General features: G+C 48.9%; 2 protein-coding genes across 2 annotated transcripts in view; both read left to right on the top strand.

The window, feature by feature from the left end:
* Positions 1-5,466: 5,466 nt before the first annotated feature.
* On the top strand, positions 5,467-49,249 carry LOC129047245 (ultra-long-chain fatty acid omega-hydroxylase). The gene is made up of 14 exons (XM_024237210.2): positions 5,467-5,525; positions 20,653-20,759; positions 22,302-22,524; positions 26,665-26,809; positions 34,310-34,363; positions 34,484-34,611; positions 34,821-34,942; positions 37,386-37,653; positions 40,931-40,997; positions 41,110-41,239; positions 45,036-45,169; positions 46,066-46,130; positions 47,586-47,668; positions 48,206-49,249. Exons 3-14 carry the CDS (start codon positions 22,303-22,305, stop codon positions 48,381-48,383), a joined length of 1,596 nt encoding a protein of 531 aa, XP_024092978.1. The 5' UTR covers positions 5,467-5,525; positions 20,653-20,759; position 22,302; the 3' UTR covers positions 48,384-49,249.
* A 13,265-nt stretch (positions 49,250-62,514) lies between these two features.
* The window catches only part of LOC100459978 (cytochrome P450 4F2-like), a 20,898-nt gene continuing 15,373 nt past the window's right edge, over positions 62,515-68,039 (top strand). The window contains exon 1 of the mRNA XM_024237193.2: positions 62,515-62,712. Within this exon, the coding sequence (XP_024092961.2) occupies positions 62,515-62,712 (198 nt within the window). The remainder of the gene's footprint in view (positions 62,713-68,039) is intronic.

A 68,039-nucleotide genomic window follows, 5' to 3' on the forward strand; every position in this document is an offset into this window, starting at 1 on the left:
CACCTCAGCCTCCTGAGTAGCTGGGACTACAGGCATGTACCACTATGCCTGACTAATTTATTTTTTATAATTTTACAAAAAATTATTTTTTGTAGAGATGGGGTCTGGCTATGTTGCTCAGGCTGGTCTTGAACTCCTGGACTGAAGCAATCCTCCTGCCTTGACCTCCCAATAATAATAATTATATATATAATTATTATATATATATCTTATATATTATATATATATAAAGTACATATTTTAATTGAGGTGAGGCCAGGCGCGGTGGCTCATACCTGTAATCCCAGCACTTTGGGAGGCTGAAGAGGGCGGATCACTTGAGGCCAGGAGTTTGAGACCAGCCTGGCAAACATGGCAAAACCCCATCTCTACTAAAAATACAAAAAAATTAGCTGGGTGTGTGTCACAGGCCTGTAATCCCAGCTACTTGAGAGGCTGAGGCACGAGAATTGTTTGAACCTAGGAGCCGGAGTTTGCAGTGAGCTGAGATCGCACCACTGCACTCCAGCCTGGGCAACAGAGTGAGACTCTGTCTCAAAAAAAAAAAAAAAAAAAAAAAATTGAGGTGAAATTCACATAACATAAAATTAACCCTTTAAAGTGTAGAATTCAGTGACATTTAGTGCATTCACAATGTTGTGCAACTATCACCTTTATCTAGTTCCAGTGTTTTTGTCACCCCAAAAGGAGGTCCTATAACCACTCCCCCTGGATATGGGCTTTTCTCTCCATCCCCCCTCCCCCAGCCCGTGGCAACCACTACTCCACTTTCTGTCTCTGTGAATTCACTTAGTCTGAATATTTCATATCAATGGAATAATGCACTGTGTGACCTTTTGTGTCTGGTTTCTTTCACTCAGCACAACGTTCATGAGGCTCATCCACATTGCAGCATGGATCAGGGCTTTATTTATTTTTATTTGTATTATTTTTTTTCAGACGGAGTCTCACTCTGCCCCCTAGGCTGGAGTGCAGTTGTGTGATCTCGGCTCACTGCAATCTTTGCCTCCCGGGTTCAAGCGATTCTCCTGCCTCAGCCTCCCGAGTAGCTGGGATTACAGGTGCTCACCACCGTGCCCAGCTAATTATTGTATTTTTAGTAGAGACAGGGTCTCACCATGTTGGCCAGGCTGGCTCAACCTCCTGACCTCAGGTGATCCACCTGCCTCGGCCTCCCAAAGTGCTGGGATTACAGGCAAGAGCCACCTCGGCCAGCCTTTATTCCTTTTTATGACTGAGTAATATTCCATTGTATGGATGGGCCACAATTTGTTTATCCATTCATCTGTTGGTGGAATTTGGGTTGTTTCCACCTTTGGCTATAATAAATCTGCTATCCCGAGCACTCCTCTACAATTACGTGTTAGTAACTGTTTTTTCTTTTCTTTTCTTTCTTTCTTTCTTTCTTTTTTCTTTCTTTCTTTTTTCTTTCTTTCTTTCTTTCTTTCTCTTTCTTTCTTTCTTTCCTTCCTTCCTTCCTTCCTTCCTTCCTTCCTTCTTTCTTTCTTTCTTTTTCTTTCTTTCTCTTTCTTTCTTTCTTTCTTTCTTTCTCTCTCTCTCCTTTCTTTCTTTCTTTCTTTCTCTTTCTCTTTCTCTCTGTGTGTGTCTCTCTCTCTTCTTTTATTCTTTTTCTTTTTTTTGAGATAGGGTCTCATTCTGTAGCCAGGCTGGCATGCAGTGGTACAATCTCAGCTCACTGCAATCTCAGCCTCCCAGGCTCAAGCTATCTATCCTCCCACCTCAGCCTCCCAAGTAGCTGGGACTACAGGTACGTACCACCATGCCCAGCTAATCTTTTATATTTTGTAGAGATGAAGTCTTGCTATGTTGTTGCCCAGGCTAGTCTGGAACTCCTGGGCTTAAGCGATGCTCTCTTGCCTCAGCCTCCCAAAGTGCTGAGATGACAGCTGTAAGCCACTGTACCTGGCAAGTACTTGTTTTCAGTTATTGTGGATATATACCTAGGAGTGGAATATCTGGGTCCTATGGTAATTCTGATTAGCTTTTTGAGAAATTCCCAAACTGTTTTCCACTGTGGCTGAACCATTTTACGTTGCCACCAGTAGGGTATGTAGCGAGATCCCTCTTCTTTTTATCTTTGACTCCCTGCCATGACCTGCCACATCCACTCCCAGACAGCTTTCCACTACCATTTCCCAAGTCCAGCCACAGCCTCCACTTCCTCCCGTCCCACTTCAACCTCACCCTACTGAGCCCTGGGCTGTGGCAGGCTGAGGGCTCTGGTGGCATGGGAACCACACAGCTCTAGAGCCTGGGTTCCTTGACGTCTAGGTGCCAGTGGTGGTGCCTATTACCACTCTTCTGCAAACTCCATCTCCAGCTCCATCTCTGTGCTGCTGCCTGTCCTCTCTATAAATGTAGCTATGATCTCTGAGGTCAGGAGTTTGAGACCAGCCTGGCCAACATGGCAAAACCCTGTCTCTACTAAAAATTCAAAAATTAGCTGGGCGTGGTGGCACAAGCCTGTAATCCCAGCTACTCAGGAGGCTGAGGCAGGAGAATTGGTTGAACCCGGGAGGTGGAGGTTGCAGTCAGCCAAGATAGCACCACTGCACTCCAGCCTGGGTGACAGAGCAAGACTCTGTTTCATTAAAAAAAAAAAAAAAAAGTCCGGGCATGGCAGCTCATGCCTGTAATCCCAGCACTTTGGGAGGCCAAGGCAGGTGGATCACCTGAGGTCAGGAGTTTGAGACCAGCCTGGCCAATATGGCGAAACCCGGTCTCTACTAAAAATACAAAAATTAGCCGGGCGTGGTGGTGAGCACCTGTAATCTCAGCTACTTGGGAGGCTGAGGCAGGAGAATCGCTTGACCCCAGGAGGCGGAGGTTACAGTGAGCCAGGATTGTGCCACTGTATCCAGCCTGGGCAACAGAGCAACAGAGCGAGACTCCATCTTAAAAAAAAAAAAAAAAAAGGTGGCTGTGATCCCCACTTCTGCCCTCCCCTCCTCTTCTCTGCCTACCTCCCTCCTGAGTGATCTCGCTGACCTACTGCTATGCCATCCACCGACTTCCCAAGGCAGGTGACTCACAGATGCAATTCTCAGGAGGTGCCCTCAGGCTGAGCCCAACTGCCTCCTGGTTGTCTCCCTGAATGTCATCCCACGAGACCCATGAGACTTTTAGACTGAAGGTGACCCACGGTTTCCCAATCTTAGCACTGTCAACATTTGAGGCTGGATTATTCTTTGGGGGTGGGGGTGTTCTGGATGTTGAATAACATCACTGAACTTCACCCACTAGATGTCAGTTGCACCACCCCGAATTCCCCCACCCCCACCTCTACCCCCCACCGAGCAGTGTGATCTCCTGGTGTTGCTAAACATTCCCTGGTGGAAAACTCTGCTCTGCTGGGATGGCCCCAATCAACTGCAAACTCAAACAGCTGATGTTTGTCCAGCCTGTGCCCTGTGCCAGGAGTGGGGCTGAACACCACCTCATCACATGGGCTTCTTCTGCATTTTATCCATAGGGAGATGGAGGCTCAGAGCAACCGTGTGACTAGCTCAAGGCCACACATCCACGAAGCCCACTCTTAGTGCTCCAGGCCCTTTCACTTACTCCTCCTTTCTGGTCTCCAGCTCTTTCAGAGCAGAGAAGCCAGGCAGATGCCTTCTTTTCCTTCTCTCTTCCCTAGAACCCCGTATTTAGCCAGTGGCCAGTAGAGATGACCTCTGGGACCTCATCTTTAACCCCTTCCTGGGTCTCAGCTGTCCCCACCCTTTGTCTCTGTCCCCTGCAGCCACTGGAGGGGTCCCTCTCAAACTTCACTCTATGTGAATCTCTGCATTTTCCAAAGTGCTTCTAGTAAGCTCCCCCTTGGCCAGAATTACTGGCAAAACAAAATTCATATCCCTAAAAAATAGGCTTTCATGCTGCGTTAATTATGAATAAAAAATTAATAAAATAAGCTCTTCCTCAGAAGTAAAAAAAAATTAAAGACACAAATAAATATAAATAATTTTTTCAAAAGTTCTAGGAGTTGGGAGAATGGCTTGAGCCCAGGAGTTTGAGACTACCCTGGGCAACATAGTGAGACCCTGTCTCTAAAAAAATGAAAAAAAAATTAGCTGGATGTGGTGGCATGTGTCTGTAGTCCCAACTACTCAGGAGGCTCAGGCAGGAGGATGGCTTGAGCCCACGAGTCATCCCAGCCTGGAAGACAGAGTGAGACCAATCAACTAACAGGGGGCACCTCCCCTACTCAAGCACCATCCATGGCTCCCCACTGCCCACCAGATCAAGACCCAGCCATTCAAACTGGACTTCACAGTCAACTCCTGCATCCCTCCAGCCTCCACACCTCTCACACTCCAAGGCCAGGGAAAGCCACCTGCCAAGTCACACCCTCCAGTTTCTCTGTGCTTGAGCCCTACCCCCTCTCCTGCACTTGTTGAAATCCAACCTCTCCCTGCAGTCCCAGCTCAAATGTCACATCCTCCACGTCGCCTTCCCTGACCTCATGTCTGCCTCCTCCAAGCAGCAAAACTTCAATTACTTGTGTCTCCTCTTCTTCACCAGGAGACATGCCCCACACCTCCCACGCCCTCTTCCCAAGGGCCCAGCACCAAATGAGAGCGTATTCTTAGAAAAAAGAGGGATAAGGAAGTCTTTTAAGTTTACCACCTGCTGGGGCAAGTGGAGATTCTTGTCTTCTCATCTGTCTGCCCACGTGCTAAGGTCAGCCACACATCCACCCACCAACTCAGGAGGACAGACACATCCAGAGGCGGAGCTGACTCTGTCTGGACACATCTGGAGCAGACAGGTTGGCCAAGGACAACATCCTGGCCAGAGGGTCAAGGTGTCTGGCAGTGGGTGGAGAGGAGTGGCGGAGGGCGGGTTGGGGGGGAGCAGAACCAGTCTGGTGCTGCTTGTTGAGGCTGGAGGTCTTCCTGGAGGAAGAGGCTGCAGAGCCTCCAGGGGTGGGTGCGTGGGAGAGGTTAGGCCCAGGATCCAGAGAGAGGGGAAGGGCTGGTTCCCAAGGGCTGGTGGAGCCAGAGAATTCCTGAGGGCCCCAGAGGAGGCTTCTCGGGGGTCAGTGGGGCCCCAGGTGGTGATGTTTAGGGATCGCTGTCCAAGCTTGGGAGCAAACCTGGAAGTAAGGGCCATGGGGGGTGTTGGTGTGGGAGGAGTGTGGTCCAGAGCGGGACTTGGGCGCTAATGCGGCCCAGCAGTGGCAGGAGGGCGGGGAGCCTGATGGTTTGGGACTTCTAGGTGTCCAAGTCTCTGTCTCTCTTCATCTCTCCATCTCAGTCTCAGTATCTCTCTCTTTCAATCTTTCTCCACCCCTCCACACGCCTATTTCTTGTTCTCTCCTTTTCTGGGGGCAGCGCTGGCGTCCCCGCCCAGAATCCTGCGGGAGCCCGGGGCGGGGTGTCCGGGGGCGGACCCCTCGGCACGGCCGGGCGGGGTTAAAGGGTTGGGCCGTGGGACCGCGCGGTCAGATCCCAGGTAGTGGCGCCGGTGGATCCGGATCGAAGGCAGGAGGCTGAGACCCGTGGGTGAGTGCGCGCGTGGTGAGGGCTGTAACCTGAGCGCGGCCGAGGCGCTGCGCTGGAACCCGAGGCTCGCGCGGTTCGGTGCTGGCGGGGCAAGGGCGAAGGTCTGCGCGCGGCGGCGGGCGGGGCGCAGCCGGCCACGGGGACCCCCCAGGACCCAGGACGGGGCTGCATGCCCGGGGCACTCGTGGGGAGAGGAGCACGTGGGTGTGTCCCCGACGTTTGCTGCATTTGTGAGTTTTTTTTTTTTTTTTTTTTTTCTGTGTGCGCCTCGTAGTCCTAGGCGCATCCTTTTCTCTGGGTATCTGTGTTGGGGAGGGGGCCTCCAAAAGACCCCTCTCGTGGTCAGGACATACCAGATGGGTTCAAGCCCCGCCCTGGGACGCCTCTTTGGGGCTGAATGGGGATTCGCTCTGAGATTTCACCACTGCACGTTGTCTTGACGGGGAGGTTGTAGTACATTCAACCGATGGGGTTAGGCTTGTGGTCCAACTGCTATCAGGGACCCTCTGCCCATCCATGCCAGACGCAGAGCCCCTCTATGAAAAGACGGTGTTCTTCTGGCCCCGAGAGTTGGCTCTGAGGGTTGTGTGAGGTCCTGGGGTTGGTCCCAGGTGATGTTCGTCTGATAGATGCTGGAAGGATGATGTTTTCTGGCCTCCCAGGGGCCTGGCCCAGCCTGGGTATGCAAGTTGGCTGAGGCTGGCCACCTGGGGAGTCGCAGGCTGGAGAGGCCCAGGCCCAGGGCATCTCTCCTGGTTCATCTGCCCGCTCACCCCTCATGCATGCACTCATTGTGTGTCTCACCGCCCCGTAGGCAAAGGAGATGGCCAGGGCTGGCTGCGCACCCGAAATTCCTCCTACCCTGTGTCCGTTGCTCCACCCCTTATTTCTGGGTCCTGGAGCTGTGCCCAGCCAGGGCTGGCAGCACCAAACTCCTTCTTGTGTAACTCCAAACCCCAAAGAGGAGGAACCTCCCCAAATCTTCCCTACCACCCTCGTTTTACAGGCAAGGAAAGTGAGGGCCAGAGAGAAGCAGCCTGTGCCTGTGGACACCCAGTGCCCAGTGGGAGAGCTGGGATTTGAAAAAACAAGCCCTGTTTGACCCCAAAGCCCCGGTCCACTTTCCGATGTCCCCGGCATCACCAAATGGCCCAGCTTGGGTTTCTGAACAGTAACATTAACTCTGGCCTGGTGTCTGGCGGTGACCCAGGTTGGTATCTGCAGAGGGGCTTGGATGACTTGGGAGGTATTCAGGGAATGGGACCCATCTCTCCTTTCTTTCTTCCTTCCTTCCTTTTTCTCTTTCTTTCTTTCTTTCTTTCTTTCTTTCTTTCTTTCTTTCTTTCTTTCTTTCTTTTTGTTGTTGACAGGGTCTCACTTTGTCACCCAGGCAGGAGTGCAATGGCATAATCATAGCTCACTGCAGCCTCGATCTCCTGGGTTCAAGCAATCCTCCTACCTCAGCCTCCTGAGTATGTAGGACCACAGGCATGCACCACCACTCCTGCCTACTTTTTGTATTTTTGGTAGGGATGGGGTTTCACCATGTTGCCCAGGCTGGTCTTCAACTCTTGGGCTCAAGTGATCCACCCGCCTCAGCCTCCCAAAGTGCTGGGATTACAGGCATGAGCCACTGCACCTGACTCATCTCTCCTTGTTGATAAAACTTGGACCTGATTCTCCAAACCCCAGATGGCCAGGTCACAATAATGAACATGATGGCAGCACCAACAGTAATGAGAGATATCATTGATCAAAGGCTTACTATGTGCCTGGAAGATTGCAGCCCCATGAGGTGGGTAAATAGGGCTTCTGTCTTAATGGATGAAGAAATTGAGGCTCAGAGAGGTGCAGACACTCACCCGAGGTCTCACAGCAAAGAGGCAGACCTTTATAGAATCTTTGCTGAGGCTTATGTCCAGGTGTGGCCACACTTGGGATCATGGGCAGAAACAATTACAACCCTGCAATGGTCTAGATTATTAGTGGTTTTAAAACTTCTTTTTCTGCCAGGATCCCCTTTGGGCCAAGGAAATTATTAACAAAAGGTTTGAATATGATCAAAGCTGTGATAGGACTGTCTCCTTTACCCCATTTGCCAACTTGGCCCTGCCCTCATTAGTCATAAATGACTCTGAAGCTCTTTCTCAGAACCTTAGAAATTTAGAGTGCTGAGTGGAGACTGAAGACCTAGAAGCCAGGCTGAGCGTGGTGGCTCATGCCTGTAATCCCAGGACTTTGGGAGGCTAAGGCTGGAGGATGGTTTGAGCCTAGGACTTTGAGACCAGCCTGGGGAATATAGGGATACTATATATATTATAATATATATAATATTATATTATATATAATATTAATATATATTATATATAATATATAAAATGTATATTATATATTATATATTATATAAAATGTATATTATATATAATATATAATATATAATATATAATATATATAATATATAATATATAATATATAATATATATAATATATAATATATAATATATAATATATAATATATAATATATATATATAATTATTATTTTTTTTGAGATGGAGTTTTGCTCTTGTTGCCCAGGCTGGAGTGTAATGGCGCGATCTTGGCTCACTGCAACCCCTGCCTTCCGGGTTCAAGCTATTCTCTTGCCTCTGCCTCCTGAATAGCTGAGACTACAGGCATATGCCACCGTGCCTGGCTAATTTTGTATTTTTAGTAGAGATGGGGTTTCTCCATGTTGGTCAGGCTGGTCTCGAACTCCTGACCTCAGGTGATCCTCCTGCCTCGGCCTCCCAAAGTGCTGAGATTACAGGCGTGAGCCACCGCGCCCAGCCTTATCTTAATTTTTTTTAACAAAAAAATTTAAAAAAATTAGCTGAGCATGGTGGCAGGCGCCTGTAGTCCCAGCTACTCAGGATGCTGAGGTGGGAGGATTACTCAAGCCCAGGACAGGGAGGTTGCAGTGAGCCAAGATCACACCACTGCACTCCAGCCTGAAGGACAGAGCAAGACCCTGTCTAAAAAACAAAATAAACAAACAAACAACAACAACAACAAAACAACTTAGAAGTCCCCTCTCAGCTCCAGCCTTCTGGGGTCTGGCACTTTGGGGGAATATGTGAGTCTCTGGGGTAAGCCAGCCCTCTGATGTTGAGGAAGTCGAGGTGGTACCATGAATCAGTGGGGACAGGGGCAGGGCTGCCTTGACTACAGGCTTGGAGTGAAAAGGAGGGCTGGGATGTGGGGTGATGGGGCCAGTGTTGGGGTGCTCTTCCATCAGGCTCCTGGCTGGTCCCAGCCCCTGCAGTTCAAGAAGAGGCATGTATCTGGTACCTGGCGTTGGCCTGCGTCCGTGCCCTCCATTCCTTCTTGGGAGCCCACACACCTTGTATAACAAGTCCTCAGCGGGCGAATGGCTGGGCCAACCTGACAAACCAGTGCGCCCTGGGCGTGGGCCGGGACGCAGAGCCAGTCACTGGCTTTCACCACCACCAGATAATGCGGGCCCCGGCAGGGCAGGGCCACCTCTGCCAAGGCGGGCCTGCTGGATGAGATCGGGGGCCGGTGTAGATAGGGAGTGGACATGCCAGCCGCCTGCAGCATTCTGAGGGTGCCACCTTTGAATTGCTCTCACTCCTATCAAATAGCAATAATAGGAGTAATCATTACGGCTAACATTTTGTGAGCTACGTGACAAGGCCTTTCCATGTCTCATTTCACTGAGCTGTCCCAAACAACCTTAGGGGGTAGGTCCTGTTACTATCAACCCATTTCACAGATTGGCAAAGGAAGGCTGATGGCAGGGACTGGGTTCACCAAGGCTGCTAACCTAGGGAATAGGAGAGCTGAGATTTGAACCCAGGCCTGTTGAAGTCAAAAGTGCACATTAAATTAAATTAAATTAATTTATTTTTTGAGATAGAGTCTCACTCTGTCCCCCAGGCTGGAGTGCAGTGGCAAGATTTTGGATCATTGCAACCTCCGCCTCAGCCCCCCAAGTAGCTGGGGCTACAGGCATCCACCACCATGCCCAGCTATTTCTTTTTTTCTTGGTAGAGACAGGGTTTCATCATGTTGCCCAGGTTGGTCTTAAATTCCTGACCTCAAGTGATCCTCCCTCCTCGGCCTCCCAAAGTGGTGGGATTACAGGCGGCTCACGCCTGGCCTGATTTTTTTTGTTTTTTAGTAGAGATGGAGTCTCACTATGTTGCACAGGCTGGTCTCAAATTCCTTGGTTCAAGTGATCCTCTCATCTTGGCCTCCCAAAGTGCTGGGATTACAGGCATGAACCACTTCACCAGGCCGATACCTTTCCTCCATTATCTAAACTCCATAGTTTACATTAGGATTCACTCTTTGTGTCATGCGGTAAACTAATGAATTTTTATAATTGGTTAAATTTTTTTGAATGGGTGACATGTGCTCATGGTATAGGAAACCAAAAGGACTAGAAAAGTGGACAGTAAACTTAAGTTTCCCTTCCACCCCTGTCCCGAGTTCTTTCAGGCCCTTTCCAGAGGCTGCTACCATTTTTCCTGGGTCCTCAAAGCTTTTCTCTCTCTCTCTCTTTTTTTTTTTTTTTGTATTACCATTTATTGGTGAAAAACACTAAGTTTTACTTGCATTCTATGAGGAGAAAAACTCCAGCGTAAACAATGAATGGAGGCAGTACTTAACTCGCAGGGGTACCAGGCTTTCCATACGGACCACACACAGAGCCTCAGTGCACACACTTCTTTTTCATTTTTATTTTTTTTGAGACGGAATCTTGCTCTGTCACCCAGGCTGGAGTGCAGTGGCACGATCTCGGCTCACTGCAACCTCCGCCTCCCGAGTTCAAATGATTCTCCTGCCTCAGCCTCCCGAGCAGCTGGGACTACAGGCGAATGCTGCCACGCCCTGCTAATTTTTTGCATTTTTTTTTTTTTTGAGACAGAGTCTCACTCTGTCACCCAGGCTGGAGTGCAGTGGCGCGATCTCGGCTCACTGCAAACTCTGCCTCCCAGGTTCACGCCATTCTCCTGCCTCAGCCTCCCGAGTAGCTGGGACTACAGGCGCCTGCCACCACGCCCGGCTAACTTTTTGTATTTGTAGTAGAGATGGGGTTTTACTGTGTTAGCCAGGATGGTCTTGATCTCCTGACCTCGTGATCTGCCCGCCTCGGCCTCCCAAAGTGCTGGGATTACAAGCGTGAGCCACCACGCCCGGCCTAATTTTTTGTATTTTAGTAGAGATGGTGTTTCACCGTGTTGTCCAGGCTGGTTGAGAACTCCTGAGCTCAGGCAATCCACACCCTCCTCAGTCTTCCAAAGTGCTGGGATTACAGGCGAGACCCACTGCTCCCGGCCCAGTGCACACACTTCTGTGTACAGTAACACAACATCAAAACAACACAGCTGTATAGAGAAACATAGGTCATTCTTTTCAGCCCTAATCAAGATGTAATTAATAGTATCGAGCACTCTGGAAAATCAGTCTGCAGTTTTATGTGAACTATATGGAGATCATATCCTGTAGTGTAGTGAAAGCTAAGTCCTCAAGAGCCGTATGTATAGATACACGATTTTTAAAAATAATATTTAAAATGGAGATCAAAGTTCATTTGTGTAAGTCCTGTTTGCATTAACAAAAATAAAAATAAAATAAAAATGGAAGCAAATGATCACCTGAAGTTTAAAATTCCTAAATTGTCCAATTTTTACAACTGTGGGAGACTTATTCAAGGTTTTTGAAAGTCCAGGACTGTTTCAGCTGAACCATAGGGCACATAATTTGCATCACTGAAATGGTGCTGGGTTAGTCAATGAAATAAAAATGTTTAACTACATACACGTGGATATGATCTTTGTCGGTTAGATTATTGATAAAGTCAGTCTCAGAAAAGTTTCCAAACTGTGCGATATAACTAGATACAGTTGAGAAACTCTCAAATGAAAATTTTATATAGTGTCGTCGGGCACGGTGGCTCATGCCTGTAATCCCAGCACTTTGGGAGGCCGAGGCGGGTGCATCACGAGGTCAGGAGTTCAAGACCAGCCTGGCCAAGATGGTGAAACCCCGTCTCTATTAAAAATACAAAAACTAGCTGGGTGTGGTGGCCCAGCTACTCAGGAGACTGAGGCAGACAATTGCTTGAACCTGGGAGGCAGAGGTTGCAGTGAGCCAAGACTGTGCTATTGCACTCCAGCCTGGGTGACAGAGTGAGACTCTGTCTTTAAAAAAAAAAGAAAGAAAGAACATTTTATATAGTGTCATACCAATAAAAAGAAAATGATGAAACTAAGAATACAGATCACTGTTGGAAGAGAAAGCAGTGGTGATGGTGTGGGTACTGCAGGAAGTGGTGGGGCCGTAGCACACTAGAAGTTAGGTCATGCTGAATAGGAAGCATTTGATTTTCTCTGGTGCTTTTAGCTCTAGGGCTGGTTGAAGGCGTCTCTCTGGTGTGGCTGTCCAGGGTTTGTCCCAACTGAGCCAGCTTGAGAAGCGGTCATGCTTTCCATTTCTTCTTTCACACAGGGGAAAAAAAAGACCAAACAGGAAGGTGCCCAGGGCGTGGATCTGCTGGTGCCTGAGGAGAGCCAGCCGGCTGGGCAGCCCTTCTTCCCCAAAGGCAGCTGCTATTGCGTAGGGACAGCCAGGTCACCGAGTGGCCGTCACAACAAACCCCAGCACAGTCCAGCCCGGCCACAGCCGCCTCCTCTGTTGTGTTCCCTGCTGCTGCCCACATCCTTTACCCACCGTGTCTCTCGGCCCACTAGAGGTATCAGAAATTCCAAATTTTCAAAGCAGTTTTAATGTTTTCAGTATATATGTTGGGATTTTATAACGGTTCATGGCCAGAAAAGGTTCAGCACCTCCCACACACAGACATTGATCCATTTCCTGTTCTTGGCATCTCTGTACTTTGTTGGTCCAACTCAGACAGCAACTTTAAGATGTTCAGTGCAGCTGGCCGGTCACGGTGGCTTACGCCTGTAATCCCAGCACTTTGGGAGGCCGAGGTGGGTGGTTCATCTGAGGCCAGGAGTTCAAGACCAGCCTGGCCAATATGGTGACACCCCGTCTCTACTAAAAAGTACAAAAATTAGCCAGGTGTGGTGGCACATGCCTATAATCTCAGCTACCCAGGAGGCTGAGGCAGGAGAATTGCTGGAACCTGGGAGGCAGAGGCTGCGGTGAGCTGAGATAGCACCACTGCACTCCAGCCTGGGCGACAGAGTGAGACTCTGTCTTTGTTTTTTTCTTTTGAGATGGAGTCTCGCTCTGTCACCCAGGCTGGAGTGCAGTGGCACGATCTCGGCTCACTGCAAGCTCCACCTCCCGGGTTCATGCCATTCTCCTGCCTCAGCCTCCTGAGTAGCTGGGATTACAGGCGCCCACCACCACACCCAGCTAATTTTTTGTATTTTTAGTAGAGATGGGGTTTCACCGTGTTAGCCAGGATGGTCTTGATCTCCTGACCTCGTGATCTACCCGCCTCAGCCTCCCAAAGTGCTGGGATTACAGGCATGAGCCACCGCGCCCAGTTGAGACTCTGTCTTAAAAAAAAAAAAGAAAAAGAAAAAGATGTTCAGTGCAGCCATATCATAGCAGGACTCAACATCCTTGCCAATACTATGTGTTAGATGTAAGGGAATAAGTACATTCTATGTCTTTGTACTTTAACCAAGATATCTGTGCTGGACGTGCTCACAGGCATGTCCCAGCTCGCAGCCTATGCCCTTTCCTTATTTGGAAATATTATTACTTTTCTAAGTCCTTTTGCAAGCAACTTCCTCTTTTCCTTTGCTCTCTATTGCCTTTACCTATTTAGGAAAGTTTTCAATTATTAGCCAGTCAGGTTTAATTTAGATTGTGAGGTCTCGCTCCAGCCAATGGAGACAGGACACAGTAGCAAGGACAAACTGCATAAGGGATAAAAATTGCTTCCCTTCTTTGTTCAAGTGTGCTCTCACCATTATTCCATCTGCAAGGAGCACCCTTTATGCAGAAAGTAAAATTGCCTTGCTGAGAAAACTTATTATCTGAATGCTGATTTTTACTTGCAGTACCAAGGAACAAGCATTCTGTTTCTGAATAAACATTTTACTTATAACACTATGACTGATCAGAGGCGGCTAAGAGGAGCAATGGATAAGAGATACAAATTCATTCTTGTTGTTTTTGGGGAAGTCTTTGTATTCAACCTGGAATCCCTCGACTCTGGAAAGATAGTCCAATTGCTCAGAGGACCTCGTGAGAGGTCCACGGGGTACGTGGCCTGAAGAGATGTTATTCTTTTTTTTTTTTTTTTTTTTTGAGATGGAGTCTGTTGCCAGGCTGGAGTGCAGTGGCGCGATCTTGGCTCACCGCAACCTCTGACTCCCTGGTTCAAGCGATTATCCTGCCTCAGCCTCCCAAGCAACTGGGATTACAGGCACACATGGCTGATTTTTTGTATTATCAGTAGAGAAGGGGTTTCGCCATGTTGGCCAGGCTGGTCTTGAACTCCTGACCTCAGGCAATCCACCCACCTCAGCCTCCTAAAGTGCTGGGATTACAAGTGTGAGCCACCATGCCCGACCTCAAATGATAATTCTAGGGTTTCCCTGAAGTGGCTGCACTATTTTTTATTTTTTTTTGTGGGTGCCAGACAGAAGTGTTCTTGTTTGAGGGACAGGAGGACCCCAGCTGTGGAAAGTATAGGACTTCCCCAATGTACCATTCATGGTGGTCTTCCTATGGGCATCTGGTAGACCTCTTGTCATGATTCCCATTTTGTAGTGGAGAAAATGGAGGCTTCCAGAGAGTGTCCCAACTGGGGACTCACAACATGTGGTCCTGCCTGGGGGCAGAGCCGGGGGTTGTTTGTCCTGGGAAGGACTTCAGCCCATCCCTGATAGGCGGACGGGGAGGTGAAGCAGACACAGGGCTCCACAACTCCCCTCTCTCACCCTCCCCAGGCACCCATCTCCCCATGTACCCAGTCATCTGGAGCAGGGATCCCTCTCTAGGGCTGGCAACTTCTCTTATCCCAATTCTTTCCCATTTCATTCATTCCAGAAGACATTTCCTTTGTTGGGATTTCAGCTGGGATTTTCCTGGGTAGGGGTTGGGGGCTCTAGCTGTGATTTCACTCAGAAGTCTTCCAGCTCTCTTTAAGGCTTACTGGGAAGATGGAGTGAAAGATAGTGAAAATCATCACACATAGCAGGCACTCAATGATTCTTTGGAGAGTGATCTAGGGGAGGTGGCTGATTGTGGTGCAAAGGAGTGGACCATCAGGGCAGAGCTGGGGTTGGAGGATGAGGAGCTGGTGTGGGCACAGCTGAGGAAAGGCATGTGGATGGAGGGAACAGAATGTGCAAAGGCTCTGAGACGGGAACTTGCTTGGCCTGTGGAAGGAGTGGCCTGGAGTGGCCCGAGGTGAGCAAGCGAGGAGGCAGGTGGTGGGAGACAGGGCTAGAGGTATCAACAGGGGTGGGCCATGTAGGTTGTTGTGGTCCACGACAAAAAGTCTAAATTTAGCTGGATGAGGTGACTCATGCCTGGAATTCCAGCACTTTGGAAAGCCGAGGTGGGAGGATTGCCTGAGACCAGGAGTTCAAGACCAGCCTGGACAACATAGCCAGACACCATCTCTACCAAAAATTTAAAAATTAGCTGGGCATGGTGGTGCATGCCTGTAGTCCCAGCTACTGGGGAAGATGAGGTAGGAGGATCTCTGGAGCTCAAGAGTTTGTGGCTGCAGTGAGCTATGATTGTACCACTGCACTTCCGCCTGGGTAACACAGCAAGACCCTGTCTCTAAAAGAAAAACCGTGATAAAAGGCTGGGCGCGGTGGCTTACGCCTGTAATCCCAGCACTTTGGGAGGCCGAGGTGGGCGGAACACGAGGTCAGGATGTCGAGACCATCCTGGCTAACATGGTGAAACCCCATCTCTACTAAAAATACAAAAAAAAAAAAAAAAAAAAAAAAGAATTACCTGGGTGTGGTGGCGGGTGCCTGTAATCCCAGCTACTCCGGAGGCTGAGGCAGGAGAATGGTGTGAACCCGGGAGGTGGAGTTTGCAGTGAGCCGAGATCACGCCACTGCACTCCAGTCTGGCGACAGAGTGAGAGCCTGTCTCAAAAAAAAAAAAAAAAAAAAAAAAGAAACAAAACACAGAAAAAAAAAAAAAAGAAAAACCATGAAAACAAAAGAGTCTAAATTTCATTTAGAGCAAAGTGGGGAGCCATGGGGGTTTTGAGCAGGGAAGGTTCATGATCTGATTTAATTTGAGGAAGATCCCTCTGGCTGTGTGTGCAGAATGGACTTCTTGCAGGGAGAAAGGATGGAACTCAGGGGACCAGTGGGAAGGGGCCACTGCAGTGCTGGACTGATGTGCGTTGGGATGATGGGGATGGAGAATGATGAATGGATTCTGAAGATGTTTAGGATGGACAACTAGCAGGACCTGGCAACAGATTGGATGTGGCTGAAAGGAGGAGGAAGAGGATGAGGTGAATCTGAGGGTCTAGGAGATGGCCCCAGGGGGATGTTTAGAAGCTGGCTGGACCTGGCAGTGTTGGACACTGAGACATGGGAATCGCCTTTGAGATAGGATGAGATCCTCAGGTTGTGGGCACAGAGGAAACGGGAGACAACGTGGCTCTAAGAAGCCCCAACATTTACAAACTGGGTGAAGAAAGAGGGGCTCAAAGCAGACTGAGAATGGGACTTTTTTTTTTTTTTTTTTTTTGAGACAGAGTCTCACTCTGTCACCCAGGCTGGAGTGCAATGGTATGATCTCAGCTCACTGCAACCTCTGCCTCCCAGGCTCAAGCAATTCTCCTGCCTCAGCCTCCCGAGTAGCTGGGACTACAGGCGCCCGCCACCATGCCCGGTTAATTTTTGTATTTTTAGTAGAGACAGGGTTTTGCCATGTTGGCCAGGCTGGTCTCGAACTCCTGACCTCAAGTGATCCACCCGCCTCGGCCTTCCAAAGTGCTAGGATTACAGGTGTGAGCCACTGTGCTCAGCCAGAGGAGGGGACTTTTTGAGGCTGAAGTGGAGGATGAGCAGGAGTGAGTTCCTGCGGGCTTTGGATACCAGGCTGAGGGGAGTAGGGAGCCATGGAGGGTGTTAGAGCATGGGAGTCGCAGGCTGTTAGAAAGGGTATTGTGGTGGCTGGAATGGGAACCGAACTGCAGCCAGGTGGCTCCTGGGGGTGGATGTGATGATTCATGTGACCCCCGTTGGCTGAATCTGTTGACTCCCTCTCAGCACTTTTAGGCCTGCCAAGATGGTAACACTCACCCCATATCCCCTGACCGGGCTGCAGACGAAAAGATCACACTGGTGTGGACCCAGAGATCATCTTTTTATAGTCACCCCCAGGTACAAACAGGGAAACTGAGGACCAGGCCACATAGACAATCAGTGAGGAGGCAGACATAGAATCCAGATGTTCATCGTGTATGTTTGTGTCTGTGTGTGTGTGTGCGCGTGCACAAGTACACGCATGCATTTAAAAAGAAAGTCTCGCCCCGGCATGGTGGCTCAAGCCTGTAATCCCAGCACTTTGGGAGGCCGAGGCGAGCGGATCACGAAGTCAGCAGATCGAGACCATCCTGGTTAACATGGTGAAACCCCGTCTCTACTAAAAATACAAAAAATTTAGCCGGATGTGGTGGTGGGCTCCTGTAGTCCCAGCTACTCAGGAGGCTGAGGCAGGAGAATGGCATGAACCCAGGAGGCGGAGCTTGCAGTGAGCTGAGATCACGCCACTGCACTCCAGCCTGGGCAACAGAGCAAGACTCCATCTCAAAACAAACAAACAAAAAACTAAAAAAAGAACGTCTCTTTCCCTTTGTTTTTTTTTTTTTTATTTGAGACGGAGTTTTGCTGTTGTCACCATTTATTGGTGACAAACACTAAGTTTTACTTGCATTCTATGAGGAGAAAAACTCTAGCGTAAACAATGAATGGAGGCACTACTTAACTCGCAGGGGTACCAGGCTTTCCATACGGACCACACACAGAGCCTCTGTGCACACACTTCTTTTTCATTTTTATTTTTTTGAGACGGAATCTTGCTCTTTCACCCAGGCTGGAGTGCAGTGGCACAATCTCGGCTCACTGCAACCTCCGCCTCCAGAGTTCAAGTGATTCTCCTGCCTCAGCCTCCCGAGTAGCTGGGACTATAGGCAAATGCTGCCACGCCCTGCTAATTTTTTGTATTTTTGTATTTTTGTATTTTTTTTTTTTGAGACAGAGTCTCGCTCTGTCGCCAGGCTGGAGTGCAGTGGCACGATCTCAGCTCGCTGCAACCTCCGCCTCCTGGGTTCACGCAATTCTTCTGCCTCAGCCTCCCGAGTAGCTAGGATTACAGGCGTGAGCCACCACACCTGACTAATTTTTTGTATTTTTGGTAGAGACGAGGTTTCACCATGTTAGCCAGGATGGTTTCAATCTCCTGACCGCATGATCCACCTGCCTTGGCCTCCCAAAGTGCTGGGATTACAAGCGTGAGCCACCACGTCCGGCGGTGATCGGCTTATTTCACTGAATAGGATGCCCTCAAGGTTCAACCCTGGTGTAGCATGTGTCAGAATGTCCTTGCTTTTGAAGGCTGAACAATATTCCATTGGATGGACTCTATTTTGTTTATACATTCATTTGTTGGTGGGTACTTGGCTTACTTCCACCTTTTTTTTTTTTTTTGAGATGGAGTCTCACTCTGTCACCCAGGCTGGAGTGCAGTGGCTTGGTCTCAGCTCACTGCAACCTCTGCCTCCCAGGTTCAAGTGATTCCTGGGCCTCAGCATCCCCATTAGCTGTGATTACGTACCTGCCACCACACCTGGCTAATTTTTTGTATTTTTAGTAGAGACGGGGTTTCGCCATGTTGGCCAGGCTGGCCTCGAACTCCTAACCTCAGATGAGCTGCCCCCTCAGCCTCCCAAAGTGCTGGGATTACAAGCGTGAGCCACCCCGCCCAGCCTACTTCCACGTTTTAGTGATTATGACTTGTGCTGCTCTGAACATGAGTGTGCAAATATCTCTTTGAGACACTGCTTTCAATTCTTTGTGGGTATATCCCCAGAAGTAGAATGGATGGATTATAGGGTAATTCTATGTTTAATTTTAATTTTAATTTTTCTTAAGATACAGGATCTCCCTATGTCACCCAGGCTGGGGTGCAGTCGCACGATCATAGCTCACTGCAGCCTCGAACAACTGGGCTCAAGCAATCTTCCCATCTCAGCCTCTAGAGTAGCTGGGATCACAGGCATGCACCACCACGCTCAGCTTGTTTAATCTTAAAAGGAACCACCAGTGGCCGGGCGCAGTGGCTCACGCCTGTAATCCTAGCACTTTGGGAGGTGGAGGTGGGTGGATGGCCTGAGGTCAGGAGTTCGAGACCAGCCTGGCCAACGTGGTGAAACTCTGTCTCTACTAAAAATACAAAAATTAGCCCAGCATGGTGGCGGGTGCCTGTAATCCGAGCTACTCAGTAGGCTGAGGCATGAGAATTGGTTGAACCCAGGAGGCGGAGGTTGCAGTGAGCTGAGACTGTGCCACTGCACTCCAGCCTGGGCAACAAAAGCAAAACTTTGTCTCAAAGAAAAAAAAAAATAGGAACCACCATATGGTTTTCCCCAGTGCACAACAGTTCCAATTTGTTCACATCCTCAACCACACTTCTTTTCTGTTTTATGTTTCAGTTGCAACCATCTTAAGACTGGTCATGTAGTCTGTATTTTAAGTCATAATATCCATCCCAACTGGGATCTCCAAATCTGATCATGACCCACCTAGCTGTTTTCCCAGCAAGTGTTAACTAATAAAAATTTCACTTCTGCAGCTGGGCGAGGTGGTTCACGCCTGTAAATCTCAGCACTTGGGAGGCAGAGGTGGGAGGATTGCTTGAGCCTAGGAATTTGAGATCAGCCTGGGTAACGTCATGAGACTCTGTCTCTACAAAAAATAGAAAAAATTAGCTGGGCATGATGGTGCGCACCTATAGTCCCAGCTACTCTGGAGGCTGAGGTGGGAGGATCGCTTCAGCCTGGGAGATCGAGGCTGCATTGAGCTGTGATAGTACTCTTTAGTCACTATTTAGCCTGCGTGATAGAGTGAGACCCTGTCTCAAAAAGAAATTTCACTTCTTTATTTTTATTATTTTTATTTTGTTTTGAGACGGAGTCTCACTCTATCGCCCAGGCTGGAGTGCAGTGGCACGATCTCAGCTCACTGCAACTTCTTCCTCCCAGGTTCCAGCGATTCTCCCACCTCAGCCTCCCGAGTAGCTGGGATTACAGGTGCCCACACCACCACGCCCGGCTGATTTTTGTATTTTTAGTAGAGATGGGGTTTCGCCATGTTGTCCAGGCTGGTCTCGAACTCCTGAACTCAAGTGATCTGCCCCACCTCGGCCTCCCAAAATGTTGGGATTACAGGTGTGAGCCACTGCACTTGGCCAACAAATTTCACTTCTGCATGGAAAATATGGTTTGGCGTTGGCTGGCAGAAGAGCTAAGTGAGGCGTGGTGTGGTGGCTCATGCCTGTAATCCCAGCAATTTGGGAGGCTGAGGTGGGCAGATCACTTGAGGTCAGGAGTTCAAGACCAGCCTGGCCAACATGGTGAAATCCCGTCTCTATTAAAATACACAAAAATAATTAGCTGGATATGGTGGCGAGTGCCTGTAACCCCAGCTACTTGGGAGGCTGAGGTGGGAGAATTGCTTGAACCCAGGAGGCAGAGGCTGCAGTGAGCCGAGATCGCACCACTGCACTTCAGCCTGGGCAACAAGAGCAAGACTCTGTCTCCAAACAAAAACCAAAAAAACTCACAACAAGATCCCATGAGAACTCACTCACTCACTATCTGGAAGACAGCACCAAGGGGATGGTGCTAAACCATTCATGAGAAACCACCCCTATGATCAAATCACCTTCCACTAGACCCCATCTCCAACACTGGGGATTCCAGTTCAACATAAGGTTTGGGTGGGGACACAGATCCAAACCATATCAGATTCCCTGAGATGAGGCTGGTACTGCCCGGAGCATGGTGGTGCACGGCGGATGACAAGCCCTTCCTGCCTGCTCACTGTCTTATTAATATTATGGTTACCTAACTGCTTTGTTTTGGTTCCTTAGGAGCTGGCCCTAAAGCAAGGACCTGAGTACAAGTAATTTTTTTGGGAAGTAATCACAGAAAATACCGGCAAGGAAGAAGACAGTGAACCCAAAAGAATTGAAGACAGGTACTCAGATAAATACATGTACACACATGTTCAGAGTAGCATATTTCATAATAGCCAAAATGTAGAAACAGCCCAAATGTCCATCCACAGATGAATGAATAAAGAAAATGTGGGGCCAGGTGTGGTGGTATGCACCTGTAGTCCCAGCTACCCGGGAGGCTGAGACAGGAGGATCACATGAGCCTGGGAGGTCAAGGCTGGAGCAAGTTGTGATCATGCCACTGCACTCCAGCCTGAGTGACAGAACCAGACCCTGTCTCAAAAGAAAAAAAAAAGGAAATGTGGAATATCCATACAACGGAATAGTACTCAGCAGTACAAATAAGCTCTGATTGATGCTACAATGTGGAGGAACCTCGAAAACAGGATGCCGAGCGAAGGAAGCCAGACACAAAAGGCTGCATAGCATTTAATAGATTTATATGAAATATCCAGAATACTTAAATCCATAGAGACAGAAAGCAGATTAGTGGTGCTGGGGGCTCCAGGGAGGGAGAATGGGAAGTGGCTACTAACAAGGATGGGGTTTTGTTTTGGGATAATGAAAATGTTCTGAAACTAGCTGGGTGAGGTAGCTCGCGCCTGTAATCCCAGCACTTTGGGAGGCCAAGGCGGAAGGATTGCTTGAGTCCAGCAGTTTGAGACCAGCCTGGGCAACATGGCAAAACCCTGTCTCTACAAAAAAATACAAAAATTATCTGGGCCTGGTGGCATGCACCTGTAGTCAGTCCCAGCTACTTGGGAAACTGAGGTGGGAGGATTGCTTGAGCTGGGGAGGTTAAGGCTGCAGTGAGCCGTGATTGTGCCACTGCACTCCAGCCTAGGTGACAGAGGAGACCTCTTTCAAAAAGAAAGAAAGAAAGACAGAAAGAAAGAGAGAGAGAGAAAGAAAGAAAGAAAAAGAAAGAAAGAAAGAGAAAGAAAGAAGTCCTGAAATTAGATGGAGGTGGTAGTTGCATTATATGTAAATATACGCAATACCACTGAATTATTCTCTTTAAAATAATTAATTTTGTGTTATGTGAATCTCATCTCAACTAAAAAAAAAGAAAAAGAAAAAGAAAGAGGGGGAAAGGACGTGGCCAATAGGGAGTTTCCACTGTGAGCAGCTGGAGTTTAATCTCATTGGGGAAGCCTAGAGTGAGTGTGGAACCTATATCTCAGGGTCATTGCACCCAAGGGGTGAGGGAGCTGGGGTATTTATCCACCAATGAGCCTCAGTCATTGGTTGAGAGCTGCCCCTTTGGGAGGGGTGTCTTGGTTTCCCAGCCTGACCGGCTATGAGTGGGCAGAGAATGCCCTATGGTAGAGAAGTCAAGAGGGTGACCTTGTAAAAGTCAAGGCTGAGAGCATACGAGCAGGGCCCCAAGTGCATCCATCTGTCCAGCTAGTTGGAGATCATGGCTGGGGGATGAAGAGGTATCCTTGGTGTCTGGAACTCACGTGTGCTGGGAACCTGCTGTGCACTAAGCACATCATGCCTTACCCCACGGGTCATCATCTTGTGCATGGCACCGACCCCCTGACCCTGTGTGTCCCCAGGATGCTGCCCATCACAGACCGCCTACTGCACCTCCTGGGGCTGGAGAAGACGGCGTTCCGCATATACGCGGTGTCCACCCTTCTCCTTTTCCTGCTCTTCTTCCTGTTCCGCCTGCTGCTGCGGTTCCTGAGGCTCTGCCGGAGCTTCTACATCACCTGCTGCCGGCTGCGCTGCTTCCCCCAGCCCCCACGGCGCAACTGGCTGCTGGGCCACCTGGGCATGGTAAGTGTGGCCAGGCAGGACTGGGCTGGGCTGGACTGGGCAGGTGCAGGGTAATAGGTAAGGATGGTGGGCCTGCTGGCTTCCCACAGCCTTCCAAGAATCTGGTTGGGGCTAGCAGCAGATTTATATGATGGGGTATGAGGCTGAGGCTCAGAGAGGGCAAGCAGTTTACCCAAGCTCACACAGCTGGGAGGAGGCAGAACTAACTTTAAAGATGAATTATTTTGGGAGGCTGAGGTGGGAGGATTGCTTGAGGCCAGGAGTTTGAGACCAGCTTGGGAAACATAGTGAGACCCCATCTCTACAAAAAATAACAAAAATTATATGGGTGTGGTGGCGCACCCTTGTAGTCTCAGCCACTTGGGAGGCTGAGGTAGGAGGATTACTTGAGCTTAGGAGTTCGAGACCAGCCTGGGAAACACAGTGAGACCCCATCTCTATAAGAAAAATTACAAAAATTAGCTGAGTGCAGTGGTACACACCTGTAATCCCAGCTACTTGGGAGGCTGAGGCGTGAGGATTGTTTGAGCCTGGGAGTTTGAGGCTGCAGTGAGCTATGATTGCGCCACCGCATTCTAGCCTGGGTGACCTAGGGAGACCCTGTCTCTCTAAGGAAAAAAAAAGAACTCTCCCTATAATTTTATAGCTGTCACTGTACAATAGGTACCTTTACCTTTGGAGTTTGGAATCCCGGGGCAGGGATGGAGGAGGGGAGGGGAACACATCCTATTCCCAGTGTGGTTCCACTCTTCTGCCTTGAATGCTGTGGTCTCAGGTCAGGACTCTTACCCTTTTATTGCATTGAATTTTTTTCTTTTTGAGACAGGGTCTTGCTATGTTGCCTAGGCTGATCTTGAACTCCTAAGCTCAAGCAATACTTTGACCTCAGCCTGCTGAGTCCTTTTTAATGTTGCAGATATGTGCTAAGTATGTTTCCAGGCAAATATTAACTCATTCAGTTCTCTTGACAATTCTAGGAAGTAGGTCCCATGACTAGCCCCATTTTGCATGGAAGATTACTGAGGCACAGAGAGGTTAAGTAGCTGACCTTAGGTCACACAGCTTGTAAGTGGCAGAGCTGGGGTTCAAACCCAGCCTGTCAAGCTCTAGCCTCCTTGATCTTAGTTCTACCCTCTGATGCCTCTAGTTTCTGTAGTTAGTTTCTAGATGAGATAGGCTGGACTTTTCCTTTTTTTTTTTTTTTGAGACAGTCTTTCTCTGTCACCTAGGCTAGAGTGCAGTGGTACAATCATGGCTCACTGCAGCCTCTATCTCCTGGGCTCAAGGGATCCTCCTGCCTCAGCCTCCCAAGTAGCTGCGACTGCAAGCCTGCAAGCGCATGCCCCCACGCCTGGCTAATTTTTGTATTTTTAGTAGAGACAGGGTTTCACCGTGTTGGCCAGGCTGATCTCAAACTCCTGACCTCAAGTGAACCACCGTGCTCAGCCTCCCTGTTTTTAGTTCTACTCTCTGATGCCTCTACTTTCTGGATGAGATAGGCTGGACTTTCCCTTTTGGACTTTTCTCCTTCATTTCTTCCATCCCTTACCCCTGCCTTACCCTCTACTGCTGGTCCACGGTCCAGCCTCCTCCTTGAGTTCCTACCTCCAGTTTCATCCCTTCAGTCCATCTCCCATTCTGGCCCCAGAGGGATTCTTGGATCCAACCACATCCCTGCCCCTGCTCACACACCCTCCATGGCTCCCTATTGCCAATCAGAAAAAGGCTGGTGTTCAAGGCCCTTTTGGCTCCAACCTCCATCCTCCTCACTTGTTCCACCATCCCTCCCTAGCTCCATAAAATCACTTCCCACTCCTGTAACAAGGCTCCCCCCTCAAAGGCCTTTGCCAAAACTGTACTCTCTGTCCAGGTATCCTTCTCTGCTAGATCAACTTCTACTCATTTTTCATGCCTCATCTCCAGTGCCCTTACTCTAGAAAGCCCTCTCTGGGTTTGATGGTTGTCCTAGAGGGAGTGGCCAGGCTCTAGTGCCTGGAGGAGTTGGCCAGGGCCAGCTCTAAAGCCCAGCCTTGACATTGTCCAGCCCAGCTCCTGGGCCCACGGGGGCTGGGTGAGGCTGCAATTGAGCCCTGGGTGTGAACATGATCAGGGCTGAGCCTGACGGAGAAGGAGACACAGAAGCTAGAAAGGAGTCATTTGTTGGTTGACTCATTTGGCAATTGCTGAGCCTTATCACCGGCTAGGCACTGGGTTAGGCTCCTTTGTATCTGAGCTCTTCTCTAATTCTCACAGCCTGTGGAGTGGGGATGGATCTGTCCTATTTCATGGATTCACACTTTTATAGATTTGAGCACAGAGAGGTTAAGTGGCTTACTCAAAGTCACACAGCTGCTGAGGGTGGGTTTGAACTTGGATTTTTCTGACGTTGAGCCTGAAGCTTTCCTGCCTCGTACAGCAGGTGAGGAAGTGCAGTTTTGTAGCTAGGTGGCCTGGGTTCAGGTACTAGCTTTGTAGATGATGCCAAAGCTTGCCCATATTCCTCTCAACCCATTTTTGGATGCAGTGGCCTGATGTCCAGCTGCCAGCTCCTGCATTCTAGGGGCTGTCTCTGGTGGCTGGAGCCCACTCTGCAAGTGAAATAAAGGCTGGGCACAGTGGCTCACACCTGCAATCCCAGCACATTGGGAGGCCAGGGCAGGAGAATTGCTTGAGCCTGGGAGTTTGAGACCAGCTTGGGCAACACAGCAAGACCCAGTTTTTACAAAAAAATTAAAAATTAGCCAGGCTTGGTGGTGCGTGCCTAGAGTCCCAGTGCCTGTCCTGCCACTGTTGCTTCTGTGAGCTTGGGAATTAACGCCCCCAGGAGTGACCCTCAACCAATGGCTGATGGGCATTGGTGTATAAATACCCCAGCTCCCTTGCCCTCAGGTGGAATGACTCGGAGATGCAATGCGCTACTCTGTCCTCCAAAGCTCCCCAGTGGGACCGAGCCCTGGTTGCCCTTGGGGGTAATTTCCTTGACAACTCATCCTTTAGTGGTGGTCTTCTTCCCCTATCTCACTACCCATGTTTTTGGGGATCATCCCCCAAATAAACTACCTGCCCTAGACCCTTGTCTCAGGACTTCCTTCTGGGGGAGCCTAAACCAGAATAGTCACCTGCTTAACTTGCAACTTCAGAAAAACCATTTGACCTTGCTGAACAAAATAAAATGAGGAAAATAATAGCAACGGTCTCATAGGGTTCTTGTGCTGATCAAATACGCCAGTACATGAAAAGTCTCCACCACGGTGACCAATACAGGGCAGGCACCTGTATGTGGTAAAGATAACAACAGTAGTAGCATGTTATTACTCACATAGCAAGTACTTGATAAATGCCAACCATGATCATTATTGTGTTTATCATTACTATTTTTATTTTTATTTTTTAAGAGACAGAGTCTTGCTCTGTCACCCAGGTTGGAGTGCAGTGGTGTGATCATAGCTCACTGCAGCCTCAACATCCCAAGCTCAGGTGGTCCTCCTGCCTCAGCCTCTTGAGTAGCTGCCACTACAGGCATGTCCCACCAAGCCTGGCTAATTTTATCTTATTATTATTATTATTATTTTTCTTTGAGGTGGAGTTTTGCTCTTGTCGCCCAGGCTGGAGTGCAATGGCATGATCTCGGCTTACTGCAACCTCTGCCTCCTGGGTTCAAGCGATTCTCCTGTCTCAGTCTCCTGAGTAGCTGGGATTACAGGCGCCCACCACCAAGCCCAGCTAATTTTTGTATTTTTAGTAGAGACGGCATTTCACCATGTTGTCCAGCCTGATCTCGAACTCCTGACCTCAGGTGATCTGCTTGCCTTGGCCTCCCGAAGTGCTGGGATTACAGATGTGAGCCACTATACTTGGATACTGTTTTTAGCTATTGAACATCAGCCATGGGTCAGGCCCATGCTGGGTCTCTTGCTTTGTTATTTCATGAATCCTTTCTACTGCCCTCAGAGGGAGAGTTGATTCTTCTCCATTTTTTCAGATGAGGAAATGGAGGCCCAGGGAGGTGCAACCAACTGCCTAAAATCATCATGTAGCACTATTGGGCTTGTTTTGAGACTACAGGAGGTGGCAGGAGGAAGGCAGTGGGGGAAGCTGGGGCTGGGTACCTCCTTATTGCTCCTCCCTTACCTCTTGCAGTACCTTCCAAATGAAGCGGGCCTTCAAGATGAGAAGAAGGTACTGGACAACATGCACCATGTACTCTTGGTATGGATGGGACCTGTCCTGCCGCTGTTGGTTCTGGTGCACCCTGATTACATCAAGCCCCTTTTGGGAGCCTCAGGTACGTGGGCTTGGCCTCCGAGCTATGGTTGAGTCCTCAACTCCCAGAACCTATCTGAGATTCTAGGCAGGTGGGATATCCAGAGGAAGGGTCATTTGAATAGGGCTTTGAAGGATGAATAAGAGTTTGCCAAAGCAAGAATGGCAATCCAGATTGTGAGAACAGTATGGGCAAAGATGTGACAATGACTAAGAGTTCCAGAAACTTCGAGGGAATATCCATCCATTTGGCAGTCAGAGCCAAGCACGTTTGGATAGGCAGTTGTTCCCTATGGTTTTGTTAAGTAAGTGTTACTCAATCCTTGGCCATGGCACGCCCATCATTTGGTTCTGACATTCCCATTATGGCCAGGACTCTTGGTGACTCAGCCTGCAGCCTGCTGTCATCACTTGGGCTGACTCTGACTGGCAGGGAGGGAGATGTGGAAGAATTGCTTCTTCCTCGTGCAGTCCACACCTATCCCAAGATGTGAGACTCCCAAGTCTGCTTGGCAAGCTCTTGCTCAGCCTTCAACACCCAGCTCCAATGGCCGCCTCCTCCAGGAATCTTTCCCTGGCTTCCCAGACAGACCTATTCTCAGTCCTAACCCTTTGGACCTGGGTATGTCTGTGTCCAGCTCTATCTTCCTCATGAGCGGGACTCTGGATCCTTAGTGTGGCCTTGTGTATCTGATGTATTAGTCAGTTCTCACGCTGCTGTGAAGGACTATCCTAGACTGGGTAATTTATAAAGGAAAGAGGTTTAATCGACTCACAGTTCCGCAGGGCTGGGGAGGCCTCAGGAAACTTACAATCATGGCGGAAGGGGAAGCAAACACAGTCGTCTTCACATGGCAGCAGGAAGGAGAAGTGCCAAGTAAAAGGGGGAAATTCATCAAATCTCGTGAGAACTCATTCACTATCATGGGAACAGCAACATGGGGGTAACCGCCCCCATGATTCAATTATCCCCCACCGGATCCCTCGCATGACACATGGAGATTATCGGAATTATAATTCAAAATGAAATTTAGATGGGACACAGCCAAACCATATTACCTGGGCACCTCCAGAGGTATCAGGGGACATCTGAGAGAACTCACTCTCAAATAAACCAATGAGCTCCAGTAGGTCAGGCTTGGTGGTTCACATCTGTAATCCCAACACTTTGGGAGGCTGAGGCAGGAGGGTTGCTTGAGGCCAGGAGTTTGAGACTAGCCTGGGCAACATAGCAAGACCCTGTCTCTCGAAAAAATAAATAATTACCCAGTGGCAGTGATGTGCACCTGTAGTCTTGGCTACTTGGGTGGCTGAGATGGGAGGATCACTTGAGCCCAGGAGTTTAAGACCAGCCTGGGTAATCTAGCAAGACCCCATCTGTACAAAAGCATTTAAAAATATTAGATGGGTGTGGTGGTGCATGCCTGTAGTCCCAGCTACTCAGGAGGCTGAGGTGAGAGGATTGCTTGAGCCCAGCAGTTGGAGGCTGCACTGAGCTATGATTGCACGACTGCTGTACTCCAGCCTGGGTGACAGAGCAAGACTTAGTCTCTAAAAAAAAAAAAAAAAGTGGGAGATTCCAGGAATTTTAGGATCTCTGTCCTAGCTTTGCCTCTACAAACACACATCTGGGGACCATCTCCAGGGCTCCAACCCAGGAGCTGTGAAAGAAGTTGCCATCTTCCCCTTCCGCAGCTATTCCCTCTCAATGCCTTGTTGTCTCCCGTTATTACATTTGTGAAGGGATGACGATCCCCATTGAACTAAGGGGAAAACCTAGACCTTGGGAGGGAGAAGTGACTCTTCTGAGGGATGAATACCAACTTGTGGGAAGAGCCCTGGGCCAGGACTGAGGTGGGTTGGCTTCAAATTCTGGCTTTGGCACGTGCTTGCTGTGAGACCCAGCCATTTATCGAGCCTCTCTGGATCTCAGGTTTTGATCTGTAAAATGGGTGCAGTTGTGAAGCCTGAATAATATAATGTGGATAAGAGGCCACGTGCAGTGGCTCATGCCTGCAGTCTCAGCACTTTGGGAGGCCATGGCAGGAGGATCACTTGAGCCCAGGAGTTCAAGACCAGCCTGGGCAACAGAGCAAGACCCTATCTTTACAAAAAATTTAAAAAATTAGCCAGATATGGCGGTGCGTGCCTATAGTCCCAGCTACTTAGGAGGCTGAGGTAGGAGGATTGCTTGAGCCCAAGAGGTTGAGGCTGCAGTGAGCTATGATTGTGCCATTGCATCCAGCATGGGCAGCAGAGTGAGATTCTGTCTCTAAAAAAATTAAAAAAAATATGGATAGGCATTAGTAAGGGTTTCTCTTCTGCGTTTTTAATATATGTTTTTCTTTCTCTTTTCCTCCTTCCCTTTCTTCTTCCTCCCTCTTCTCCTCCTCCTTCTCTCTCTACTCCTCCTCTTTCCCCTTCCTCCCTTCTCTTCTTATTCTTCCTTTCCTCCTCCTTCTACTTCTTTCTTCTTCTCCTTCTTCTCCTTCTCCTCCTTCTCCTCCTCCCCATCCCCCTCCTCCTCCTTTTTCTTCTTCTTCCTCTTCTTTTTAGACAGAGTCTCACTCTGTCATCCAGGCTGGAGTGCAGTGGCATGATCTCAGCTCACTGCAACCTCTGCCTCCCGAGTTCAAGTGATTTTCCTGTCTCAGCCTCCCAAGTAGCTGAGACTACAAGTGTGCACCACCACACCTGGCTAATTTTTGTATTTTTTTTTCACTAAAGACAGGGCTTCACCATATTGGCCAGGCTGGTCTTGAACTCCTGACCTTAAGTGATCCTCCCGCCTCGGCCTCTCAAAGTGCTGGGATTACAGGCGTGAGCTACAGCGCCTGGCCTCTCTTTTTTCTTTCTCCTTCCTCCTCCCTCCTCCTCCCCCTCAGAGCATCAGTTTCCTGAGCAGCATCCTGCCTGGTTCTGAGACTCCAAACAGACCAAGGAGTAGCGCCCCAGCAGGGGCTGGCATGTAGTAGATGCTTAAGCCTCTTGCCCTCCCCTCATCCAGTGGAGGGAGGGTATGTTCTGCGTACCCCACCAGAGAAGCCAGATAGGGAACTCCAGGATGGAAAAAAGGGTGGGGCTATGAGTCAGCCTGGAGTGAGGCCTCTTGGCCCCAGGGTGCCCCCACCTGGAATTACACGGATCAGGCTCCATCACAGACTCCACCCTGGATCAGGACCTCCTGGGGCCACACCTGGGAGTAACTTGCTGTTCTGAGCTTGGAGCTGCACAGCCCTTGAGCCCGGAGGAGGGCCCAGCTCCTGTTGGAGCTTCAGTTTCCCCATCATCTTATGGGCCTTTGGACTGGGAAATTTTAATGAGAAAAAGTAGGTAAACGTGCTTTATAGAGAACATGATGATATACAGACATATAATTGTAGCTTGCTTTTATATCATCTTTTTAAAATGGAGGTGAAATTCATGTAACATATAATTAACCATTTACAAGTGAACAATCAGTGGTATTTAGTGTATTCACCATGTTGGGCAACCACCAGCATTCTCCAGCTTCAAAATTTTTAGTCACCCCATAAAAAAACTGTGTACCCATTGAGTAATCACTTCCCATTTCCCTCCTCCTCGCATCCCCTGCTAACCTCGAATCTGCTTTCTGTGTCTATGGATTTGCCTATTCTGGGTGCATCATAGAAAGATAACCACATAAAACATGATCTTTTTGTGTCTGTTTTCTTTTACTCAGCATAATGTTTTTGAAGTTCATTCACGTTGTAGTAGAAATCAGTTTCATTCTTTTTTTTTTTTTTTTTTTTTTGAGACAGGGTCTTACCCTGTCACCCAGAGGCTGGAGTGCAGTGGTGTAGCCATAACTCATTACAGCCTTGAAATCCTGGGCTCAAGTGATCCTCCTCCTGCCTCAGCCTCCCGAGTAGCTGGAACTGCAGGCACGCACCACCATGCCCAGTTAATTTTAATTTTTATTTTTGTAGAGATGGGGTCTTGCTATGTTGTCCAGGTTGGTCATTAGGACTGAATTCATTTCACTGTATGGATTTTTTTTTTTGTTTATCCATTCACCTTTTGGCGTTGTGAATCATGCTACTATGAACATATGTGTTCAAGTTTTGGGGTTGACATGTTTTCATTTCTCTCTTGGTTAGATACCTAGGAGTAGAATTGCCAAGTCATATGGAATTCTGTACTTAACTTTTCAAGGACCACCTTGCTGTTTTCCACAGAGGGTGTGCATTAATTTTCTACTAACAGGAAACCCAGCTATTTATCTCACAAGTTCTTGATGCCAATAAATAATCATTTTAACCATAGTAATAAAAATAGCCAACAGTTGGTCAATTGTTCATTTACCTACACACGTATTTAATGAGCATCTACCATGTGCCAGGAACACAAGAGCTTGTTGAGTCTTATAGGGATGCCATGAGGCAAGATTGTTCTATTTTCTCCTTTGGCAGTGGTAACATGTCCAGGCTTACATATCTAGTTAGTGGCAGGGCTGGGATTTGAACCCAGACCTGGCTGGCCCAGAACCCAAGCTCTCAAACATAGTGATATGCAGCTTTCTGAGCATGAGTTTCTCCATGCTGGCACCATGTGGGGGTATTTCGTACACCGTCTCATCCATGGTAGGCATTACCATCTCTCCCTCTTTTTTTTTTTCTTTTTAAAAAACATTTTTGTAGAGACGGAGTCTTGCTGTGTTGCCCAGGCTGGTCTTGAACTTCTGGGCTCAAGTGATCCTCCTGCCTCTGCCTCCCAAAGTGCTGGGACTGCAGGTGTGAATCATTGCACCTGGCCTACCATCTCCTTTTTGCTGGAGGGGAAAACTGGTGAGGAACGTGGACACAGACTTTCCTGGCATTGTAGTCAGAGTTGGAGTGGAAAAGGAACCTGAAGATGAGAGAGCAATGGTTCAGCTGAGAAGGGGGTTTGGGGAAGGCTTCCTGGAGTAGGTGTCAGTGAAGCTGGGCCTCGAAGGATGCCTAGGAGTTTGCCAGAGAAGGAGTCCCAGATGGAAGGTCCTGCCAGTGCCTTGATGCAGATGTGTGAAAATTCCAGGGGAATTCAGGTGACTTAGGGTGGCTGGAGTGAAGGTGATATGTTGGGGGGAATAGGAAATGAGACTGACAGTTAAGCAGGAACTGGACAGCAAAGTGAATGAACTTGTACTTTATCCTGGGAGTGACAGGGAGCCATGGGAAGTATTTGAACAAGACAGCTATTGACCAGATCTGGGTGTCAGAAAGATCCCTGTGGAGCCTATCTTGGAGTCCAGAGCACAGAGAGGAGAGGAGTGACTAGACTCCTGCTTTCTCTTCAATGCTGCCTCCTCCAGGAAGCCTGCCCTGACTTCCAACAGCCCTTTTTCTGAGCCTTCCTTAGCACCTAGCACACTTTCTACTTTCTTGGTAATTGCATGGTGTGCCTCTGCTTCCCTTTCCTGCCCCACTCAGGAGCTCCTCCAGGGAGGGCATAGAGCTGAGCCATCTGTGGGTCCGCAGCATCACCCAGCTTGGGTTGGGCACAGAAAGGCAGCAGGAGAGGTGTGATGAATGGAAGGATGAGTGGGCCAATGATTGTGTATGCAGTTGGCCAATTCCTAGGGAGTGTGTCTCTGTAGGTGGCTGAGTCACATTCAGGTAAAAGTGATATCACTCGAATTTCAGATACTTCCTTCCTGGGCCTCTGCCCATTCAGCCCCAAATCTGTTCAGTATATAGAAGGAGGATCCATCCATCCATCCATCCACTCATTCATTCATTCATTCATTCATTCATCCATCCACTCATCCATCCACCATCCACCTATCCACTCATTCATCCATCCATCCACTCATCCATCCATCCACCATCCACCCATCCATCCATTCATCCATCCATCCACCCACCCACCATCTATCCATCTGCTATTCATCCATCCATGTACTCATCTGTCCCTCTACTCATCCATCCACCCATTTATTCTTTCATTCATCCATCCTTGGATTGACTTATTTATTCATTTAATAAAGATTTATTTAGCACGATATATCAGTAATCAACATGAACCCTCCAGTTGAGGGGCTTGTAACTAAGTGGATACAATCCAGAGTGACTGCTGGGTCAGGGGTGAGGAGAAGCATTCAAGTTCTCATACAGGATGAGGGAAGAGTGTTTGGGGCAGAGAGAACAGCTGGTGGAAAGTCTCAGAGGAGAGAGAGCACGTGGTCTTTTTAAGGAGCTGAGAAAAGTTCTGTGGTGTGGCTGGGCATGGTGGCTTATGCCTGTAATCCCAGCACTTTGGGAGGCTGAACTTGGAAGATCGCTTGAGCTCAGGAGTTCAAGACCAGCCTGGGAAATATGGCGATACCCTGTCTCTACACAAAATTAAAAAATTAGCCAGGCATGGTGGCGTATGCCTGTAGTCCCAGCTACTCGGGAGGCTGAGGTGGGAGGATTGCTTGAATCCAGGAATTGGAGGCAGCAGTGAGCTATGATCTCACCACACACCCCAGCGTGGGTGACAGAGTGAGACCCCATCTCAAAAAAAAAAAAAAAAAGTTATGTGGTGTTAGTTCTGTGACGTCGAATGGGGGGTGGAAGACAGAGGTGTCTTGAGAGAGATTTGGACAAAGGCAAATCATTTAGGGCTTTGAAAATGGGCTGGTATGTGAGGGTGATGGGTGTGTGAGCAGGAAGTGGCGTGGTCAGATCTGATAGTCAGATGAGACTCTCCTGGGGCCATTCATGAAGGACACACTGGAGAGGGTGAGGCTGGAGGCTGGGAGCACGGGAGGTATGATTCAGATGGCCTGAGCTGGCAGAAAAAAAACGGGGTGGATTACGGGAAGATTCAGGTGAAGAAGGCCATTCTGGATAGACAGCTCAACCTGGTCAAAGGTTCAGAGGTGATCCACAGCATGCGTTGAGAATAGGGTTATCTGGTGTATGTTGAAGGATGAGGTGGTGGGAGAGGCATACAGGGGCCAGATGGAATTGGGTTTCAATGCCAGGCTGAGCCTGAACTTTTTACAAGTGCAATGGGGAGCCATGGGAGGTGTTTGGGCAGGGGAGGCTCATGTTCAGATCAGTGTTTTATAAGGATATTTCTCTGGTAGGTGTGGAGGATGGACTGGGTGAATACAGTGGGAGGTCAGAGCCCAGTGAGGAGGCCTAAGGAAGTCATAAACAAAGGTCAAGGGTTAGAACTCTGTTTTGAGGCCAGGCACGATGGCTCGTGCTTGTAATCCCAGCACTTTGGGAGGCTGAGGTGGGTGGATCACTTGAGGTTAGGAGTTCGAGACCAGCCTGGCCAACATGGTGAAACCCTGTCTCTACTAAAAATACAAACAAATTAGCCGGGCATGATGGTGGGCACCTGTAATCCTAGCTACTCAGGAGGCTGAGGCAGGAGAACTGCTTGAACCTGGGAGGCAGAGGTTGCAGTGAGTGGAGATCGCACCACTGCACTCCAGCCTGGGTGACAGAGCAAGACTCCGTAAAAAAAAAAAAAAAAAAAAAAAAAACTCTGTTTTGAGTCATCATTGTCCCTTTGCCCTCCACAGCTGCCATCGCTCCCAAGGATGACCTTTTCTATGGCTTCCTAAAACCTTGGCTAGGTGAGTGCCCAGTGGGTAGGCTGGGGCTGGGGCTTTAGAGAAGAGAGAGAAGAGCATGGGGTTCCTTGGAGGGTTTCAGAGTAGCAGAAGAGGTCCCTAACCTCAGTCTTCTGGGCCCAGGGGATGGGCTGCTGCTCAGCAAAGGTGACAAGTGGAGCCGGCACCGTCGCCTGCTGACACCTGCCTTCCACTTTGACATCCTGAAGCCTTACATGAAGATCTTCAACCAGTGCGCTGACATTATGCATGTGAGTCCTAAGGCTTTGTGGGAAGAGGGTGTCCTGGGAGTGAGGCTGGTCCAGGCTCCAACTCATGCATGGGCAAGCCATGTGATGTCAGGAGGCCTCACTGACTTTATCTATAAAATGAGCTTGTAGTGAAAACGCAGTCGGGTCCTTGTTAGGCTGACTCCCTCTCTGTGGTTTCCATGCACATTCACCATGTAGCTCTCTTCCAGGCTAAATGGCGGCATCTGGCAGAGGGCTCAGCGGTCTCCCTTGATATGTTTGAGCATATCAGCCTCATGACCCTGGACAGTCTTCAGAAATGTGTCTTCAGCTACAACAGCAACTGCCAAGAGTGAGTGTGACCCTTCTTGGGAAGATGGAGCCAGCTGCTCTAGGGGCAAGATGGTGGCAGGAGAAAGGGAACTCCCAGGCATTAGACAACTCTGGCCTATAGGAGCTCTGCCACGGATGGGCCATGTGGTTCCAGGAAACTGATTGTCTCTCTGAGCTTCACTTTTTTTTTAATCAAAAAAATGAGCATCATAATTCCTTCCCTATAGTCATTGTGTGAGAATTAAATGAGATAATGTGAATCAATGGCTTGGTATAAAGTAGGTGCTTAGTAAATGTTAGTATTTTTTCATTCCACTATGAAGAGTGTGTGGTCTTTGGACAGTGTCTTCCCCACTTTCTGAGGCTCAGTTTCCTTGTTTGTAAAAAAAGGATGACAATCTCTTACTTTCTGAGAGATGCTTTAAGGATAAAATGATGTAGCACTGCCCTGGCACATAGTTGATGCTCAGAGAATATTTGTTGAGTAAATGAATCAAATGACCAATGCCTTGCTTCATTAATTCATTCATTCATCAAATATTCATTGTGCACCTACTATGTGCCTGGCACCATGATATTGCTGCTGAGGACAGGGTGGTGAACAACAGACAGTCACAGTTCTGTGAAGTTTATAGTCTAAGTGGGGACATAAGGAGTAAGGGAGATAATTAATGCAAAGCTTGCAACACATAGTAGGTCCTCAGTAACAAGCTAATGACTTTGTTACTCTAGGCATTATAGGGGCATGTTCCAGTTGGATAAGGCAGAGATTGTCTTAGAAATTAAATAATTAATTCATCCAAGAAATATTTACTGAGTGCCTAGTAAGTGCCAGCCCTGAACTAGGTGCTGGGAACACCATATTCAACAAGAAAGACAAGATGTTGCTTTTCCAGAACTTCCATTTTAGTGGGAAGACAGGCGGTAACCATGAACAAGTAAATAAACAAGAAAACGACAGACTGCAATAAGAGCATGAAAACAAGCCCACTTCAGGACTGAGGACAGCTCCCTTCAAGCCTGCTTCACCTGTTAGTTTTTAAAAAATAACAGCTTTGTTGAGACACAATTCACATACTATACAATTTACTCATGTAAAGAATACAACTGAATTGCTTTTAGTATATTCAGAGTTGTGCAACCATTACTATAATCAATTTTAGAACATTTTCATCAATCCTCCCCCTACCCCAAGAAACTTCATACACTTTAGCAACCCGTGCCCTTCCCTTTCTCCTTCAGGTCTAGGCAATCACTAATCTATTTTCTATCTCTATAGATTTGCCTGTTATGGATATTTCACACAGATGGAATCATACAGACTTTTGTGTCTGGCTTGTTTCACCCAGCATGTTTTAAAGGCTCATCCTGTATCGGTTATGTATTTCTTTTCATTGATGAATAATATTCCATTTACCACATAATATCACATTTTGTTTATCCAGTCACCCATCAATGGACATTGTTTCCACTTTTTGACTATTATGAATAATGCTGCTATTAACATTCATGCACAAAGTTTTGTGTGAACATACATTTTTAATTCTCTTGGCTATATATCTAGGAGCAGAATTGCTGGGTCATATGGTTATTCCATTTTAAACGTTTTGAGGAACTGCTAAACTTCATTTCAGTGGGTTTCAACATGGTACGAAGTGGTTGTACCATTTTGCTCTCCCAACCAGTGATGTATGAGCGCTCCAGTTTTTCCACATACTCACTAACACTTGCTTTTTGTTGTTGTTGTTGTTTTGTTTGCTTTTTAGAGATAGGATATTGCTCTGTTGCTCAGGCTGGAGTGCAGCCCAACACTTGTTATTATAAGTTTTGATTTTAGTCACCTTAGTGGGGTGAAGTAGTATCTCACTGTGGTTTTAATTTGCATTTCTCTGGTGACCAGTGCTGTTAAGTATCTTTTCACATTCTCATTGGAAATTTCTGTCTTCTTTGGAGAAATGCCTATTCATATCCATTGCCCATTTTAAAATAAGTTTTAAGAATTCTTTATTTATTTTAGGTACCAATTCCTTATCAGATGTATAATTTGCAAATATTTTCTCCGATGCTGAGGAGTGTAACCATTTAGTTTTAGTGATGCTACAATTACTATGCCTATGTTGAAAGTCCTTATCCCTCTTTGGGCCTGTTCAAAAATATACCCAAGACTGGGTGTGGTGGCTCAGGCCTGTAATCCAGCACTTTGGGAGGCCAAGGCTGGAGGATCACTTGAGCTCATGAGTTCAAGGCTGCAGTGAGCTATGATTGTGCCACTGTACGGCAGCCTAGGTGACAGAGCAAGACCCTATCTAAAAAAATAAATAAATGAAATTAAAAAATAGAGTTAATATAGGGCTTCTCTTTGTTATCTATTCAATGGGGAGAGGAGGCTTATCTTAGCCAAGCCATGGCCGTGCTGTGCTAGGGGAAGGGGCTACACTCATGGATCCCCTTCTCCTTGGCAGGAAGATGAGTGATTATATCTCCGCTATCATTGAACTGAGCGCTCTGTCTGTCCGGCGCCAGTATCGCTTGCACCACTACCTCGACTTCATTTACTACCGCTCGGCGGATGGGCGGAGGTTCCGGCAGGCCTGTGACATGGTGCACCACTTCACCACTGAAGTCATCCAGGAACGGCGGCGGGCACTGCGTCAGCAGGGGGCCGAGGCCTGGCTTAAGGCCAAGCAGGGGAAGACCTTGGACTTCATTGATGTGCTGCTCCTGGCCAGGGTGAGGCTGGGCCCTGGAGGGTGGAGCCCTGCCTGGGATGGCCTCCCCAGGAATTGCATGTAAAATGATAAGTGTTAAAACTCCATTAGGCGTGGTGGCTCACACGTGTAATCCCAGCACTTTGGGAGGCCAAGGTGGGAGGATCGCTTGAGCCCTGGAATTGGAGATCAGCCTGGGCAACACAGGGAGACCCTGTCTCTACAAAAAACAAATAAGTTGGGTGTGGTGCCACATGCCTATGGTCCCAGCTACTTGGGAGGCTGAAGCAGGAGTCTGGCTTGAGCCCAGGAGTTGGAAGCTTCAGTGAGCTATGATGGTGCCACTGCACTCCAGCCTGGGCAACAGAAGCGAGACTCCGTCTCAAAACAAAACAAAACAACACACATGCTCAAAACAAAAAGAAATTCACATGGGTCTGGGATGGGGTCAGAACATGTAAGACTCACTGCGTGAGTTTTCTTGGGCTGCTATTACAAAGTACCACAAACTAAACGGCCTAAACATCAGCCATTTATTCTCTCACAGTTCTGGAAGCTAGAAGTCCAAGATCAAGGTATCTGCAGGGCTGGTTTCTTCTAAGGCCCATGAAGGATGAATCTGTTCCAGGCCTTGCTCCCTGGCTTGCAGAAGGCTGTCTTCTCCCTATGTCTGCGGATCATCTTCCCTCTGTGCCTGTCTCTGTCTTCGTCTCTTTGTATAAGGATTAGGGCCCTGCCCTAATGAGTTCATTTTGTCTAGATTACTTCTGCAAAGACCTCTCTCCAAACATGGTCATGGCCTGAGGTATTGGAAGTTAGGACTTATGAATTCTAGCGGAGGGTGGGTGGGCAGGGAACCATTCAGCTCATCACAATTGCAAAAATGAAATACATGACCTTGGGCTGGGTGTGGTGCATGTATCTTTATAACAGGTGGCTCACCTGTAATCCCAGCACTCTGGGAGGCCAAGGCAGGTGGATCACTTGAGGTCAGGAATTCGAGACCAGCCTGACCAACATGGAGAAACCCTATCTCTACTAAAAATACAAAATTAGCTGGGCGTGGTGGCACACACCTGTAATCCCAGCTACTGGGGAGGTTGAGGCAAAAGAATCACTTGAACCTGGGAGGCAGAGGTTGCGGTGAGCTGAGATCACGCCATTGCACTCAAGTGAAACTCCGTCTCAGAAAAAAAAAAAAAAAAAAAAAAAAAAGAAATACACGACCTTGAAGAGATGAGACACTTGTATGGTCACTCATTGGTGTGTCTGTGGACCTTTTGGGTTCTGGCTTCAAATAGTCCTGGATTCCAGTCCTGGCTCTGTTGCTTAGTGGATATTTGACCTTAGTCATATGACTCGTCTTCCCGAGCCTCAGTTTCTCCATTTATACCATGGTGATCATAAAACCTGATCACAAGGTTGTCAGGCATCCAGTGGGATGTTTGGTGTTAGAGGCTGCTCAAGAAATACAAACTCCCTTCTTCTCCTCACTGTTGACTTTCTGTCCCTCTTTACATCTTTCTTTTCTTTTTTCTTGTTTTTTAAAAATTTAATTTAAAGTTCCAGGATAAGCTGGGCGCAGTGGCTCATGCCTATAATCCCCATAATCCGAGCACTTTGGGAAGCTGAGGTGGGAGGATCACCTGAGGTCAGGAGTTCAAGACCAGCCTGGCCAACATGTTGAAACACCGTCTCTACTAAAAATAGAAAAAAAAAAATTAGCCGGGCGTTGTGGCATGCGCCTGTAATCCCAGCTCCTCTGGAGGCTGAGGCAGGAGAATCGCTTGAACCCGGGAGGCAGAGGTTGTAGTGAGTCAAGATTGCGCCACTGCACTCCAATCTGGCATCAAGAGAGAAACTCCGTCTCAAAAAAAATTTTTTTAAATTAAATTTAAAGTTCGAGGATACATGTGTAGGGCGTGCAGGTTTGTTACGTAGGTAAACATGTGCCATGGTGGTTTGCTGCACCTATCAACTCATCACCTAGGTATTAAGCCCTGCATGCATTTGCTATTTATCCTGATATTCTCCCTCCTCCTGCCACCCTGGTAGGCCCCGAGTGTGTGTTGTTTCCCTCCCTGTGTCTGTGTTTTCATTGTTCAGCTCCCACTTATAAGTGGAAACATGTGGTGTTTGGTTTTCTGTTCCTGCCCTAGATTGCTAAGGATGATGGCTTCCAGCTCCATTCAGGTCCCTGCAAATGACATAATCCTGTTCCTTTTTATGGCTGCATAATATTCCATGGTATATATGTACCACATTTACTTTATCCAGTCTTTCATTGATGGGCATTTGGGTTGATTCCATGTCTCTGTTATTGTGAATAGTGCTGCAATGAACATACGTGTGCATGTATCTTTATAACAGAATAATTTATATTCCTTTGGTTATATACCCGGTAATGGGATTGCTGGGTCAAGTGGTATTTCTGGTTCTAGGTCTTTGAGGAATTGCCACACTGTCTTCCACAATGGTTGAACTAATTTACGTTCCCATCAACCTTGTAAAAGCATTCCTATTTCTCCACAGCCTCACCAGCATCTCTCACTCAGGGTCTTGCTCTGTCACACAGTCTGGAGTGCAGTGATGCAGTCATGGTTCACTGCAGCCTTGATCTCCTGGGCTTAATCCTCCTGCCTCAGCTTTGCCAGTAGCTGGGACTACAGGCATGCATCACAACACCTGGCTAATTATTTTTTTTTGTAGAAATGGGGTCTTACTATATTGCCCAGGCTGGTCTTGAACTCCTAGGCTCAAGTGATCCTCCTAACTTAGCTGCCCAAAGTGTTGGGATTACAGGCGTGAGCCACCATGCTGGGCACTTTCCATCTTTATTAGACAAATTGCATACTTCCATCTTCCTGGAATAGTTCCCCCCACAGCTTGGCTTAAGAGAGAGAGGGGAGCCAGGCGTAGTAGCTCACGCCTGTAATCCCAGCACTTGGAGGATGAGGCAGGTGGATCACTTGAGGCCAGGAGTTCGAGACCAGCCTGGCCAATATGGCGAAACTCCATCTCTACTAAAAATACAAAAATTAGCTGGGAGTGGTGGCATGTGCCTGTAATCCCAGCTACTCAGGAGGCTGAGGCACGAGAATCACTTGAACCTGAGAGTTGGAGGCTGCAGTTAGCCGAGATTGTGCCACCGCACTCCAGCCTGGGTGATAGAGAGAGACTCCATCTCAGAAAAAAAAAAAAAAAAAGATGGCGGGGGGGAGATATCTGAGTTTTGAGGAGCCCCTAGGATGCAGAGGATGGGATGAAGTGGGCTGAGCACCCTCTACTGCCCATTCCAGGATGAAGATGGAAAGGAACTGTCAGATGAGGATATCCGAGCCGAAGCAGACACCTTCATGTTTGAGGGTGAGGATGTGGGGTGAGGCTGGAGGAGGGCAGGAAGGGGCATCATTGTCTGTAGATAGCATCTCTGCTTTCTTCAGGCAGCCTCCATTCAGATACCCTCATCTGCCTGCAGGTCACGACACAACATCCAGTGGGATCTCTTGGATGCTGTTCAATTTGGCAAAGTATCCGGAATACCAGGAGAAATGCCGGGAAGAGATTCAGGAAGTCATGAAAGGCCGGGAGCTGGAGGAGCTGGAGTGGTGAGTGTGGGGTCAGGGGAATGGAGGGGGCAGGTTGAGGCCAGAGCCTTGGGTGTAAGCCTCTGCTCTCCCACTTACTGATTGTGTGACCTCAGACAAGCCACTTTAGCTTCCTGAATTGCAATTTCTTCAACTACAAAATGGGGGCAGTGATAGTGCCTATGCCCACCTCATGATGCGGAAGTTCTCAAAGTGTCCTCGTCAGCAATTATTGCAATAATGCTGCATAACAAACAGCTCCCAAACTTAGTGGTTTACAGCAAGCATTTGTTTCTTGCTTTTGTATGCACACATTTCTTGCTTTTGTCTGCTCATTACTCTAATTGCTGCTGGACTTGTCTGAGTGGAGTGGAGTTTCTTCCAAACTAAGAGCTGGGTTCAGATCTGCTTCATATACTCCCTTTCTGTTCTCTTTGGACCAGAGGCTACCCTGGGTCGTGTTCTTCTCAAGGCAGATTCCAGAAGCACAAAAAGCCATGAAATTTAAAAGCTTTGGGCTGGGTGGGGCGGCTCACGCCTGTAATCCCAGCACTTTGGGAGGCCGAGGTGGGTGGATCACCTGAGGTCAGGAGTTCGAGATCAACCTGGCCAACATGGTAAAACCCCATCTCTACTAAAAATACAAAAATTAGCCAGGCATGGTGGTGGGCGCCTGTAATCCCCCCTACTTGGGAGGCTGAGACAGGAGAATCACTTGAACCTGGGAGGCGGAGGTTGCAGTGAGCTGAGATTGCACCACTGCACTCCAGCCTGGGCTACAAGAGTGAAACTCTGTCCCCCCCCAAAAAAAGATAAAATAAGTAAATAAATAAAATTAAAAAAAACCCAAAAGCTCTGCTTGCACTGGAGGATTGCATTGGCTAAAACAAGTCACGTGACCAAGCCCAGCACGAATGGGGCAGGACATATACTCCACTCACCTGAGCAGAAGGCACTGAAGAATCACATGACAAAGGGTACAGGTATATAATTCTAATTCAGGGAGGAAGTGGAGAATCAGAACGCATAATCCAGTCTCTACCAGATTCATGCTATGTAGAGCTGATTCTGGGTGATGAAAAGAAAACACAGCATTAGGCTGGGCGTGTTGGCTCATGCCTGTAATCCCAGCACTTTGGGAGGCCGAGGGGGGCGGATTGCTTGAGCTGAGGTGTTTGAGATCAGCCTGGGCAACATGACGAAACCCTGTCTCTACAAAAAAAATACAACAATTAGCTGGGTGGGGTGGCGTGTGCCTGTAGTCCCAGCTACTTGGGAGGCTGAGGTGGGAGGATTGCTTGAACCCAGGAGGTGGAGGCTGTGGTGAGTCAAGATTACGCCACTGCACTCCAGCCTGGGTGACAGAGTGAGACCCTGTCTCAAAAAAAAAAAAAAAAAAAAAAAAAGAAAAAGAAAAGAAAAGGAAAACACAGCCACAACAAACATTAAATAGCATCAACTCACACAGTGAGGAGGTTCCTTTCGGTTCTATTTCAACCTTTTGCCTTATGGCCTCAGGGGGACATGCTCAGTGGGGTGCTACTGTGTCCTGAACACTTTGCTAATCTTCCTTTTAAACAAATGGAGAAGATGTCTCAGGTTGAGAGAGTTGGGCGGGAGTTGGTGTATAGCCACAATTTAATAACACACTACTGCTTTCACAGTGGTGTTTGTATGGATGAATACCTTTATGCCAGGGATGCTGTTTGCCGTTTATAGCAACATGAAGTTTTTTTTTTTTTTTTAAGAAACAGGCTGGAGTGCAGTGGCATAATCACAGCTCACTGCAGCCTCAAACTCCTGGGCTCAAGCAATCTTCCTGCCTCAGCCTCCTGAGTAGGTGGGACTATAGGAGTGTGCCACCACAACTGGCTAATTTTTAACATTTTTTTAAAGAGATGGGGACTTGCTGTGTTGCCCAGGCTGGTCTCAAATCCCTGAGTGCAAGCGATCCTCTTACTTTGGCCTCCCAAAGTGCTGGGATTATAGGTGTGAGCCACTGTGCCCAGCCATAAAGTTTCTTTGAAAGAGAACCTGGGCCAGGTGCGGTGGCTCATGCCTGTAATCCCAGCACTTTGGGAGGCTAAGGCGGGTGGATCACTTGAGGCAGAAATTCAAGACCAACCTGGGCAACATGGCGAAACCCCGTCTCTACTAAAAATACAAAAATTATCTGGGTGTATTGGTGTGTGCCTGTAATCCCAGCTGCTTGAGAGGCTGAGGCGTGAGAATTGCTTGAACCTGGGAGGCGGAGGTTACAGTGAGCCGAGATCGCGCCACTGCACTCCAACCTGGATTAAACAGCAAGACTCCATCAAAAAAGAAAGAGAACCTGTTAATTTAAAGAAACTAATCTAATCTAGAACATGAACCAAGAGTTATCATTAGCCCAATTTTGGGCCCTAAAGTCCAAAGGAAAAAATATTAAGTAAATAATATTATAAGGAAATAATGCACTTTTCTTTTCTTTTCTTTCTTTCTTTCTTGCTTTTTTTTTTTTTGAGATAGGCTCTCGCACTGTGGCCCAGGCTGGAGTACAGTGGCATGATCATAGCTCACTACAGCCTCCTGAGTAGCTGGGACCACAGGTGTGTGCCATCATGCCCAGCTAATTTTTTAACTTTTGGTAGAGATGGGGTCTCTCTTTGTTGCCCAGGCTGGTCACGACCTCCTAGGCTCAAGTTATCCACCTGCTTCAGCCTCCCAAAGTGCTGGGATTACAGGTATGAACCACCGTGCCTGGCCTGCACCAGTTTTTGTTTTGTTTTGTTTTGTTTTTTTAAGACAAGAGTCTCGCTCTGTCGCCCAGGCTAGAGTGTAGTAGTGCAATCTCATCTCACTGCAACTTCCACCTTCCGGGTTCAAGCAATTCTCTTGCCTCGGCCTCCCAAGTAGCTGAGACTACAGGTGCACGCCACCACACCCAGCTAATTTTTGTGTTTTTTAGTAAAGATGGGGTTTTGCTATGTTGGCCAGACTGATCTTGAACTCCTGACCTCAGACAATCGCCCACCTCAGCCTCCGCAAGTGCTGGGATTACAGGTGAGAGCCATTGCACCTGTCCTGCAGCAGTTTTTTAAGTACAAAAATGGACCATATAAACTGGCATATTGCTGTTGCCCTGAGTCCCCTTGGCTGTCCTGGCACCTCGCCTAGGTGCCCCTGGACCTCCACATAATTCATCAATTAAATGCTTAATGCTGGGCCCAGCAGAGGGCCCAGTGCTAGTGCTGTTCTGAGCGGTCGGTGCTCAGATACTTTGCATCCTAAGTATTAGTACTGGCCAGGCGCTGTGGCTCATGCTTGTAATCCCAGCACTTTGGGAGGCCGAGGTGGGTGGATCGCCTGAGGTCAGGAGTTTGAGACCAACCTGGCCAACATGGAGAAACCCCGTCTGTACTAAAAATACAAAAATTAGCCGTGCGTGTTTGCGCATGCCTGTAATCCCAGCTACTCAGGAGGCTGAGGCAAGAAAATTGCTTGAACCTGCGAGGCTGAGGTTGCAGTGACCCGCGATGTGCCACTACGTTCTAGCCTGGGCAACAAGAGTGAAACTCGGTCTTAAAAAAAAAAAAAAAAGAAAAAGGAAAAGAAAAAAACAAAAAACACTAAGTATTAGTACTACTCACCTGCGCATGAGACAACTGCAAATGGCAGAAGTTGGGGCAAGTCTAAAATCCTGGACTGGTTTCCTGCCCAGCTGCCCCTGAGTGTGTGTGTGTGTGTGTGTGTGTGTGTGTGTGTGTGTGTGTGTGTATGTTTCAGGGAGGTGGTGTCGTGGTGGCTCGGCCTCTAGTTATATCTCCATTCTCCCCAGGGACGATCTGACTCAGCTGCCCTTCACAACTATGTGCATTAAGGAGAGCCTGCGCCAGTACCCACCTGTCACTCTTGTCTCTCGCCAATGCACGGAGGACATCAAGCTCCCAGATGGGCGCGTCATCCCCAAAGGTGCCTGCCATGTTCCCCCTGCTGCTGGTGCACTGCCTCCAATGATGTAGCTGCTCTATTGTCCACAGGGGCCTGGCCATGCCTGCCCCAGGTGCACTATCCCTGCAGATGGGGTAGCTCTCTGTGTGCCTGTTGCTTCTGGGGTGTCGGAGGAAACCCAGTTGTGTGTGCAGGGAGATAGAGCCGGGTGAGTCCAGGTGGAAAGGAAGGAGGCAGTGTCGCAGGGATGGGCCTGTGAGGGTGCAGTTGGGGAGGGTCAGTTTCATTCAGTTGCCAGTTACTCCCTGGAGACCAAGCCCTATCTTGGTTGATACTGGGGACCCCGGCTCAGGTTTTGAGTATTGCCCATTCTGGGGGAGATACAGCAGGGCGCAGACATTCCCAGGCGTATGGAATCAGGAATGGGCTAAAGGGAGAGACAGGGGCTGGAGTAGCTCAAATATGGAGAGGAATGCAGGGCGGGCTGCCTGGAGGAGGGAATGTGGGAGGTGAGGCTTGGAGTGTGGAAGTGAAAGAGTGAGCATATTTATGGAGTAGAGCCTCAGGATGCAGATTGTGAAAGGCCTTGAGTGCCAGGTGATGGCGCTTGAACTCAATCCTGGGGGCAGCAGCGAGCCAAGGTAGGTGTTTGAGCTGAAGAGGAGCAATGTCAGATCTGCGAGTAAGAAAGATCCCTATGTGGCCAGCATGGCAGCCAGAAAGAAGATGATAGGTTCCTCTTAGGGAAAGGTGGGAAGAGTGGATGGGGCAGCAGAATTTTTTAGAGAAGGATGGACAGAAGTTGGTGGCAGATGGCTCATGGGAACATCATGGCTCTAGGGAGACCCAAGTTGGGGGATGTTTCTGGAGGAGGCCCTGGCTCCCCTTGGCCCCACTGATCCCATCTTTCCCCACAGGAATCATCTGCTTGGTCAGCATCTATGGAACCCACCACAACCCCACAGTGTGGCCTGACTCCAAGGTGAGTGCCTGCCGCAGTCCTCCCTGCCCTCAGGCTTCCCCTGCGCCCCAGGGAGCCAGAGAGCAGGGCTGGTTGCAGGGCCTGAGTGCACACACCCCTCCCCACTCCGCATTTAGCCATTTATTCACCCACTCATTGTTAATTCATTAGGGCAGAAAATATTTATTGAGCACCTATTGTGTGCCAGAGTGTGTGCTGGGCTCTGAAAATAGAGGATGATACTGTCTTTGCCTTTACAGGGCTCACAGTCAAGTTTTGGGGAAGACAATAAGCAAATAAATAAGATTTTGGGTATTGATACATGCACAAAAGAAAGAAAAACTGGGCCAGTTCCGGTTTACAGGTGCAGTGGCTCACGCTTGTAATCCCAGCACTTTGAGAAGCTGAGGTGGGAGGATCTCTCAGGCCCAGGAGTTTGAGACCAGCCTGGGCAACACAGCAAGACCCCCATCTCTACCAAAAAGGAAAAAGTTGGCCCAATGTGTTGGCTTGTGTCTGTAATCCCAGTGCTTTGGGAGACCAAGATGGGAAGATTGTCTGAGGCCAGAAGTTCCAGCTCAGCCCAGCCTGGGCAACACAGTGAGACCCCATTTCTAAAAATAAAAAAAGTTAGCCAGCCATGGTGGTGCACACCTGCAGTGCCAGCCACTCGGGAGGCTGAGGCAGGAGGATTGCTTGGGCCCAGCAGTTTGAGGCTGCAATGAGCTATGGTTATTTATTTATTTATTTGAGACAGGGTCTTGCTCTGTTGCCCAAGCTGGAGTGTGTGCAGTGGCGCGATCTTGGCTCACTGCAACTTCTACCTCCTGGGTTCAAGAGATTCTCCTGCCTCAGCTTCCCGAGTAGTTGGGATTACAGGTGTGTGCCACCACGCCTGGCTAATTTTTTTGTATTTTCAGTAGAGATGGGGTTTCACAATGTTGGCCAGGCTGGTCTTGAACTCCTGAGCTCAGATGATCCATCTGCCTTGGCCTCCCAAAGTGCTGGGATTACAAGTGTGAGCCACTGCACCCAGCCTGCAGTGAGCTATGATTGCGCTTCTGCACTCCAGCCTGAGTGAGACTCTGACTCTAACAAACAAACAAAGACAGACAAACAAATAATTAAAAAAAAAAAAAAACAGGTGGAGGGGGCACTTTAGCTCGAGTGGTTATGAAAGGCCTTGCCGAGGAGATGTTTGAGCTGAGACCTTAGGGGATGAAGGATCAGGGAGAAGCCTGTTCTAGGCAGAGGAAACAGCAAGTGCAAAGGCCCTGAGGTGGAATCTCACTGGTGCGTGTGAACAACAGAAGGAGGCAGGTGTGGCTGCATTTCAGGAGGTGCAAGGTGGAATGGAAGAGGTGGCCCTGGGGTGCTCTCCGTCCATCTTACTGACCCCCAGAGGCTCAGGGAAGGAGGCCAGGCTGGGATGTCTGGGGCAGCCCCCAGACTCATCTCCAGGCTGTTCCTCCCTAGGTGTACAACCCCTACCGCTTTGACCCGGACAACCCACAGCAGCGCTCTCCACTGGCCTATGTACCCTTCTCTGCAGGACCCAGGTAACCCCTCTATTTCTCCCAGTCCAAGCCAGCTGTGGAGGAACAGAGGCAGGGAAAGATCAGGAATGTGCCTCTCAGGAGCAGAGATCAGATGGCACCCAGGCGTCCTTTCTGAAAACCCAGCACCCTCTCCCCAGTGCGCCAGGAGGACCCCAAATCAGACTCTGCAATAGCATCCTGGGTATTGAGCACCAACGGTGTGTCAGGCCCTGAGTTCTGGGCTCCCACGCTCCCACTGGCTCTATGATGCCTTTGTCCCCGTTTTTACAGATGAAGGAACTGAGACTCAGAGGGGGCGCCATGTATCCAGGACACACAGCTAGTAAGAGGCTGCACCGGGATTCAGACACTCAACCCCAAGGTCACATTAATTGAGCGATTAGTGGGGTCTCACTTTAACCCTCACCCAGCGTGGGGTTTCACTTTAACCCTCACCCAGCCCAGGATGCTTGCTTCATTTTCGAAGGAGGCATGTGACGCCCAGGGACCAGTGCTCACACAGAAGCTGGGCCTGAGCCCCGTCCCCTCTTCCTCCAGGAATTGCATCGGACAGAGCTTCGCCATGGCCGAGTTGCGCGTGGTTGTTGCACTAACACTGCTACGTTTCCGCCTGAGCGTGGACCGAACGCGCAAGGTGCGGCGGAAGCCGGAGCTCATCCTGCGGACGGAGAACGGGCTCTGGCTCAAGGTGGAACCGCTGCCTCCGCGGGCCTGAGCGTGGGCGCGCCCCTGCGGATCCCAGGGGTCCAGGCCCCGCCCCCGAAGGACCAGGACTCGCCCCAAAGATCCCGAGGGCATAGGCCACTCCCCTCGAAGTTCAGGTTCAGCTCCTGGATGACCAGGCACCGCTGTTGAGCAGCCTGATGGTACTGGCCACGCCCCTCAAGGCAAGGCTCCGCCCCTTAGGGGGTCTGATCCCGCCCCTTGAGGCTTAGGTCCCGCCCCCTGACTTCTCGCACCTGTCCTGTTTGAGGGACCAGGGTCGGCCCTGCCCCCTTGGGCTCAGGCCCCGCCCTTCTGGATCAGGCCCCGCCCCCAGGATCCTACGGATTGAGATCCTCAGGCCACGCCCCTGCAGATCCAGGTCTCCAGGCCTTGCCCACTGAGCCTTCAGAGGACCTAAGACCCACCTGTGACTCAGGGCCCACCACCCCCCACCCCCCACAACTGGCTCAACCCCTGGCAGGCTTCCAAACTGAGGAAAGCTGGAGCCTGACGTCAGAGCTTTTAACCCGGACATCACCCACCTGAGGCCCTCAGCTCATACGGGCAGACTGCTCAGGCGTGAGGCTGGATCGTAGGGTTCGAGGCTGCTTGCTTTTGTTGTTGTTTTGTAAACTCAGACCCTTGTAAGCCCCTTCCTTCCTCCCTTGCCCAAAGACCCTTTGCTGAGTGTTCTGTTTTTGCAGAATAAAAGCAAAGGATGCAGACCTACTCCACCCTCCACCCACTAGCTCAGCCAGACCCTTACACGTGGAGCCCCCAGCATGGGAATGAGGAGCTCTGCAACTGAGCGAAGCTGCGGGCTAGGAGGCTGGAAAGCCATTTATCCTAGGACATAAACGCAGGTTTTGGGGGTCAGTTTGTGTGTTCATTTATTTCATCAACAGATCACATATTGTTTGCTGGCACTGCTTCAGAACCACAGGCAGGTCCTGATTTCTGCCTTCTTAGGGGGTGGGGGACAGATGTTGAACAAATAATTCCACATGTAAAGGTTTATTTACAACCCAGGACAGGTGCTCCGAAGGAGAGGCCCCGGGTGCTGGATGAATATAGCAGAGGGATGGGGATGGGTCAGGGAGAGCTTCTCTGATGCTGGAGTGGAAGTTGAGTGGGTGACAAGGGGAGGGAAGAGTATTCCAGGCAGAAGGAACAACATCTGAAAATACCCTGAGCTGAGGGAGAACAGAGTGTGTTTGAGGAACTCACCAGGGGCCAAGTGGTTGGATCTGGGAAGTGGGGGCAGAATGAAGGAAGGGGCCAAATGCACAGGCTTTATTCTGAGGGCAATAGGGAGCCATGGAGAGTGTGTGAGCGGGATCAGGACAGGACATGGCCAGATCTAGGGCTGGCAGGGAGGTGACTTGTGGGGGATCACTGGGGGTTGGGACCCAGGGAAAGAGGGAAGCTGAGGTCTAGACAACAGGAAAGGCCAGGATTGGGGTGACTATCTAGCAGTGGGGGCTGAGGGGTGGGAGGCGGTAAGGGTGTTGCTCAGGTATTTGGCTGAGGGAACTTGTTGGTAGAGTAGTCCCTGATACGGGAATATAACAGGTGGGGGCCAGGCGTGGTGGCTTACACCTGCAATCCCAGCACTTTGGGAGGCTGAGGCTGGAGGATTGCTTGAGACCAGGAGTTAGGGACCAGCCAGGGCAACACAGTGAGACCCCATTTCTACAAAAAATAAAAAATTAGCCAGGTGTGATGGTGCACATCTGTAGTCCCAGCTACTCAGGAGGCTGAAGCAGGAGGATCACTTGAGCTGAGGAGTTTGAGGCTGCAGTGAGCTATGATCACACCACTGCACTCCAGCCTGGGCAACAGAGCAAGACCCTGTTCCAAAAACAAACAAAAAAAAAGGTGGGCAATGACAATGTTAGCAATTTTATACATATAAAATGCTACACTAAAGGAAAATGATACTGCTATTATACCACATATATAATGTAAATATATATATATATGCACTATATATACCATCATTATATATATATAGTGGTGGTATAATAGTGGTATCATCTTCCTTTTAGGTAGCATTTGCCTGTAGACTATTTCCATCTAGGTCACTAGAGACAATAATATTAATTCAACAGGCCAGGTGAGGTGGCTCATGCCTATAATCCCAGCACTTTGGGAGGCTGAGACAGGTGGATTACCTGAGGTTAGGAGTTTGAGACCAGCCTGGCCAACATGGTGAAACCCTGTCTCTACTAAAAATACAAAAATTAGCCACCTGTGGTGGTGGGTGCCTGTAATCCCAGCTACTCAGGAGGCTGATGCAAGAGAATTGCTTGAACCTGGGAGGTGGAGGTTGCAGTGAGCCGAGATTGTGCCACTGCACTCCAGCCTGGGCAACAGAGTGAGATTCTGTCTAAAAAAAAAAAAATTAATTAATTCATCAAATATTTCTTGGGCAATCTGCCGTGAGACAGGCACTGTTTGAGCCCTAGGTTCCCAGAGTTTACCTCTAGGGAGGAGACATGATAAATGATAAATAAGTAAAGAAATAAGTAAATTCACACAGGGCCTTTTTTGTGACAGAAATGGGGAGTTCTGAGCAGAGGAGGGACAAGATTTGTCATACGACCTTTTTTTTTTTTTTTTTTTTTTTGAGACAAGGCCTTGCTTTGTTGCTCAGGCAGGCGTGCAGGGGTGCAACCATAGCTCACTGCAGCCTCGGCCTCCTTGGGCTCAAACGATCCTCCTGCCTCAGCCTCCTGAGTAGCTGGGACCACAGACACACACCACCATGCCCAGCTAAGTTTTGTATTTGTTATCGAGACGGGGGTCTTACCATGTTGCCCAGGCTGGTCTTGAACTCCTGGTCTCAAGCGACCCTCCCACCTCAGCCTCCCAAAGTGCTGGAATTATAGGCGTGAGCCACCATGCCAGGACTACCATAGGACTTTGTGTGCTCTGTTAAACAGAGAGAGTGTGAGGCAAAGATGAGACTAGGCAGATCAGTTAGGGGTGACTGCATTCGTCCAGTTGAGACATGATGGTGGCTTCAACCAAGCTGGGGTCTTTAGATGTGATCAAGAGCAATTGGATTCCAAGGAGGAGTGACTCTTCACAAAGGCAGTGCTGTCAGGCTTGGTGGTGGATCAAACGTGAAGTTTGAAAGAAGTGGGGGACTCTAGGTTTGGGCTTGAACATCTGGAAAAATGGAACTGCCATCAGCTGACGTGGGGAATGCTGAGTGGAGTAAGTTGTTTTGTGGGAGATGTCAGGATGTCAGTTTTGGTTCGGAGGAATTGGACATGTCAGTTGGATAGACGGTTCTCCAATTCAAGAGCATTTTGGGTTGGGCATGTATATTTGGGTAGCCTTAGTATAAATATTTTATATATTTTTCCAAAAACTAGTGAAGCGATTTCAAATGGGGGTGATTTTTCCTACCAGAGGACATTCGTTGTTGGTTGGAAACATTTTTGGTTGTCACAACTGGTGGTTACTATTCGCGTCTAGAGGGTAGGGATCCAGCACTCTGCTAAACATTCTACAAGACACAGGATACCTAGCTCAATAAAACAAGTAATTATCCAGTCCCAAAGGCAAACAGTTCTGCTGATTAAAAACCATGAACCGGAGAACCCCCCCCCCCCCAAAAAAAAAGAAGAAAAGAAAGCAAAACTTTAAGACTGGGTGAGATCTCGTGTGTGTGTGTGTGTGTGTGTATGTGTGCATGTGCGTGCGGGTGTTTGTGTGTGTGTGTGTGTGTGTGTGTATGGAGTAAGGGCTTAAGGGAGCCCTGGGGGTGGTCTCCAAAGTTAACCTAACAATTACGAGGCCAGGCGTGGTAGCTCACACCTGTAATCCCAGCGCTTTGGGACGCCGGGGTGGGTGGATCACTCGAGGCCAGGAGTTCCAGACCAGCCTGGCCAACATGGTGAAACTCCATCTCTACTTAAAATACAAAAAATTAGTGCAGGGCGCGGTGGCTCACTCCTGTAATCCCAGCACTTTGGGAGGCCGAGGCGGGCGGATCACGAGGTCAGGAAATTGAGACCATCCTGGCTAACACGGTGAAACACTGTCTACTAAAAACAAAACAAAAAAATCAGCCGGGCGTGGTGGCACGCACCCGTAGTCCCAGCTACTCAGTAGGGCGAGACAGGAGAATCGCTTGAACCCGGGAGACGGAGGTTGCAGTGAGCCGAGATCGCGCCACTGCACTCCAGCTTGGGCGACAGAGCGAGACTAGGTCTCAAAAATAAATAAATAAATAAAATAAAATAAAAATAAAAAATTAGCCGGACGTGGCGTGCATCTGTAGTCCCACTTACTCGGGAAGCTGAGACAGGAGAATCGCTTGAACCCGGGAGGCAGAGGTTGCAGTGAGCCAAGATAGTGTCGCTGCACTCCAGCCTGGGTGATAGAGCGAGACTGTCTGAAAAAAACAAACCAAAAACAAAACTTTTTTTTTTTTTGATTGAGTGCTTCCTGTGTGCTCTTCCCATATATTCCCATTTAATCCTCACACTGACTTGTAAGATCACTTTTTATTATTCCGTTTAACAGAGGTAGAAACTGAGCCCCCGAGTGAAGTGACTTACCCAAGATCATTCGGTGCGGCCTCAGCGCTGGCGCTGAGTCCTTTTCTGCCCCACCCCTCAGGCTCCCAGTCCTGGTCTAGGTCCCTAGCCAAGTAGCGTAGAAGGGGGCGTCGACGGGGGTTGGGCTAGAGTTGGGGCGTGGAGGAGATGAGCTAATGCTGGGCTGGCTGTGCGAGATGCAGTAGCAGCAGCGTGTGTCCTGGGGCGCCCCCCGGTGGCCTGTGCTGGGGTCGTCGGCCGGGATCCCCTGTCCGACGTACTCCGGGGCTGAATGGGAAACAGACAGTCCCAGACCCTACGTGAGCCACCCGGATCTTGCAGGTGCTGCCTCTCCTACACCCCCCCGCCCCAAACGAGGGTCTCCAAGAGCGCATCCTTCGCCAAACATCTCCTGGACCTCGCCATCCACTAGCAAACAAAGTTAGCCTTGAGATCCGACATATGTGGGCTCAATCTGGGCTCTGTTCCTTCCGAGGGGCGGCCTTGGGCACGTGACTGTCCCTCTCTGCACTTCGGCTTTTTCTTGTCATTCGAATAGTGCGGTATCATCATGCTTGTAATGCACACTGAGTTTCCGCTAAGGGCCACGAGGGTGAATAAATGAGAGTGAGAAGGGGAGGAGTAAGGTCTGTGGGTTCTCGGAGCCCTGTTACACGTACTGCAAGTGTAATTCTCAAAACACCCAAGTCTGGTCCTGTCGCTGGCGGCTGTGGGAACCTCCTTCCTCCTGAGTGTGAAGAACACTCCCTCTGCTGGACAATTTGGAGACAACAGGCACTAAGGCATACATTCTCTATTCGTTCAATTTTGTGTCCGTGCACGTTTGAGCGTGCATGTGTGACAGCGTATGTGTTTGGGTGCATTTGGGTAACAGTGTGTGCATGTGTTGTAGTGTGCACACCAGTGTGTGTAAACGTGTATGTGTCGGTGTGACTGTGTGTGCGCATATGGGTGGGTGAGTTGGAAGGAGAGGAGAGGAGAACTCCACTCACCGAGTCACTGTAACTATCCACACCAGGCTGTGTTCCTGCTCATGGCTGGAGCCACTGTCAGAGCCCTTGCCTCTGTCCCCAGGTCTGACCTGTGCGGTGCAGGCAGGACATTCTGGAGAAATCATGCCCTTGGAGGAAGCTGTCAGTAATGACTGGTGGGTATTGGTGGATAAATACCCCAGCTCCCTCTCTCTGGGGGTGAAGACTCCCTTGTTCTGGGAGGTGCACGTTCTATTCTGTCTCCCTCAGGTACTAGGCAGGGCTGAGCCCTAGCTACCCACAGTGGAAACTTCCTCAATAAAGGTCCCTTTAACTGCTGCTGCATTCCCTTCCCCATCCCTCTTCTCCATTGCCCTAATTGTGTTTCCAGGGATCACCTCCCAAAGAAACAACAGGCAGTTTAACTCTTGTCTTATGGTCACCCTCCTGACAGAGGATTTGCACTCAACTCCTTGTATTAACGTCTAGTTCCAGGGAACCCAAATTAAGACACACATGTGTGCTGGCTCCTCCAATCCCCAGAAGCCTATCAGTGTGCCCTTTTTTACCAACGATGAATGTGAGGCTCAGAGAGGGCAAATCACTTGCCCAAGGTCACATGGCAGTGAGGGAGTGGCAGAGCCTGGCTTTGACTATGGGCTGTCTGACCATAAGCTGGGTGCTCGCTCCTCTCCTGACAGCCTCCTCCCTCCTCAAGGACATGGAAGGAGCAGGGAATAAGTTATAAGTGTAAAATTTGAAAGGGAAATTCTTCCGCTTTCTGCTTCTGCTTCCTACCTCTGGCCCAGCAGTTTGGTGTGCTCTTTTTTCAGTTTTTAAAAATTAAAAAACGTTCATATATATATGAACGTTTTCCAATGTATATAAAAGCATTTATGCACATGTTACCGGTTTTTTTTTTTTTATTTAAAAAAAATTTTTTTGGAGACAGGGTCTCACTCTGTCACCCAGGCTGGAGTGCAGTGGCATGATCTTGGCTCACTGCAACCTCTGCCTCCTGGGTTCAAGCGATTCTATTGCCTCAGCTTCCTGAGTAGCTGGGATTACAGGCGCATCACCATGCCCGGCTAATTTTTTTTTGTATTTTTAGTAGATATGAGGTTTCACCATGCTGGCCAGGCTGGTCTTGAACTCCTGACCTCAAATGATCCACCCACCTTGGCCTTCCAAAGTGCTGGGATTACAGGGGTGAGCCACCGCACCCAGCCTTTTTTTTTTTTCTTTTTTTGATATAGGGTATTGCTCTGTTGCCTAGGGTGGAGTGCAGTGGCTCAGTCTCAACTCATTGCAACCTCTGTCTCCTGGGCTCAAGCAATCCTCCCACCACCACATCCAGATGCTTTTTTTTGTATTTTCTGTAGTGATGGGGTTTTACCATGTTGCCCAGGCTGATCTGGAACTCCTGGATTCAAGTGATCCTCCTGTGTTGGCCTCCCGAACTGTTGTGATTACAGGCCTGAGTCACTGCACCCAGTCCATTATCAGTTTTTTGATGACTCCAAACTTGTTGGGAAATATATCTGTTTCAATTATCTATTATTGTATATTGAACTATCAGGAAACTTAGTAGGTTAAAACAATATACAGGCCAAGCTCGGTGGCTCACGCCTGTAATCCCAGCACTTTGGGAGGCCGAGGCTGGTGGGTCACCTGAGGTTGGGAGTTCGAGACCAGCCTGACCAACATGGAGAAACCCCGTCTCTACTAAAAATACAAAGTTAGCCGGGCGCAGTGGCGTGAGCCTGTAATCCCAGCTACTTGGGAGGCTGAGGCAGGAGAATCGCTTGAACTAGGGAGGCAGAGGTTGTGGTGAGCCAAGATCACACTGTTGCACTCCAGCCTGGGAAATAAGAGCGAAACTCCATCTCAAAAAAATAAAATAAAATAAAAAAGATATACAAGTTTTTTTTTTTGGTTTGTGTGTATGAACTCCTATCTGTATCAGAATATATACAACTTTTAGTTTGCTCACAAATTTACAATTTGGGCAGGGCTCAGCTAGGATGGCTTTCTCAGTCCTACACAGCATCAGTGTGGGCAGCTCATTTGAGGCTGGAAGAGATACTTTGAGGTGGCTCACTCTCACGGCTGGCAATTTGGTGCTTCCTGTTTGCTGGGGGTCTCAGTTTCTGTCACATGAGGCCTCTCCACGGGGATGTGTGTGCTTCCTTTTTACATGACAGCTGGGTCCAAGGTGTCTATTTCAGTGGGCCTAGAAGGAAGCTATAAGGCTTCTTATGACCTAGGTCCTGAAGTCCTAGAAGACACAGAGACAGCCCAGATTCAAGGAGTGGGGAATTCGACTTCACCTGTATCATTTAAGGTCCTTCAGAGAAACAGAATCAATAAAATCAATCAATCAATCAACCAACCAATATTTATATATTTATTTTAAGATATATCTGGGTTGGGCGTGGTGGCTCATGTCTGTAATCCCAGTAGTTTGGGAGGCTGAGGTGGGCGGATTGCTTGAGCCCAGGAGTTGGAGGCCAGCCCAGGAGTTGGAGGCCAGCCTGGGCAACATGGCGAATACTCACCTCTACAAAATTACAAAAATTAGCTCAGCATGGTGGCATGCACTTTTAGTTCCAGCTACTTGGGAGGCTGAGGTGGGAGGATCGCTTGAGTGCGAGAGGTCAAGGCTGCAGTGAGCCGTGATCACGCCACTGCACTCCAGCCTGGGTGACAGTAAGATCCTGTCTCAAAAAAAAAAAAAGTTATATCATATATTTATCTTAAGTCATATTTTTAACATCTTAAGAGAGAGATATATATATATAAATTCATTTTAAGACATATATCTGGCTGGTCACGGTGGCTCAGGGCTGTAATCCCAGCACTTTGGGAGGCCGAAGCGGGTGGATCACCTGAGGTCAGGAGTTCGACACCAGCCTGGCCAACATGGTGAAACCCTGTCTCTACTAAAAATACAAAAATTAGCTGGGTGTGGTGGCGGAAGCCTGTAATCCCAACTACTCAGGAGGCTGAGGCATGAGAATAGCTTGAACCCAGGAGGCGGAGGTTGCAGTGAGCCGAGATCATGCCATTGCACTCGAGCCTGGGCAATGAGAGTGAAACTCTGTCTCAAAAAAAAAAAAAAAAAGACATATATCTTTAAGGAATTTGACTCATGCTGTTATAGGCTGGCAAGTTGGTAATCTATAGCTGCAGCAGGTCACCAGGCTGGAAACTCAGGCATGAGCTGATGCTGTAGTCTCAAGGCAAAATGTCTTATTTTCTGAAAAACTCAGTTTTTGTTCTAAGGTCTCTCAACTGACAGGATGAGGCTCATTCACCTAATCCAGGGTAATCTCTTTTACTTAGTCCACAGATTGTCTGTAATCCCAGCACTTTGTGAGACTGAGGTTGGAGGATCTCTTGAGCCCAGGAGTTTGAGACCAGCCTGGACAACATAGGGAGATCTCATCTCTACAAAAAATAGAAAAATTAGTTGGGCATGGTGGCACATGCCTGCGGCCTTCCAGCTACTTGGGAGGCTGAGGTGGGAGGATTGCTTGAGCGCAGGGGGTCGAGGTTGCAGTGAGCTATGATTGCGCCACTGCACTCCAGCCTGGGCAACAGAGAGAGAACTTGTCTGAAAAAAAGAAGCCCACATTGTAGATGGTAATTATATCCACAAAACACCTTCACAGCAACACCGGGTTTAGTGTCTGACTTAATAACTGGTACTACAGCTGAGCCAAGTTGACGTAAAACACTAGCCATCACAGCCTCTCAATGGGGAGGTAGCGAAGAGTTTGCTGCCAGTTTTAATCTCTTGCATAGGGAGAGAAGGGGCAGCAAATGACCTATTTTTATGACACCACACTTCCCAAGGGTCCACTCTCCAAGTCTCCCTTCTGAGGCTTGGAGTGGTGGATGGTGGTCGGCTAGTTTTGTTTTGTTTTGTTGTTTTCGAGATGGAGTCTTACTCTGTTGCCCAGGCTGGAGTGCAGTGGTATGATCTTGGCTCATTGCAACCTGTGCCTCCCAGGTCCAAGTGATTCTCCTGCCTCAGCTTCCCAAGTAGCTGGCACTACAGGTGTGCACCACCATGCTAATTTTTGTATTTTTAGTAGAGACAGGGTTTCACCATGTTGGCCAGGCTGGTCTTGAACTTCTGACCTCAGGTGATCTGTCTGCCTGAGCCTCTCAAAGTACTGGGATTACAGGCGTGAGCCACAATGCCCTGACCATTTTCTTTTTTCTTTTATTTTCTTTCTTATTTCTTTTTTTCTTTTTTTTTGAGACAGGGTATTGCTCTGTTATCGAGGCTGGAGTGCAGTGATGCGATCTCAACTCACTGCAATCTTTGCCTCCTGGGTTCAAGTGATTCTTGTGCTTCAGCCTCCTGGATAGCCAGGATTACAGGTGCATGCCACCACTCCTGGATAATGTTTGTTGTGTTTTTAGTAGAGACAGGGTTTTGCCATGTTGGCCAGGGTGGTCTCGAACTCCTGACCTCAAGTGATCCACCTGCCTTGGACTCTCAATGTGCTGGGATTGCAGGCGTGAGCCACTGCACCTGGCCAAAATATATAATACATTAAAAAAATAAAGTTTATTAAAAAGAAAAAGAAGAAGAGAGGAAATCATTGAGTAACATCGAGTAACATGCTCTGGTGGTGGTTCCTAGCTCTTGTGTGACCTCTGAACTTTTCCAAAGTTCCCTTCTAGAATTTCTGTCTCCCAATCCAGTTCATCTGGTCTTCTGTCACCCGGGCTGCAAATGTAGCAGTTACAGCTATACCTGCTGGTCCTGCCCTCAGTATGGACTAAGGGGCTTGTTGGGTTTGCAATTCTTCTTCTTCATCATCTTTTTTTTTTTTTTTTTTTTTTTTTTTATGAGATAGGGTTTCACTCTGTCACCAGGCGGGAATGCAGAGGTGCAATCCTAGCTCATTGCAACCTCAACCTCCTGAGTTCAAGCGATTCTCCCACCCCAGCCTCCCAAGTAGCTGTGACCACAGGCATGTGCCACAACACCTGGCTAATTCTTTGTGTGTGTATATATATATATTTATTTACTTACTTTTTCAGAGATAGGGTCTCGCTGTGTTGCTGGTCTCGAACTCCTGGGGTCAAATGATCCACTTGTCTTGGCCTCTCGAAGTGTTGGGACTACAAGCACGAGCCACTGTGCCTGGCTGGGTTTTGAGTTCTTGAGAGTGTTAAATGAAACTTCAACACTGGCTTCTGGTGTGAGTGTTGGGTGAGATTTCATCGGTCACCACACGCGTCTCCAGTGCAGCCTGCTTCTCCTGCATTTCTTGATTGCAGGCACCCCTCTAGCTCTGATTATCTCAGCGCATTTGAGGATGGAAGTGAGAATGAACATGTGTGTCCCACCTGGTGCTGGGTCTTTATACAGTGGCCCTTATGCAGAGCCCACTCCTTTATGTCATTCAGGTTCCTGCTCAAAGGTCTCCTCTTGGGACATCCCTGCCTGATCACCGAGTCCAGAACAGCCCCCTCAGTCACTATCTAGCTTGTCCCATTCTGTTAATTTCCCATAAGAGAAGTGGCATGTCACCATCTCCACCATGCACTATTGGTTAAGCGACTCGAGTAGCTTGGGACTTCAGCCTCCCAAGTAGCTGGGACCACAGGCATGTGCCACCACACCTGGCTAATTTTTTTGTATTATTATTATTTTTTTGCAGAGATGAGGTCTCACTGTCACCCAGGCACTATAGGTTAAGCAACCAATACTGTGTGGTGGAGGTGGTGACATGCCACTTCTGTTCTCAATCCCAGGCCAGTCCAGATTCAAGGGGAAAGAAATTAAGCTCTCCCTCTTGCTGAAGACAATGACAAAGACTTTGCGGCTATCACCTTTAAGGGGTCTGGGTTAGAATCTGAGATTCTGCATTTCCAAGACGCTGCTGGTCCGAGGACCACATCTTGAGTATCCACTTCTTATAGCTCATGGCTAGAAAAGTCCCTTTCTTCCCTAAATATTTAATGAGCACCTACTACGTGCCAGGATTCATTTTCACCCATGCTAATGTTTAATTACTTCATTGTGTGGCTGGAGCAAGTTTCGGCACCTCTCTGTTTTTAATTTTCCCCCTCCCTCTTCTCCCCAGACCTAGCTGGGCACCTACCCTGTTGCCTCCCACCTACTCCAGGGGGCCCTGGCCTTGCCCCTGGCTTGTCTGTGGGGTGGACCAGGTGGTGCCACCCCAGTAGAGAAGGAGGAGAATCTGTACATCTCAGCTTGCTGGCAGCTCCAGGGCCCTTCAACGTGCTCTAGGACCTGAAGCTGGATCAGGCAGGGCTACATGGTATGTAGTTAGCCCTTAGTGGGGGAAGGAAATTTTGGGCATCTCTCCAACATTCGATCAATTACAGGAGGAATACCTATCCTGATTTTCTCATTCAGCAGCTCCATCCTTCAAACTTACTCTCATCTTGGGGCTGGGCTTGAGGGCTCACGCCTGTAATCCCAGCACTGTGGGAGGCCAAGGCGGGCAGATTATGAGGTCAGGAGTTCAAGACCAGCCTGGTAAACATGGTGAAAGCCTGACTCTACTAAAGATACAAAAATTAGCCAGGCGTGATGGCGGGTGCCAGTAATCGCAGCTATGTGGGAGGCTGAGGCAGAAGAATAGCTTGAACCTGGAGGTGGAGCTTGCAGTGAGCTGAGATCCTGCCACTGCACTCTAGCTTTGGCGACAGAGCAAGACTCTACCTCAAAAACAAACAAACAAACAAAAAACGAAAAAAATCCCAAACACCAAGAAAACGGAAAACCCCACTCACCCTCAGCGCCTGAGGGCTAAGAACACCCAATAGGGGATTTCAGGACAGTATCTGAACAAGATGTGCCCACTTTAAGGCCAACATCCCATTTCCTGGATAGGAAGACCCAGTCCTGGAGACCCAGCACTGCCCTCAGTCAGAGCAAGGATGGGGCAGAATGAGGACTCCACTCAGAGTCCCTTGGCTCTGCCCTCCCATGCCTGACCCAGTCCGCTCACGGCCCCTCTCACTCTTGCTCCCTATGCCTCCCACCCCACCTTCTACACTGAATAATTCTTCCCATTATAGTGATCCCAGAGTCAGCTACTTAAGAGTCTTGGCCAGGCATGGTGACTCACGCCTGTAATCCTAGAACTTTGGGAGGCTGAGGCGGGTGGATCGCCTGACGTCAGGAGTTCAAGACCATTCTGGCTAACACGGCGAAACCCTGTCTCTACTAAAAATACAAAAAAATTAGCCAGGCATGGTGGTGGGCGCCTGTAGTCCCAGCTACTTGGGAGGCTGAGGCAGGTGAATGGCATGAACCTGGGAGGCGGAGCTTGCAGTGAGCTGAGATCACGCCACTGCACTCCAGCCTGGGCAACAAAGCGAGACTCTGCCTCCAAAAAGAAAAGAAAAGAAAAAAAGAGAGTCTTGATGAGTTTCACTTGCTGCTGAAGGCTTCCTTCCTTTTTATCTAGTTTCCTAATCCTCATTGCTGTGCATGCAAAGAAATCTGTTTTGCATTAAAACAAACAAAACCGACCACAGCTGCCTGGTTTACTCTTCCAGTTCTCCTCTTTATCCCCAGAATCTGACCTGGGTAATCCTCAGCGAGGCTGGATTCTTTGTTCTTTGTTCCTGCTCCTAGACGTCGTGTGTCAACCCAGTCCTGGGCTGGCTGGAGGCAGGACTTGAATTTCTGTCTGCCAGGTTGTGCAGTCAGAGGCCAGAGACTCCCTTCTCCAAGTCTCCTAATTCTGCACCGAGAAATGGTGCATGGCGTCCTCCCAGCCCACGTGCGGGAGATGTTTGGGTGCAAGGCTTGGCCTGCCTGGTCCTCCTTTCCTGACGCCTGAATTCCCAACCTCATGATTTATGTGGCCTTGGAAGGGCAGGGGCAGCTGTAAACTTGGGGTCCCAGAGTCACCTTGGCCCCAGGTTCAAGCAGGAGATACTGAAGGCTGAAGATCCAGTTTCCACTCTGAACTGTGACACTGACTTGGCTCCTCTCTGCACCCAGCTGGTACTGCCTGCAGGTTTTGGCCAGCTGTCCAGGCAGGGAGGAGGCAGCCAGGCCTATGGCCTACAGGGATTGGCTGCCCCTGACAGCCTTGCCTAGGTGAGGGGCCAGCGACAAAGAAGCCCCAGGAGGAGGGAAGAGGAAGTTGTGTGGGACAAGGTGCTCCTGACAGAAGGTGCCAGGCTGGAACTGTCAGGGCTGGAGGGTACTAGTCTGGGAGAGGGAGGGGCACTGCCCAAGGCTGGGGTAGCTCCAGGGAGCTGGTCCTGGTGGGGCTGATGGGTTCCGGGTAACTGAAACCAAGCCCCTGACAACCTGCAATGATTCAGGCTGGGCCTTTCAGAACTCTAATCAGCCTTCCTCTCTCTCTTTCTCTCTCCCCTCTCTCTTCTTTACTCTCTTCTCTCTCTGCCTCTTCTCCTGGCTGTACCTGGGTTTCCCTCTCTGCTTTCAGCCCTTGTTTTCTCATCTGTGAGCTCTCCCTGCCTCCAGCACCTCCCATCCCTGCCCCTGTCCAATGTCCCTGAAGCTCCCCGGGCTCTTTTCTGGGCCTCAGGACCTCACCCTCCATCCCGTCTGCCCTGCAGGATGTCGCTGCTGAGCCTGTCCTGGCTGGACCTCGGGCCGGTGGCAGCATCCCTGTGGCTGCTCCTGCTGCTGGTCGGGGCCTCCTGGCTCCTGGCCCGCGTCCTGGCCCGGACCTATGCCTTCTATGACAACTGCCGCTGCCTCCAGTGTTTCCAGCAGCCCCCAAAACAGAACTGGTTTTGGGGTCACCTGAGCCTGGTGAGTGTGGCAGCAGGACGGGTCTGGGTCTCAGGGTGGATGGACTTCTAGAGGGGCGGGAATGGGGCTCAGGGAGCTGGATATTGAGGGTAGGTTGGGGTCTGGGACATCAGAGGAGTTAGGGAGGCCGAGGGGAGCCCCTATTTCCTCACTGCCCCAACCAGATTCATTCCTCCTCTCTGTTCACTCCATGGCCCCAGGCCTTTTTCTTTCTCTCTCTTCCCCACCCTAAGCCTGCTTTGGCTCAAGTTCCTACTTGTCTTCTCCACATTAATACATCGTTGTATCCTTGTTCTACTGGGGGCTTCTAGGGTGGACTGCACAGAGCAGGTACTCCCTGACTGCCCATGTTTTTTGTTTTGTTTTGTCTTTTTGAGGCAGGGTCTTGCTCTGTCACCAGGGTTGGAGTGCAGTGGTGCAATCATAGCTCACTGCAGCCTTGACCTCCTGGGCTCAACCAATCCTCCCATCTCAGCCTCCCCAGTAGCTGGGACTACAGGTGTGCACCACCAGACCTGCTAGTTTTTTTTATTTTTTGTAGAGACAGGGTCTCACTATATTGCCCAGAGTGGTCTCAAACTCCTGGCCTCAAGCAATCCTCCCATCTCTGCCTCCCAAAGTGTTGGGATTACAGGCATGAGCCACTGCACTTAGCTCAGTCACAATCCTTATCACTGGACTTGAGGTCTCCTCGGAGGGAGAGTCCAGAGTCCACTCTCTGCCTGGCCCATCTCTGTGGGCCTCAGGCTGGTGTCTACTCCTCTTTGGGCTGCTGCCTCCCCATAAGATTTGCTGTTTCTCCCTACCGTACCCACAGGGCACAGCTGGGCCAGAGGAAAGATGTGGCTGGTTTCTCCCTCCGTCTCTTTACTCAGGCACTTTTTTTTCTTATATTTCCCTCCACCCCTAAGATATGTCAATGGGCCCCATTGCTCAGTTTGGATAACAGTTGACTACTTTTCCTTTCAGAAGGGATCATTCTGGCCTCTGCCCTAACAGCCAGATTCCCTGGGAGGAGATTCCTCATCTCCCTCATCCTAGCCTCCTCCCTAGAGGACTTTTCTCCATGCTGTGTTGGCCCCCTACTGCCAGAATCATACCTTGGGTTGGTCATTACCTGTAAGGGCGCCACTCCAATGCCATTGATTTAAGTGTTGCCTTCTCTGACCACAATCCCCTCTCTCCTTCCAGCTTTTTCTGTTCACTATCTCTCAACTCTTTTTTTTTTTTTTTTTTTTTTTTTTTTTTTTTTTTGAGATGTAGTCTCATTCTACCACCCAGGCTGGAGTGCAGTGGCGTGATCTCAGCTCACTGCAATCTCCGCCTCCAGGTTCACATGATTCTCCTGCCTCAGCCTCCCAAGTAGCTGGGATTATAGGCGCTCACCATCACGCCCGCCTAATTTTTGTATTTTTAGTAGAGATGAGGTTTCATCATGTTGTCCAGGCTGGTCTCAAACTCTTGACCTCAAGTGGTCTGCCCACCTTGACCTCCCAAAGTGCCGGCATGAGCCACTGCACCTGGCCCACTGCTTCTCATCTTACACCCTGTTGGGACTTCCAGTTCTCTTTACACCCCAGTCTAGCAGCTTCTTCCAGTTCTTCCTTGGCATAGTTCCTATTATTTGCTCATGGGCTGGTTTCTTCCCAATGGGACTTTCTTTCCTGGCCATTTGGAAGACCTTTGCCTTAGATGAGCTCAATCGCCCATGTTCTGTCTTTATTTTTCATTTTTTATAGAGACAGGGTCTCACTATGTTGCCCAGGCTGGTCTTGAACTCCTGGGCTCAAGCAATCCATCTGCCTCAGCCTCCTAAAGTTCTGGGATTACAGGCATGAGCCATGGCATCTGGCCACCCATGTTCTCTTATTTCTTCTCTACAACAATATTAGAGAAGGTCACAAAGCAGGTCAGATGGGTGATATGTAAATTCCCTCCCACCCATCTCCTGTGCACCTCATTCTGCACCCAGACCTTCAGCCTGCTTGCTCTGCTGTCCACTCAAAGACAAAGAGTTGCCTCCACTCACTCCCTTTGTTTCTCTGATCGCCCCTCACCTGCTCTCCACGCCATCCTGCTGTCTTGAGGTGACCGTGACCCCCAAGCCCCCACATCCCATGGACACCTCCCAGCCCCAACTCATCTACCTCCCAGCAGCTCTCTGAATTTGTGACTACTCAGTCCTTCCCAGTACCTCCTTTTTTCTTGGTTCCAGGACGTTGCCATTCCCTGGTCTCCTCTGACCTTCGTGTGCCCCTGTGTCTCGGCTGTTGGCTCCTCACTATGGGGAGATCCCCCATGGTCCTAGTCATTCCTCCCTCTTGCCTCTCTCCTGAGGTCACCTCCTTACCCAGGGCTCCAGCTTCTAAATTGACCATCAGTTCCCTCCAGAAGTGAGCTCTAAGTTTACCTCTCCTGAGCTGGAGGTCATTGCTTCTCTCCTCTCGGGGAGGGGTGGTCTCAGAAACACTTCCATTCCAACCGGTTTGAATCTGAACTCATGGCCCTCCTCCCTACACTGTCCCCCATTTTGGTCTAGTCCTTCAGTTTCCCAGGCCCCACGCTTTGGGGTCTCCTGATGTTCTCTTTCTCTCATCTGCACATCCTGTCCCTCAGCACGTCTGCTGGTGCTGCCTGGCACAATCTCTCCTCCGTCAATTCCTTCTCTGAGTCCTCCTGCCTCCCCTGGCTCCATCCCTTGCCACCTCTCTCCTGGACGCCTCCCACAGGCTCCTCCCTGGTCTCCCTGTTGCCGCGCCCAATCCTTTCCTCCACTCTCTCCTCAGCCCTGGACAGACTTTTTCCTTCCTTCCTTCCTTCCTTCCTTTCCTTTGTTTCCTTCCTTCCTTCCTTCCTTCCTTCCTTCCTTCCTTTCCTTCCTTCCTTCCTTTCCTTCCTTCCTTCCTTTCCTTCCTTCCTTCCTTCCTTTCCTTTCTTTCCTTCCTTCCCTTCCCTTCCTTCCTTCCTTCCTTCCTTTCTTTCTCTTTCTTTCTTTCTTTCTTTCTTTCTTTCTTTCTTTCTTTCTTTCTTTCTTTCTTTCTCTTTCTTTCTTTCTTTTTCTTTCTTCTTTCTTTTCTTTCTATCTCTTCCTTCCTTCCTTCCTTCCTTCCTTCTTTCTTTCTTTCTTTTCTTTTTCTGTCTAAAAAAGGAAACCATTTATAAAAATTACAGACAAAAGCACACAAATTACACTACAAATCCACTAGAGATACTATCAATTGGCTAACAGGCAAAAGTTTTGCCTACACAGTTTGAATAAATAGAGACAGAGATTATTGACAAATTTAAGAAAATCGATGCCATCTCATCATCAATAAAGACAATTTCAGATGTTACTTTTTATTTTATTTTTTTGAGACAGGGTTTCATTGTGCCGTCCAGGCTGGAGTGCAGTGGCATGATCTCGGCTCACTGCAACCTCCACCTCCTGGGTTCAAATGATCCTTCTGCCTCAGACTCCCTAGTAGCTGGGACTACAGGCATGTACCACCATGCCCGGCTAATTTTTGTATGTATATATTTTTTTTTTCGGAGACAGAGTCTTGCTCTGTCACCAAGGCTGGAGTGCAGTGGCATGATCTCGGCTCACTGCAACCTCTGCCTCCTGGGTTTAAGCGATTCTCCTGCCTCAGCCTCTGGAGTAGCTGGGATTACAGGCGCGCACCACCACACCCAGCTAATTTTTTTTTTTTTTTGTATTTTTAGTAGAGACGGGGTTTCACCTTGTTAGCCAGACTGGTCTCAAACTCCTGACCTCACGTGATCCACCTGCCTCAGCCTCCCAAAATACTGGGATTAGAGGTGTGAGCCACCACGCCCGGCCAAGATGTTACTTCTTGACTATTACATTGATAAAGACTTTTTAAAAACATATAAGGCCTTCAGTGTGTAATGCTGTCCACCTTCATACGGAGCAGATAGGCATGTGGATATTTATAAAATTCTTCTTCAAAGTAATTTTGCAGTATATATCAAAAACTTCAAACTATACAAATGACTTATTTTGAGGACACTATATTCAGTTGATGATCAGGTATATGTAACATAATTACATGAGACTTCTATTGCATTTGTTATGCTAGTGATAAATAGTAAACATGTTTTCAAAACTAGTGAATTAATTATGGTAAAGCCATATGGACCACTGCAAGTTCCCTGAGAGCGAAAGTGACTTCACCTGTCCTATCCCCTGCTGTATCACCTGAATGTAGAATGCACACAGTCTGTCTTGAATAACTATTTGTTGAAGGAATTGTATGAAAACATTAATAATTATGCTTGTGAAGACTGATGGAAGAATAATTAAAACATCAAGCTACATGAAAACATGACACAGATCTTACAGAATGAGATCTCAGGTTTTAAAGTTTGTTATTTGCATTTAAGTAAAAAGATGAGATGGCCGGTGCAGTGGCTCAGGCCTGTAATCCCAGCACTTTGGGAGGCCGAGGCAGGTGGATCACCTGAGGTCAGGAGTTCGAAACCAGCTTGACCAACATGGTGAAACCCCATCTCTACTAAAAATACAAAGATTAGTCGGGTGTGCTGATAGGTGCCTATAATCTCAGCTACTCTGGAGGCTGAGGCAGCAGTATCTCTTGAACCTGGGAGGCAGAAGTTGCAGTGAGCTGAGATCTATCCATTGCACTGTAGCCTGAGTGACAAGAGGAAAACATTGTCTCAGAAAAAAAAAAAAGATGAGACCTGGACAGACTTTTTTGACAGACTGAGCCACTTCTTGGGAGGTGGAGGTTGCAGTGAGCCGAGATGGCCCCATTGCACTCCAGCCTAGGCAACAAGAGTGAAATTCCGTCACCAAAAAAAAAAAAAAAAAAAAAAAAAAAAGTGGCTGGGTCTCATTTTCCTCTTTATCGGTTTGTGCCACCCAACATCATATGATCTGTCATCAGCACCACAGGTGCTCACTCAGAACACCTGGAAGTGGGTGCCATGGCAGTGTCCAAAGCCTGCGAGCCCCTTCTTGCCCAGCTTATGTGTTGATCCTGTAGGACCCAAGGTCCCCGTGGCTCTGGATGCCCTTGGTCATCTTTTATTTCTTTCATTTATTTGCCAATCTCCATCCTAGGGATCCTTGGAGAGACTCAGTTGAGGTTCTACCTTGGAGGCACCCTCAATCTTGGGGCCACAGAACTAGACTGAGATACTCCACATCCTATGTGGTCAGGGCTGGCTTGAAGGAGAGATGGACGGTGGGACCCCTGAGGGGAATCAGGGTTTCTGCCACTGGGGCAGGCAGGCAGGTTTCCTGGAGGAGGGGTTTGTGGAAGTGGGTCTGGAACGATGAGTAGGAATTTTTTTAAGCAAAG

The sequence above is a fragment of the Pongo abelii genome, chromosome 20 (assembly GCF_028885655.2).
Source record: "Pongo abelii isolate AG06213 chromosome 20, NHGRI_mPonAbe1-v2.0_pri, whole genome shotgun sequence".
Lineage (NCBI taxonomy): Eukaryota > Metazoa > Chordata > Mammalia > Primates > Hominidae > Pongo > Pongo abelii.

Bases quoted from the DNA above. Each gene is read 5' to 3' on its own strand.
- LOC129047245 (XM_024237210.2), top strand. From the start codon at position 22,303: ATGCTGCCCATCACAGACCGCCTACTGCACCTCCTGGGGCTGGAGAAG. The intron at 22,525-26,664 runs GTAAGTGTGGCC...TACCTCTTGCAG, and splicing joins TGCTGGGCCACCTGGGCATG to TACCTTCCAAATGAAGCGGG. The intron at 34,612-34,820 runs GTGAGTCCTAAG...GCTCTCTTCCAG, and splicing joins AGTGCGCTGACATTATGCAT to GCTAAATGGCGGCATCTGGC.